General features: G+C 40.0%; 1 protein-coding gene and 1 long non-coding RNA gene across 2 annotated transcripts; one reads left to right on the forward strand and one right to left on the reverse strand.

Moving 5' to 3' along the window:
- Positions 1–7,971: 7,971 nt before the first annotated feature.
- On the reverse strand, positions 7,972–30,342 carry LOC135770527 (P2Y purinoceptor 12-like). The gene is made up of 2 exons (XM_065280194.1): positions 30,220–30,342; positions 7,972–9,990 (listed from the first exon to the last, which is right to left on the reverse strand). Exon 2 carries the CDS (start codon positions 9,974–9,976, stop codon positions 8,939–8,941), a length of 1,038 nt encoding a protein of 345 aa, XP_065136266.1. The 5' UTR covers positions 9,977–9,990; positions 30,220–30,342; the 3' UTR covers positions 7,972–8,938.
- A 17,805-nt stretch (positions 30,343–48,147) lies between these two features.
- Positions 48,148–51,012, forward strand: LOC135770528 (uncharacterized). The gene is made up of 5 exons (XR_010542674.2): positions 48,148–48,222; positions 48,811–48,870; positions 48,978–49,068; positions 49,168–49,248; positions 49,639–51,012. It is a non-coding gene; the product is annotated as an uncharacterized lncRNA (long non-coding RNA).
- The last annotated feature ends 21,077 nt before the right edge of the window (positions 51,013–72,089 follow it).

Consider the following 72,089-nt stretch of genomic DNA (forward strand, 5'->3'; position numbering starts at 1 on the left):
GCTGGACCGTCTGGGGGTGGAGTCGCCATTCTCCGGGGCGCGCAGCTCGGGAAAGCGTGTCTGCCGCTGTATTGAGCGAACCCGGAATGTGAATGGCACGAAGGGACCTCAGATGCTTCTGACTCCAAAGGAGGAGATGACGGGCGAGATGCGACATGTGACGAGAGCGTAAACCGCCTTGACGGTTGATATACGCAACGGTCGCAGTGTTGTCGGTGCGTACTAGTACATCCTTCCCTCGCAGCTCCGTAGCGAAGCGTACGAGTCCCAGATATACAGCCCACAACTCGCGGCAATTGATATGCCAGTGCAGCTGGGGTGCTGTCCACACCCCCGAAGCTGCAAGCCCGTTGTACGTGGCTCCCCACCCCGTGTTGGATGCATCTGTGTGTACAACAGCATGCCAGTAAATCTGCTTCATGGAAACCCCTGCTCTCAGAAACGCAGGGTCTGACCACGGGGTGAAAGTTAGACGACACGCAGGTGTAATGGTTACACGGTGAATGCCGGCGCGCCACGCTCTCCTCGGGACTCGATCGTGAAGCCAACGCTGAAGCGGTCTCATATGGAGCAGCCCAAGCGGTGTCACGGCCGCGGCTGCTGCCATATGTCCCAGGAGCTTCTGAAATTGTTTCAGAGGGACCGCGTTCTTCCCTCGGAAAGAACCGAGGCAAGTCAGAATTGATTGGACGCGCGCTTCTATTAAACGTGCCGATAAATCGATCGAGTCCAGTTCCATCCCGAGAAAAGAGATCCTCTGCGTGGGGCAAAGTTTGCTCTTTTCCCAGTTGACCCGAAGACCCAAACGGGCGAGATGCCGAAGCGTTAAGTCTCTGTGCTCGCAAAGCGTCCGCCGAGAATGCGCTATTATAAGCCAATCGTCGAGGTAAGCCAAAATGCGAACACCGCTCTCTCTCAGGGGCTTTAACGCCGCTTCCACTACTTTCGTGAATACACGGGGAGAGAGAGACAGCCCGAACGGTAGTACTTTGTATTGGTATGCCCGCCCCTCGAACGCAAAGCGCAGAAACGGCCTGTGGCGAGGGAGAATGGACACATGAAAGTACGCGTCTTTCAGATCTATTGCTGCAAACCAATCTTGGGGACGTATGGACTGAAATATCAGTTTCGGAGTTAACATCCTGAAGGACCGTTTTTGGAGAGCTCGGTTCAGAATGCGCAGATCCAAGATCGGTCGTAACCCACCGCCCTTCTTTGGAACTATGAAATACGGGCTGTAAAACCCCGAGCTCATCTCGGCTGGAGGGACCGGCTCGATCGCGTCCTTCGCCAGGAGGACACCTAATTCTGCACGCAGTACATGTGCATCGGACGCTTTCACTGTGGTGAAACGAATGCCCGAGAATTTGGGTGTGTGCCGGTTGAATTGAATTTCGTAGCCGAGGCGGATCGTGCGTAATACCCATCGAGACGGGCTGGTAAGCTGAAGCCAAGCTTCCAGAGACCGTGCGAGGGGAATTAACGGCACAACCGGAGAGCTCGCGGTGGGGCAGACGAGCGGAACAGGTGAGACTGCCGGTGCGCGCGCCGTAAGAGCGCACGCAACTACAGTGTGTGTGTGTGTTGTGACACTGACCTGAGACCGCTGAGGGTGCTGGTGGTCCAGTCTCCGCAGTGGAGAGCTCGGACTCCTCAGGACACCCGCTGGCGATGGAGGAGAGGGAGGATGAGCAGATGAATGCCCGCTCACGGCTCTCTCGATCCTCTGAAGACCTGGAGAAGGAATAGGAATGCACTCTTTTTGTGGTTTTGTGGGTGCCGGCTGAGAAGCCGGCGGAACAGAAACAAAACGAAACCAAAGATTCTCCACCCGGCCCTCCTCCGGGGGAGGGAGCGGTGCGTTCACCGTCTCCCGAAGAGTGATCCCATCCAATTCCAGGTCGCCCGTCTCAGGGCCGCTTAGATCCCCGTTTGCCACCACGGGAAGCGGGTCGAGCGGGCGGGGCGGGCTGTCGACGGCTGTTCCCCCTCCGTTGTCTGGATGACTTCCTAGGGGGGGGGGCGGAGGCAGCCGCCGCAGGGCGCCCTCGGCGAGGAGCAGACTGGGCAGCCGGTGCTGGTGGACGAGAGGCAGGCCTCTTGCACCGGGGCATGATCTTGGAGATCGCTTCAGTCTGCCTCTGAGCGGCGGTGAATTGCTGAGCTAAAGACTCCACCGACTCGCCGAATAGGCCAGTCTGTGACACTGGAGCGTCCAGGAACTTGTTCTTGTCCGCTTCCGTCATGTCAGCCAGACATAACCATAGGTGGCGTTCTTGGACCACGAGAGTAGACATCGCACGACCAATCGCCTGCGCCGTCACCTTCGTAGCGCGAAGAGCCAGATCAGTGGCAGCCCGGAGCTCCGAGAGGACGGGTGAGTCGTCTCCTCCCTCGTGCAGATCCCGTAAGGCCTTCGCTTGATGGACCTGCAGCAAAGCCATTGCATGCAGAGCCGAAGCCGCCTCTCCACAAGCCTGATGGGCAGCGCCCGTTAAACCGGACGACTGTCTACAAGCCCGAGAGGGAAGGGTTGGGCGGTCCTTCCAAGAGGCAGCGGTGGCCGGACACAGCTGCATCGCGACCCCTCGCTCCACAGGAGGGATCCCCGTGTAACCCTTAGCGGCTCCGTTGGTGAGGGAGGTGAGGGGGGAGGGCTGAATCGGCCGTAACCGGGTAGAGTACGGCGACTTCCAAGTCCGTGACAGCTCCTCGTGCACCTCGGGGAAGAAAGGTACTGGTGGAGAGGGCTGTGAAGCCCGGGCAGCTCCGAAGAACCAATCATCCAGGCGGGACGGCTCGGGCTGAGGGGGGTTAACCCACTCTAACCCTACGGTCTCCGCCGCTCGAGCGAGCACGGCCACCATCTCCGGGTCAAACTCCGGCGTCACGACCCGACCAGAGGGAGGAAGAACGTCGGAGTCAGCTTCGGAAAGAGGGGCCCCACCCTCGGGTGTTGCGGTCGAAGCGGGTCCAGAGGGAGGCACAATGGATTCTACAGCGCTCGTAGAACACGATGCTGTAGTCTCCATAGGCACTTCTACCGGCTGAGGACGGGAAGGCTGAGAGCCGGAGGACGAATCCCCCGACCGGCTCAGCACAGTTAGACGCAAATCGTCCTTAGAGAGCTTCACGGCCGCTCCGTGGCGGCGGTCAGCACTCACCGGACGCGGACGCCGTTCCCGTAGAAACGACAACCGCCTGCGTAAATCCAAAAGGGACATCTCCTCGCAGTGAGAACATGCACCCCCAGCGAACGCAGCCTCCGCATGCTCGATGCCCAAGCATGACAGACAGCGCTCGTGACCGTCCTTTGGACCCATGTACTTGCCGCATCCAAGAACACACGGACGAAAAGCCATCCTGAAAAGGACGCTGATCTCCGGATATACGAGAGAGTGGCTGTCTTTAACAAGACACAGAGCTCTCTCGTATCACTCTTTTAGGGAAATTCACTCTAGATGCTCAGTTGATGATGCGCACAGGGATCAGCAACGCACTCACTAAAACTCAAAACAAAAAAGATGCAGAGTAGTGGAAAAACTGCGGCGTCCGCTGTGGTACTGCTAGTCCAACCAACTTCAGCAATCGTTTCCCACCAGAGCAGAAAGTAGCTTCTCAGTAGCAGATACTGCCGGCTTTCGAAGCGATAAAAAGAAGCTAATTTCCATATTTGCACCTGCTGCTTATATACGCACCTGGCGGGGCGGCGCCAGCATTATGCAAATATCTCAATGCCAAGTTCATTGGCGTTTTAGTAGTATTCGAAGCAGATTGGTCCCTCTAAGCGAGTTCCCAATTCGTCGGTCACGAGGTGACGTCGTAGTGACCGACTGAAAGGGAACTCCCGGGCTGAAAAGTGGCCCCACTCTGGCCCTGGTTGGGGGTAACGCATTACAAGTAACGTGCATTACGTAATAATACTACTTTTCTGAAGTAATGAGTAAAGTACTCGTTAATGTACACATTAATATTTTACTTACTTTTTCAAAAAAGTAATGCAAGTTACTTTTTTAGTTTAATTAATTTGATAAAAAAAATTATGTACAGAATTAAACTAAATATTCACATTATGCACTCTCACACCCCTGTGTGGGAACAGTTTGAGTCAGAAACTGAGATGGCAGGCCAGAGCTCGACATTTTTGTGATGAAATATGCAGAACCTTTTAGTCATAAAAAACACCTGCAAGGCCTGATAGAGATCAAGCCTCAGCCAAGAAAAAGTAAAGCAAAAGTAACTAAAAAGTTTCATGAAAAGTAACTAAAGGGCTCGTTATAGTCGTGCGTAGGTCCTACGGCATAGCAGCGACAGCGTAGGTTTCGCGTCGGTTTTCATTTATACTTTTGCGTCGTCATCCGCGTCGACGTGCAAACACACAAGCGACCGCTGGTGGGCAGTATCCACGCGTGTAACCACAGTAGCAGAGCTTGGCAAGTTAACCCACAAACGAAGAAGAAACAGCAACTTGTTGTGTATAATTTGAGAAGACCAGCAATGATGGAAGTAAATAAACAGCGACTTTTGATGCAGTTTGAGTTAAATCACTCCTCAACTTGGCTCTTCTTTGTTTTCACCGTCACTGAACGGAAATACCTATGACGCAGTTTTTTGTACCTGATGGGAGGGGTTCTGGTGGACCAATCACAGCACTTGTGGTCCGCGTAGATATAACGCGCTGTTAAAATTTTTGCGAGGTGCGCGTCAGGCTACGCAGAGCTACGCACAGGCTACGTAGAACCTACGCACGACTATAAATCGCCCTTTAGTAACGCAATTAGTTACTTTTTTTGGGGAGTAACTTAATATTGTAATGCATTACTTTTAAAAGTAACTTTCCCCAACACTGCCAAGGAGCCTGTCATTCTTTCATTCAGTGCTTAAAATGGAGTTTCAGGTGCTTCATCGACATTGATGCCACCTTCACATAAAAAGTCAGAGGTATGGAAGCATCTTTTGATTTTGCAAGCAAGACGACAACTTTTTATTAATTACCCACTTGTACACTTATGTTCACTGTTATTTTTTTTTATAAATATAGTATTTTTATTAAATCTATATTCATTGAGTTGAATCGAGAATCAAGTTAAAAAACCAACCCGAGAACTGGAATCGAAAATTGAACCGAGAATCAAAATCGAATCGATTTGATAGCTTGTGAATCGAAATCGAATCGATCTGAAACATCTGAATCGATACCCAGCCCTAATTTTAAGTTGATTCTGCTATGATAAGGAGAAAACATATCAAAACGTGGCGCTGCTTTTTTTGGGCCCCAGCTGGTTGAAGCTTATTCAAGATGCATCAATGCTTTGCCATCTGTAAGTTGCTTGTTAGTTTTGGTTTTCATAGTTGTAATATCAACATTTTTGTTGAATGCTTCTGTGAGCCATTAACAGTACATGTATTTGCCCAAGAGTCAGTCTGACAGACATGTAAAGCAACCAATCACAGTTTGTTTTGTTTACCTTTATGTTTAGGTTTTTCTAGGTAGACAATCAAAGAACACATCAAACACGTCTCCAGGAAATCAACTAATCAGATGATGACTTCAAACTCTTCTCTTTCCAGTTTTGTGTGTCTTCAAAAGTTAAGCAAATGACTGCAAAGCTTTTTGAGTTCAATAATTTTAGTGGTTGCAGTTGTGCATATATAAAAACTCACTAAATACTGTATTTGTGTCAATCGTCTTGATTATTATGGCAAGAAATAAGATGTGTTGAAAGGGTCTATGTTTACAAAAGCAAGTGATTGTGGGTATTCTTCACAACATTTTGGACTTCATTAAACTTGCCCTAGTGAAAAAATAGTATACTTAAGTACAATTTATTCACATGTACTTTAGTATAACTAAATGTATTTGTTGAACATATATTGGTATACTTCAAGTCTGCTAAATTGGAACAACTAATTTTGTACTTAATGCACTTTAGTTGTGTGAAAGTAGTGCTGGGGTCCAACTTAAATTGTGTTAAATATACTTTTTTGTGCTAAAGTGGAACTATTCAAAGTATACTTAAGTACAACTTAAGTATCTACCCTAATTTTGGACAATATACAGAACAGAACATTCAATGTGCACTTGAAATTTATTTTGATAACATTACAATTGCAACTAAATTACATTTTAATTACACTTATGTTATAATAAACTGAGGCCATACTAGTATTTTACTAATAGTGACATTCAAACACATTTGAAGCATAATAAAATTGTATTGTAATAAAACTTTGAGTGAGATGTAGTATGCTTAAGACATACTTAAAATTGCTTGCAATAACATTGGAAGTACCTTCAACTCAGACTTTTAGTGTATTTTAGGTAATAGTAAAATGTGCTTAAAGTGCAATTTAATTGAACTTAAAGTGTCATTAAAATACACTTCATGCAGGCTAGGACTTCTGTTTAATAGTCTGTTTAATAGCCTCAACATCCCGTCTTTGTTCTGGGTCAGGCCAGAGAATCTCATCCACATCACAGGCTATATTGTTCCTAGCCAAACAGCGAGGGTAAAATCCTCTTGCATGATCTACCCCTGGCATTCACCTACTGATATGCTGATCTGTATGGAAGGCAATTTGGTGCATTTCTTTATTCCAGTAGCATAGTTCAACAGTGTATGCACACTAAAGTTACTGTACAGAAAAGTCTTACTGTAAGTACAATCAGGGTTATTTTACAAACGGTTTATTTCTAAAGGTGTTGTTTACCATTCTTACAATAACACCACACTTACAAAAAGAAACAACTCAGTTGTTCAGTTGGAAGATGGAACCCTCTGTAAAATCATGAGTCTTGTGGCTTTTAAATTGGATACCTCCAAGACACATATCTCTTGTGTTTTAGTTAAGGAGCTTGCGAGAATTGGAAATAAACTTTGCAAAGATGTTCAACTTAACTTAAACAAAGATCCTCTTTATTTGTAACTGAAGTGCATGACACAAACAATGTATTTGCTATCCATCCTTACTAACTCCAAAGAAAATGTATCATGATCAGGTCAAAAGACAAAATATATGTTATCACAATGCCAAACAATTGAAAGGGATTAATAGCATTTCTTGACTTTTATATTTTTGTTTCCATTGGTACAGTAACCTTTTTTGTAAGGAGTTATATACTGTATGATAAATATGTGTATATGAAACTTTTCTGTTAAATAAAATAATTGTTCTTCAAGCACAAAAAGTACTTGTATTATGACAAATATTTTGGTAAAGACACGCCAAGTTTTTATATAGTTTCAAATAATGTTGTAACAAGAACCTAATCAGTATACTTTCTTAAAGCACACTGTAATTCAACTTAAAGTGTACCTCCCATTATGGCATGTGTAAAAGCTGCACTACTTTACAACTTATTTTTAGTGCACAAAGTAACTCTGCCTGCATTTGAAGAAAGCATGAAATAAGTACAATTAAGGGGTATTTTCATTTAGTACTGTACATAGATGTGTTAATGTATTTGCAGTATACTTAGCATAAAATAAATGCATTTAAAATATATTTTAGTATATTTATTTTTTACTAGGGTATGTATGTATATGTGTGTATATATATATATATATATATATATATATATATATATATATATTAATCCATTTCATAAAACCATGCACTCTTAAAATAACATATATTGTGTCTAGGACAACACATCTCTGTGTTATTTTTGGAACAACACACTGTGTTGTTTTAACACATATTGAGTTGTCCCTTTTATTTATTTAAACTTGAAAACAACACGAAATGACACATAATGTGTTAAACAGGTTAACACCCAACAATGTGTTAAAATTCACACAATTTTAATTAGAGTGTACACTCTTAGAAAGGATTTACACATCTTTGTGCGTTAAGCTTTTAACACATTATGTGTCATTTTGTGTTGATTTTGTGTTCAAATATAACACAAGTTGTGTTAAAAGGAACACAAAATGTGTTAGTTTAATAATAACACAGAGATGGGTGGATTCAGGGACAACACATTTTGTGTGTAACACATTCGTTCTAAGAGTGTAAGAAATATTATATTTTGCAGAAAGAACCAACTTTTTTTAGTATATTTATATATTCTGAATTAAGCACTTTTGTTCACATTAAAAATATCACATTTCTATAATTAAAATGTTTTACCTTAATGTGATTCTTAATGGTTCTTCATTTTTGATGTTTAGAATTTATTGCTTTCACTAAATAAGCATTATTAAAAGCAGTACAATAAACATCAGTACTTCAAATAATAAAATCTTAATAAATGCAATTTTTTCTTTGATTTTTGAGGTGAAATATTGACAGGTGTCATGAGATCAGTCATGTAGCTATAACAAAGCATAAGTCAGTTTAACTCTTTCGCCGCCATTGACGAGATATCTCATCAATCAAGAGAAAACGCTTCAGTGCCAATGACGAGTATTTCCGGCTTTCCGCAACTTTTTAAACCCGGAAGTATTGCCCTATGGCAAGCGGCTGCATGTCCGGGTCTGTTTTAAAGATCCCTCTGATTGGGATCTCTATAAAAAGTCCATCACAAAAATGGAATTATCTCAGCTTTTTGCTCAAAATGTGGTGTTTTTGCAGAAACTTACCCATATTCAAAAGCTGATTACAAAATAACCACTGAAGGTAGGATGAAACGTTTTTTTTTTTGTTTGAAAGCAGAGGGTCTGTTCTTTCATTTGGTTTATTGTATGTTTAAATATTTAAAGAAGAACATTTTCTGGAAGGCATTAAACTTTTGTGAAAATCATGAAAAACGCTGGCGCTGGCTGGCAACTTTTTTTTAAAACGCTGGCGGCGAAAGTGTTATGCACAGATGATGATGACATTATTTCTTAGAATAAACATATAGGGCTGAATTATAACCTCACTGCCATGATCGTATTATAAGAGATCGTTCTGCTTTTCTGAAGTTTCTCTCTTTTGTCTGTGTATTACCCGGTCATGTGCTGATCGTGTCTGTCCTGAGATCTCTGCAGCATCCAGAAGCGATACTGAGAGTGTTAAACAGAGACTTCCTGAAAGACTTGCAGAGGAAGAAGTAGATGAGTGGATCCAGCACAGCATTGAGGGAGGAAAGCCACATCATGCTCTCCTTCAACAGGAACAAGAAAAACTTCTCCTGGCAGTTAAACATCTGTCCTCGTAACTGGCTGTTGGTGAACGGCACTCGGGCAAAATGAAAAGGTACAAAGCAAACGATGAAGACAGCCAATACAAGGAAGATGTTAGCCTGTATACTGGATTTCTTCTGCTGTCCCTGGCTCACTGCATGATGAGATCTCGTTCGAGCATAAGACTTGTAAAGCTCTTTTGAAATGAGAATGTAACATATTATCACAACTATCAAGTTTCCCCAAAAGATCACCTGGCAAATAAGTATGACCACCTCATGCCATAGTAGTCCCATTGGTGTCTTCAGGCCAGTGCAGTTAAAGCGACCAGAAGTGTCCGTACGACTAGTCAAAATAATGTTTGGTAGGCAAAGAGCCACTAGCAAGGTCCATATGAAGCCTGATAGGAGCTTTTTGTGCTTTAGGCGTCTCTGGCTGGTGCCGGCAGAAGGCCACATGGTCTTTCTACAGCGATCGATGCTTATTAGGCCAAAAAACAGAATGCTGATATACATAGTGAGGTAGAAGAGCACGTATGACACGCGACATGTGAAGACATGCATCCCTTCGAATGTTACGTTTGAGTCGCTGAGGATCTTAAAAGGGAAAGTGAGAGTCATGATAATATCAGCCACAACAATGTTCTTTAAGTAGATGATAAAGTGAGATTTGCTGGGGATCCTGAGGAAGACCCATGCTGCCAGGCCGTTCAGAGATAGGCTGAGGATAAAGAGAATGCTGTAGAGAATTGGAAACACTGTTGTCATCAGAGGACTTTCAAGTGGACAGTCATCTGATGAATGATTTTGAGCGGTTTGATTGGAGTAAGTGTCTGTGACTCCTGTCCGTACTGTTGTGAACTCCATGGATAACTCGAGTCCTGATAAAGACAAAAAGCAAAATAAAAGATTTACTGTGTGCATTCATACTACTATTCCACTCAAACTTCTTCTCCAATATACACTATGGGGTGGTTTCCCAGGCAGGGATTGGCTTAAGCCAGGACTAGGCCTTAGTTTAATAAGGAAATATAACTTTAACAAACATCCCTTACTAAAAACATTACCTGTGTGCATTTTGAGGCCAAACAAAGGGCACTGATGTATTTTAATAATATAAATTATATATAGTGTTAAGTTACCTTTCTTTAAAAAATATTGGGTAATTGCCAGCACATTTTCTCTCTCTCTCTCTCTCTCTCTCTCTCTCTCTCTTCCAGTGTGACTGAGTCCAAGTGGATGGAGTGGTGTCCTGTGTTAGTCAATCTTTTAAATTTTTTCTTCCTTCTGTGTCTTGTTTAAGTGTTTGCAACTTTTTACTAGTTTTTTGTGCTTGGCTTTTGGACCACGTGCTGTGTGTTGTTTGGGGGAGCATGTCGGTCCCACAAGCACAGCTTTTTCAAGAGTGTCCTGGCCAAGGGAGGCAGCAGTACAACCACACATACAGTACACGCAAATACAAGATACACAATAACACAAAAAAATATAAGACAACTGAAACAACAAATCCCTCAGAGTCAACCAGAATCCTAACACATCAAATAAAACATCCACAGCCAGATGTGGCTGCCTCTAAGTCAAACAACATCCTTTTAAAAACGGCCAGTGAAACCAGCTTAGTAAGTTTCATAGATGTCTGCAACTTGTTCTTTTTCCCTGACTCAGATCTAACCTTTGGAACAGATAAAAGGAAAAGATCCTGGGAACGAAGGTTATAAGACCCAGTGCTTTTTACACTAATTATAAGTCAGGAGGTAGGATGGAAGGAGACCTAATATTGCTTTGTATATAAAGGTATGCCAATGTTGAAGTCTCTGTATTGATAAAGATGACCATCCAACATGATTATAAATTTAAGTTTTAATCTTTTTTCTAGCTGCTGAATATGAAGGCTAAAAGAAAAATATTCATCAATTAAAATACAGAGATATATGTACTTGCAGACAAATTCAATTTTTGTACCCTAAGTGGTGAGGATTGAGGGCACATTTGATTTAGATTTTGTATTTGTAAAAAGCATGACTTTAGTTTTATCTGCATTAAGAAAAAGTTTTAATTAATAAAGATTCTGTTGAAGCAAGTTGTAACTGGGAGAGGGCTAGCCTGGTTCAACCAGACTCTCGAACATTCATTTCATTTTTACAGAGAGTCTGGCCACGCTCCATTGCAAAGCGTTACTTCCGTTAAGGAGGGTCCATTGTTGAAGTTTAAAACTATTGGATATGCCCAGAGTCACTCAGGATCTGCCAAAGCCAATCGCTAACGTGTGGTCGTGACGTATATCATGCACCGAAACCGTCCGAAAACAACAAGTCAGAATAATCAGACAAACAAAACTTATCAAACCTGGTTCTTGCTCCGGCTTTAACTTCTGTATATTCTGCAGTTTTGCAACAACGGACCGAATAGCTTTTCTCACGTCTTTCTCCGCTGCCATTACTGAACTACAACTCAAACTGACGCACAACCTCAACGTCATCGTTCTTAGCCACCCCCATCTGTTCACTGATTGGTCCTGCAGATTTTTGCAGGATTAAACAAAACTCTATAGAGCAATCCCAGACGTACTGCTGAAGCTAAATGAAATTTAAGCGGAAGCACGTAGGAGGGCGAAGCCAGGCTAGGAGAGGGCCTGGTCTACGGTGAGTTCTGAGCAATACAGTACTGTGTCATCAGCATAAAAATGAAATTTAACATTAGACACATTGTGGTCAATGTTATTAATATTAAGGATAAATAGAAATGGCCCTAGGACTGATCCCTGAGGCACACCTTTTGATATTTTCAGATAGCAAGTGCTACCCTCCGCCTGCACACACTGAGTCCTGTCTGTAAGGAAGTTAACAAACCAGCCAATAGTTTGCTCACTGAGCACTGCCCTATACAGTCTTTGTTGCCTTTGAAAGGTCAATAAAAAGGGCTGCACAATGCCGCTTGTTATCCATTGATTCAATAAAGTAATTTAAAACTTTAAGAGCTGCCGATTGTACTATGCCCTTTTCTAAAACCAGATTGGAAATCAGATAAAACATTATAACTGTTAAAAAAATTATTTAACTGATCACTGACAAGGGATTCTAGAACCTTGTACTGACAGTTTAGAGATTGGTCTATAGTTATTCAAGATGGAAGGATCACCACCTTTTAAAAAGGGAACCACAGGCTGATTTCCAGAGAGGAGGAATCGCATTTATGTTTAAACACGGGGTACGGCAATAAAATTTCCTGCAAGCTTTAGAAAATAGGGATCTAATTTATCAGGTCCTGCAGATTTTGTTGTGTCCAAATGCTTAAGGGCTTTATTTACGTCTGAAACTGTGATAGAACTAAAACTAAAAGGCTGGATAGAAGGATTTAGACCAACAGTCTCAACAGTAGAGGAACAATCATGCTGAGGACTGAATGACTGCACATCAAATGAGAAAATCCGAAGTTGCATCGAGAGGTACCAAACTACAAGAACCGAACCAGCCGGGACAGTCGAGATTGTCACGTACCTACAAAAGGGTATTGGAACAAGCTTGCGTCTGATCTGCAGCGATATCATTCTGGCTTGGTGGGATGTCAGTCAGCGAGTTCTCTGATTCTGACCTTGTTCTTTTACTACTCAGAGTCTAAAACCAGGAGGGCATATTAAAGAGTTCATGGTATTTTTATTTTAACCGAGCAGCTATGGTTGCGCATTTTACACACAAACACACACCTCCCCGGACCACGTTGAGTTGTTGACACTGACAGCAGCAAAAGTGCTGCATGTGTTTTTAACTTGTAAAACTCAAGGGTGTATTGGTTAATGTAGTCTCTGCTCTTGGTGGGATAAATTAAGAAGCGTTGTTAAGGGCGCTCTGAAAAGTGGCAGTGAAGCCAAATTATTAAAACCTCTGATTTAAACAGATGTGCAAATGAGCGTACTGGTACGCTAAAAGCACGTTCTGGGCACACTGAGAGGTGGTGGTACACTCAAGAGCTATATTTGGAAGTGGCGGTACTGAGTACCGGCGCGTACTGACCCACTTAAAGCACTGATGGTGCGGCCAGTGAGGCAGCGGTGCTGTTGGGCTCAGTTGCTCCGCAGACAGCCACAGATTCTCTTAGAGAGGCTGTGGCCAGATCGTCCATGTTGCGTAAAGAGCATCCTTTTTCGGTGCAAGCTGAATTTACCTCGGACACAGTTACAAATGTTGGAGATATGACACAGCTCATTGAAAATGGAAAAGATGAGAATAATGTTGCGGGTTGCAAAAGGAAAGTGAGATTAATGGTGAGGAAGAACAAACAATGTTTAAAATGCCCCAGAAAAGAAAGAAGACAATCTGATTGGCTAACACACGCGTTTCCACCTGAAAAGTTGAGAAATGTTCAACTTCTGCTGAGCAACGGCACTTACACGGCGCAGATGGATCCACAATTCAGTTTGCTAAAGCATGTTGTCACCCATTAAAAGTGAATGTGTTACGCCGCATGCACCGTTAATGTCACTAAGGAGTTGGCTCGCTCTTTAGAGTTTTTAGGGACAGATGTAGTTGTTTTTCAGAAGCTAGCTCAGTCCACTGGGGAATCTCGGTTTTTAGAAGCCTGCTCAAAGAAGAAGGCTCAGCTGGCTGATCTTCTGGGGTACAAAATACAGGGGGCTCTGGTCTGTTCATGTTTCCTAAATTTGGATCAGATGGATGCTCCATCTAAATACTTTTTCAGTTTGGAGAAGAAAAATGGTCAAAAGTGTTTTATTCATGCTTTGAGCTCTGTTGTTAGATCACGCTGAAAACTTCACTGTATCGCTCAAAGTGTGTTATACCTCACAAGAGAGGAGGTTTAATTCACTTACAAAGTAGATATGCTGCGTTTCTTTTTACAAAGTTTACAAAGTAACTTTTTTACAAAGGCTGCTTGATGGTTCAACTGACTTTTGCTGGCGTGCTAGTAGCTGTAATATTCTGGGTACCTTTGGAGGATTTGGTCTGGACAAGTCCCTTTCTAAATGGATCCTACCAGAACGTTTTTAAAGTATAGGGACTTTTTTGGATACAAAAGACTGAGAACTTTTTCTCTCTTCACTGGCTACTACAACAACAATTTGTACTTGGGGCCCGTCAAGACATTATGGTAAATGGTAACTTACGGGGCTTTAACACTCTTTTGCAGAGATCTAAGGTTTTCACTCTCGGTAACTGGACCATATATCAAGAATGTGGAGGCAGCATCCAAATACATAGGTGTTAGGTCCATCCATTTGTTTGAACAGTTTTTAAATAAGATAAAACAATGTTTCACAATTGATGAGGATCACCTATTGAAAGATTTATTCCCAGGGGATAGCACTCCTGAAGTAGATGATCCCTTTCCATGTTTAATTGTCCAACCCAGTCTTGATAAGAGTTTAAGTCTGTTGCTAAAGAATAAGAAATTGTTTGCCAAAAGAGTTGATACACCTTGGCGGTCTTTTTTTTAAACTGAGTGAAGATGTTAAACCTGAATGGAGGTCACTTTATAAGCCAAAATTGTCAAAGAGAACAGGTGACATCCAAAGGAGAATTATCCATGGCGCAATTGCTGTGAATTCTTTTGTTTCTGTGTTGAACCCAGAAGTCAGTCCTGCCTGTCCTTTTTGTCAGCAGAGGAAGACTGTATTTCATGCATTTGCACTTTGTTCTAGACTAGAATTTTTATTAATGAACTTAAAAGACTTGTTTGCCAGGTTTAATGAAAGGTTTTGTATTGAGACTTTAATTTTGGGTTTTAAGTATTGTCGGATGAATTGCTTTATGTGTCAATTGTTAAATTTCTTAGTGGGGCAAGCAAAAATGGCCATTTACATCTCCAGGAAAAATAAAATAGAACAAAGGTTTGAAGATAATGTCAACGCATGTTTTGTGTCCTTGGTAAAGTCTATAGAGTTTTGATAGATTTCAGATTTTATAAAATCGTGGAAGATCTTTCCACTTTTGAATCGATATGGTGTATTTATGGTGGTAATGGCACTTTTGGGAGTACTTCGACTCGGCGCAGTAACACTCTCCCTCTCCCATTATGAGAGGGAGAAGGGGAGTGGATTTTTCAGGCGAGTTGAAGTACTCCCAAAAGTGCTGTTCCGCCATACAATATAGTTCCTCTTTTAAATCCGCTTAGAAAAGCGCTACGTTTTATTTTGTACCACCAAACTTGCTCGTATAACTACTCGTCTTAAATAGGAAAAACGTTGATGTGTTTGGTCACTTCTAACTTTATCTCTGAGTGGTACCATTGAATGAATGGGGCTAAGCTAAATGCTATCGAAGTGTCGCAGCGTGCCCCAGCGCTTACGTGCACGCACTAAGATGATAGAGGGATGTATCAACTCTTCTTAGTTAAGGTAATTGTCATGATCCTGCCAGTCTTTCATAGTTATTCGTAGTAGTTCATGGTCATGGGGCAGGATCGTGGGGGTACCCATGTTTTGTGTGGCAGCACATGGCCTTTTGTTTGGCTAGTGTGCTGCTGTGTCTCGTTTATATCCCCACCCCCTTGTCTCCTCGTTAATTATTAATTATTGGTTAACTCTCCTCACCTGTCCTTCCCTCGTTGTCTTGTTTAGTTTTCTTATTTAAGGCCCCAGTGTGTTCTGTCCTGTGCTGGATCGTTTTGTATGTTTGTACGATTGCTGTTTTTAGCAGCTCAGTCAAAGTTTCTAGTCAAGTCTGTTAGTCTTTGTAATTGTCTTAGTCAAGTTAGTCTAGTCTTGTGTGTAGTGTCATCTGTTCCTGTGCTGTTTTCCCCCATGTGGGCCTTTGTTTTTTGGTTCAATAAACCCTGTCTGAGTTCACCGTTACCTTGCACTTGGGTCCCGTTCTTGTGAATCATGACAGGACGATCCAGCCAGTCAGGGACCCAGCAGATATCGGTGGACTCACCATGTACACTTATTGACTGTTTGCTTGTGAGGATTAGCCTTCTTCAGCTCCCGCAGTCAACTCAACCACAGCTACAGCCGTCTGCTCGGCCGCAACCACAGCTACAGCCGTCTGCTCGGCCGCAACCACAGCTACAGCCGTCTGCTCGGCCGCAACCACAGCTACAGCCGTCTGCTCGGCCGCAACCACAGCTACAGCCGTCTGCTCGGCCGCAACCACAGCTACAGCCGTCTGCTCGGCCGCAACCACAGCTACAGCCGTCTGCTCGGCCGCAACCACAGCTACAGCCGTCTGCTCGGCCACAGCCACAGCCGTCTGCTCGGCCGCAACCACAGCTACAGCCACATTTGTCTGCCTGGCCACAGCTGCACCCACAGCCGTTTACCCGGCCACAGCTACACCCACAGCCGTCTGCCCGGCTTCAGCCACAGCCTTCTGACCGGCCACTACCTCAGCGACCGTTGCCCAAGCCTCCCTGGACTTTACCCTTATGATCTTTAGTTTGGAGTTTTTGGTTGTGTTGATCACCTTGGACATTCTAGTTTATTTTATTGATCTGTTATGCTTTTTGTCATAATCTGTGCCATAGTCTTGTCTTGTCCATTGTCTTGTGTACCCCCTTGAGGAACGCCCGGTGGCGTCCCTTTAAGGGGGGCGTACTGTCATGATCCTGCCAGTCTTTCATAGTTATTCGTAGTAGTTCATGGTCATGGGGCAGGATCGTGGGGGTACCCATGTTTTGTGTGGCAGCACATGGCCTTTTGTTTGGCTAGTGTGCTGCTGTGTCTCGTTTATATCCCCACCCCCTTGTCTCCTCGTTAATTATTAATTATTGGTTAACTCTCCTCACCTGTCCTTCCCTCGTTGTCTTGTTTAGTTTTCTTATTTAAGGCCCCAGTGTGTTCTGTCCTGTGCTGGATCGTTTTGTATGTTTGTACGATTGCTGTTTTTAGCAGCTCAGTCAAAGTTTCTAGTCAAGTCTGTTAGTCTTTGTAATTGTCTTAGTCAAGTTAGTCTAGTCTTGTGTGTAGTGTCATCTGTTCCTGTGCTGTTTTCCCCCATGTGGGCCTTTGTTTTTTGGTTCAATAAACCCTGTCTGAGTTCACCGTTACCTTGCACTTGGGTCCCGTTCTTGTGAATCATGACAGTAATAACATATTTTAATATTGAAAATGAGTAGACTATTCCTTTTAGCCTGTGTTTCGGAACCTGGTGTGTTTTCTCCTTATTATTTTATTGTTTTTTTTAACAATGAACATACCTGATAGCTCTTTGGTGATGAGTTCTGTTGAGCAGGTCAACCCCATTCAAAACCGAAGCCCACCTGTTCCTTATAAAATGTCTTCTACTTTCTTCCCTGCAATAGGCAGTGGCGGAGCCAGAAGGGTGTCCGGGGTGGCACTGGACACCCCTGACGTCTAATTGGCCACCCCAGGTGCCACCCCGAAATTTTATATAATAACCTTGAGAGTTTGATGCTGATTGACATCTCGTTTCACCTATCAAAAGAAGTCTTCGTTTGACGTTTCGTCACAGCGTCGTTCAACATTTCAAATCCATCAATCAATGACAACTGCCTGCCACCCCAAATTTTTATTTGATAACCTTGCGAGTTTGATGCTGATTGACATCTCGTTTGACCTATCAGAAGTCTTTCGTTTGCCGTTTCATTGCAGCGCCGTTCAACATTTCAAGTCCATCAATCAATGACAAGAACGAGTGGAGAGGAGAAGAGAAAACATCACATTTAGGTAAGTTTTGTGATTAAAGATCAAGATTTAGTTTTCCAGAAAAAAATATTTCGAAAGTTACCTCGCTGTTAGATGCTATTTTGAAATTTACGTTAGATGCTATTAACAGATTCAGACGAGAGATCGGTTCGGTCCATACATTACGTTTAAATGTGTGCAAGTTAACGTTATACACACGTACACAGTGCAGTATCTGTGTGTAGTCTTAAACTGTTTAGCTAATATGGGGTAACTAGTTTTACAGCTGTCTGTCAGTGTTTAATGTTGTTATTAAACTATTTATCTGGTAATTTTACTCAAAAGATTACTGCAATTGCAGACATGTTAGCTATCACAAAGGTGTAAAAATTACAGGTTGCTAAGTTACTTACTGCACAGTAGGGCTACCCATGATTAAAGTAGTAACTTATGACAGTTGATTTTAAGGTGCAATTATTAAAGTGGGATTTGTAATTAAAGTTGAGATTGAAATTTAATAAAAATCCGTATTTAATGCTTAAATGTATCATATCTATGTGTCATATTTTTACATAGGGTCAATAAAACATGAAAAGAAAGGCAGATTTATCAGACTTCTTTTTAAAGAAGCAAAAAGATACAGATCAGGTGCAAACAGTCCCCAGCCCAGCCCCCAGCCCCTGCATCACCCCAGTACCCCAGAGCAGCTTCCTGCCGGATCCTAGTAGTCAGACTTCACAAGAACCACCAACAGGTTTGAGAACTCACCAGGCAGTCAGTCACTTAGTCAGTCAGTCATATGTCCAGTCCAGAATTTAAGTTAAGCTTGTTATAGATGGTTTCATCAGTTTAGGCTTTACAAAAACATTTAATTAGGTGTTGATTCATTTGTGTTCAGGTTTTGATATAGTTATGGCATTTTTATTGTGATTATACACTAATGGTTCTTGCCTTATTGTAATAGGTGTATTAGGGATTGATGCAGAGAATTCTGACTCTGAGCAGGACAGTGAGGCAGAGCTGCCAGGAGATGTAATAGAGCCCCAACCATCCACATCAAGCACCAGATATGCTGTTCCTGAAGGACCCAATGGTAGGCCAGGAATCTACTTTAACTAATAAACTAGTAAGCAGCTGTTAGTAATATTGTGGATCCCTTATTTTTTCATAGAGATGACACAATGTTTAACACATTTATTTCAGATATTTCAAGATCCCGAGATGAGGGTCCTGTACAGCCGTGTTTAAAAACATTTCCCAGAACTCAGCATGGTACAAGGAAAAGGGCTTTCAACAGCTCCTGGTATAAGGACAATTTATGGCTGGAATATTCTGTAAGTCAAGACTCGACTTATTGTTTCGCTTGTCGGCATTTTTCTTTGCCAAATACACCTGAATCTGCCTTTACATCACAGTCAGGTTTTTCTAACTGGAAAAAGGCACTGTTTAAAGATTCTGGGTTTAAGCTTCATTCAAAGGCAGAGCATCACATCAATGCCATGTATGCTTGGAATCACTATAAAAAGTCTGTTGACAGCAACTCATCAATGCTAGATGTCATAAATCAGGACAGTAAAAAGAAAGTGGAGGAAAACTGTGCTTACATAAAAACAATTGCAGATGTGCTACTATTAACTGCCACTCAAAATATAGCACAGAGAGGTCATAGAGAGTCTGACGACTCTCAAAACAAGGGCAATTTTTTGGCAATCTTAGAAGAAATAGCAAAACATGACCCTATCATAGATAAAAGGATGAATGCATGTGGTAATGCAAAGTATACAAGCCACCAAATCCAGAATGAAATTCTTGAGGTCTTGGCTGAAATGGTACAAAGTGAAATAATAAGAGAAGTAAAAGATAGTGAAGTTTTTAGTGTAATTGTAGACGAAACCAAAGATTTGAAAAAAAAGAAGAACAGTTGTCTTTAGTCTTGAGGTACTACTACAATGGGGCCATCAACGAAAGCTTTTTACACTTTTAGTCAGCTGAAAGCCTAGATGCAGCAGGTCTCACAAAAATGATAATCGATTGCCTTGAAAAACATGGTCTGGACTACAAAAATAATCTTGTGGGGCAAGGCTATGACGGTGCATCTGTCATGAGCGGAAAGCATTCTGGTGTGTCTGCAAGAATTAAAACAATGCAAGATTTGCATTTTATGTGCACTGCAATGCACATTGTTTAAATTTGGTTCCTGTAGATTCTGTAAAATCAGTGCCTGAGGCAGTTAACTTCTTTGCTCTTGTGCAGAAGCTTTATAATTTTGTGTCTGGCTCATATGTTCATCTCCGGTGGCTTGCAGTTCAGAAAGAGCTGTATCCACAACAGCAGCCGAGGGAACTGCAGAGACTTACAGATGTAAGGTGGGCATGCAGATACTTGGCATGCCGCAATCTGAGGGACAGGCTTCCAGCAGTTCTGAGAGTGCTACAGGATATAGTAACTGAAAATAGTGGTGATAGATCAGTGGAGGCGAGGGGAATTCTTTCTCAGATTGATTTACAGTTCATAGCGCTTTTGGTTATCTTTTGTAAAATTCTTGGTGATGCAAAATGTCTTTCTGAAATGCTCCAATCAAGCTCTCTTGATCTAGCAAGGGCTGTGGAACTAGTAGGTGCCCTAACAGATACATTACAGGACTACAGAAATGAGTTTTTTTTTAGGGAACTGTGGAGAGAGGTTCAAGAGATTGCAGAACACTGCAAAATAAGCATTCAAACAGTGTGTAAAAGACAACCTAAAACAAGCTTTAGATTTCATGATTCATTGATGATGAGCTCTGTAGGACAGAGAAACAGTGACCATAGTGATGGTGAGAGCTTCCAAAGAGCTATCTTTTCTCAAGTGCTTGACAGTCTCACAGCTGAGCTGCAGCGGCGTTTTTCAGAGAAGAACTGTGAGCTAATGCAAGGCATACAGTCTCTCGACCCAAAGAGTACAACATTCTTAAACAAGGAGCCTTTGTTTGCCTTTGCTCAGAGCTTTGAGTCAAATTTGGAGGACCTCAAACATGAGGTTCATCAAACTAAGCGACTTTTGGATAGGAGAGAAAAAAGTGGAAGGGATAGACCATCTAATCTCCTTGAATTTGTTGTGTTCCTAGAACCTTATAAAGAGGTCTTCCACGAGCTATTTCGGCTTTGTAAGATTTCTGTTGTCACACCAGTGAGCAGTGCTTCCTGTGAGAGAAGCTTCTCAGCTTTAAAACTGATTAAAACTCACCTTAGGACAACAATGCTTGATGACAGGTTAAGTCATCTCGGAATCCTTAGTGTTGAGTCAAGGAGGGCACGCTCTCTCAACATGGATGAGTTTGTAAAACATTTTGCACAGTCTCACCAGAACAGCAGAATTATGCTTTTTTAAATCTAACTGGGATTTGTATTTATGTTTGTATTTTTTTATTTATGTTTGTAAAATTGATAGGCACCAAATATTACCAATGTTTTTGGTCATTTTCTGCAATTTTTGATTGATACTTTACTTTGTATGTTTAATGTTTTTTTGTAAATTGATATACTGTGTATATTTAAATAAAATGTGGTCTTCATGTTACACAAATGCTTTCTTATCTCTTTGGTGCTTAATCTTTATTTTCTGATGTAGCAATATAAAAATATATATATTATAAAATAGATTATGAGAGGTATATTCTAACTCTGAGCAATTATGGGATTCATTCATCTGCCTTGTTAGGGTGATTTGTGGCATAGTCTGTGGACCCCCTAAAGTTGCCTTTGCCACCCCATGGCCACCCCATGTATAAAACTCTAGTTCCGCCACTGGCAATAGGTACATGGTATGAATGTTGCCCCGCTTAAGTTTTGATTTCTGCTCAAAATAATATACTAGCCTAATATAACCGCAGGTACCAAAAAGCCACACAATAATCCCGCAAAGCTGAGGTCTGTCAATCCAGACAGACAACTTAAAGGTCCCATTTTACCTGTGTTTTTGAAGCTACAATTGTTTACAGAGTGCAATTTAAAATGTGTTCATGTTTCATGTTTAAAAAAATGCTGTATTTTTCACACAATTTACTTATCTGTATACCGCTGTAATCAATACACCAACAGAGGCGATTCTAGGGTCTATGGGGGCCCCAAGCAGAAAATTCCCTGTGTGCAAAACTTCTATACAATGTCCTTTGCTTATTACACGGCTCTCTGGAATGCTTGATTCTGATTGGTCAGTTGAGACATTTGCAGGTTCGTTCTTTTCGAATAATAACCGCTCCAAAATAATAACGCATAGCCGGTACTACTTTTACGAGTAAGATCGCTCCGCGCCAATAAAGATCAATAAAGATTACTGTTTGTGACAAACACTGGACAACCACGACAAGACACAGAGAGCTTACTGAGACTGAACTTGACAAAATAGAGCATGACAGATACGAAGCCAACACACAAAAAAATACAGAATGGGCATTAAAACTTCTCAAAGACTGGCTAAAAGAGAAAAAATGGAGACAGACAAGTATGAAGCAGAGGATCTTAATAAGGTATTACGATCATTTTATGCATCTGTGCAAAGTTTCGCGGAAGGATAAAAATGTTAATTTAAAACAAATATGCCAATAAAATGTTTCAAATTCATATTCATGTCCAGTTTTTTTTCTTATGTGACAAGTAGCCGTGTAATAAGCGGGATAATGTAGAGTCAGCCGGTAGTTATCGGGAAATAAGCCCCTTCAGTGTGATACAAGACCCTCCGCTTCGCGTCGGGTCCTGATCACACTGTCGGGGCTTATTTCCCGATAACTACCGGCTGCCTCTACATTATCCCTTACTTAACCCACTATTCTACAGTGCAACAGTTATTGCGAAAGATACATACAAGTGTAATCTTCATCATACCTAACATTATTAACATGTTTTGATGCATAAATGGCATAGCATGTTTGGAAATAATGACAGCAGAGAAATATTTTCTACATTATACAATGATAGCAATGATTAATAACTTATTTTTACAACAATATTTTAAGAAACCAGTCATTTTATGACTGCTATACTAAATAATCTCAGTAAAGTTACTGCTAACTGTTATGTAAGTTAGTGTCCTAGAGTTAAATATTAGTAAACTAAATATTAATTTCATATCTGAAAATACAGAACAGTATACAGTAACACATACATCTGTTGATTTTCTCAGCAACAATGCAATTCTATAGACTTGACAAGAGGTTTTCCAGAGATTTGTTTGATAATGTTTGAGACCTGACAGGGTTAGGATGTAGTTTGTCTTACCTCCCTTAAACTCATCATCTCTCCTTTCTTCTTCCCTTTCCCTGCTTTGCACAAAAAATTTCTGATGTCCATCTACAGAAGCCAATAATGATCGAGTCAAAATAGGATTTGCATTGTTATTTAGAAACTTCCTTTAGTCTCGTCATGTTTTCATAAGCTAACTCACTCGCGTGGCGTCTTTTGAATGCGGTTGTGAATGCAATGAATGCAAAGACGCACGCGGACATGAATATGTGCGTGTACGCGTCATTGCAACTGCTTCGTTGCTTTTACAAGCGTAAATTTGTAACTACATTGCATATAGATCCGTTTTTGCCGTGATTGTCTTTGTAAAGGATTGCACTAGTTAACTGCTAAAATTTAAACTTGAGATTTACACCGGGGCACAAAAGATTTACACTTGGGCACGTGCCTGACTGGAGCTGGACCGGACACATTAAACCACATGTGGGTACGAGGCTGCTCACTTTAGCACCTTTTGCGGTTAAATTGTTTTAAATCACTTGAGTGTTTGACTACAATACACAATCCCAGGTTATATAGGCCCAATAATGTTTAACAGGTGACGGGTAATCAGCAGAGCGCAAGGCACTATGGGGTTTGAAGTTCATGTTAGTATTCGGGTAACTGAGTGTATTGGAAAACAGGGGCATTGACGCTGACATCCTTAACAGTATCATATAGTAGTGTCTTTTTCTTTATTTCTCTATGACATATAGGGGTTTCCTGGAAAGGTCTTTTCCAGACTAAAATGCATTGTTTGAACTGCTTTAATTTGAAAACATCTTGCACTGATGTATCTTAACATATATATATATATATATATATATATATATATGAGAGATATTTGGGAGATATTTTTGAAAGCTGGAAGGGGGCCCTCCTTTAACTCCGCTTTGCATCGTGCCACATTACCACCTTGGGTGTGCATTATTTTCTAATAATTCAAACAATTCAAAGTCAATTATTCCTCTTATACCACGGTTACCACAAAAATTGCTCTGGTGCCTATTTTTAAGACATTTAAAAGGGTGCGGGTTACAAAAAAATTATCAAAACTCATGGAACATTTCTCAGCCAATCAGAATAAAGCATTCAACAGCCCTGTGGTATAACTATATCAAATGTAGGCATACGTAAACTTTACCTAAATTGGCTAATAAAATCTGATTGGTCCCTGAAGTCCCCCTGTCCTCTAGTCATCATTGATTTACATCAATGACTCAGTAAATGTATATAAGGCAATAATTAAAAATAGACAGCTCCACACGCATTGCAGAGGCACACCCTTCAGATGTTTCTACTTACAGATGTAACCACATGGTACTTTCTAACTTGACACTATACAGATCAAAAGCTACACATTGTTAACCCTCTGGGTTCCAACCATTTTGGGACACTGGCAGAGGTTTTGACATGCTCTTACATTTGGTCTTTTTTCAGTTTCTTTAAACATAATAATGGCAAGTGTCTTATAACACTGCGTTCAGCACAAACTGGGCTATAGTATTATATGAGCTACATGTATGTACACGTTGTACACATGTATGCATGGTTTTTAAAAAAAGCAACATTTTTAAGTCACTAATATAAGTCCACAAAACCCATACTAAACATGTAAACATGTTTTCACAAGACTTTTCTTAACAGAATCTAGTAGTCTAGAGTTTTTTCTTTAAAATTATGTCAAAATCATCCTGCCTACTCAAATAAAACAATATATTGATTTAAAAAATGTAAGACACTTTTTGTTTAGAGGGGCCGTATGCGAGAAGGATTGATTGACAGCTGAGCAACAAAAGACTTGCATAATGAGCTGCATAATGAGCCTTTAGGCAGGAATGTGAGATTGTTTTCGTTTAATGTTTACAGTTAATAAGACATGCTTTTTAATTACTGAAATTTAATTTCACCACTAAAACCAGAATTCTGAATAATTAAACACCGAATTTGAGAAGACATAGAATGGGACTCAATGATCAATGTGACTGCCACAACATACAGGTTGTGCTCAGGTCTAAGTACTCATTTTGCACATCATCGATCATCTAATTCACTAAGAGGACAAGGGCACAAAATGTGGCATTTAGCAGATTCTGCCAACAAATTGAAGTGACATTTAGCTTCTGAATGGTGTGAGGCCAGGATTAAGCATATTTGAAGAAAAGTATTTGATTAACATATAATACGTATGAGAGCATTCTATCAATATTATTATATTGCATCTGAGCTCCTAAATTCAAGCTCCAGTTCAAGATTTGTATTTTCTGTGTGTATTTCTTTTAGTGTTGTGACTCAAATTTTTTGTTACTTGTGTGTTTGTACTTATGGAAGGTATTTTTGGACTTTTTAAAATTAATTAATTAAATGATCAAATAAAAAATTAAATCACAAAATATGTCTCAAATTTGAAAATTAAATGCTAAAATAAAAATTTGAACATTATATTAAATTATTTCGTTTTCAACGTGATGAAGCATCATTCCGGCCAAATTGAAAAATTAAATTAAATTGATGATTTGACATTTAATTTTCCATATAATCTTGAGGCAAGACAATATTAAAATCAAAAGGCAAACTTGAAAAGCAATCTGTAAATACATTTTTTAAAGGCTTTTCATTCATGCACAAGCAATAATAGGGACAAAATTAAAATATAAAGTTCAGTTTTAAATTTATGTTCTCTTTTATTTATTGGTTTTCATTTTCGTTTTCGTTTTGATTTTCAACCTGTATGCAAATTCAATGTTAATCAGTGGGTGGGGTTTACTTGCTCAAAAAAATGGATTGGCTGAAGCAGTGTTGCCAACTCAGTGACTTTGTTGCCAACTTAGCTTCTTTATTGCTACATTTAGTGATTTTTAGACCCATTTAGACAAACTTAGCAACTGTTTGAAAGAATCTTAGCTTCACATCTGTTCAGATAGGCTACTGTGTCACTTGTACTGGCCCACGAGTGCCGGGTGTCACTCTCTCTGTGAAATGTGCGCCTAGTGTCTACCCTCTGTGCATGGAGCTGGGCTATGAACAACATTTAAACTGTACGAACTGACGCGTGGATGAGATTCAGATGAATTGTTTACATTTCAAAGGAGGAACCAACACTAAAAAGTGTCTGGTCAGCTGTTATGTATATGTGTATTTTCACACAATAGATCCGGTGAGGCGGCAGTTTAACGAGATGCAGAAATATACCGACCAGTAACTTACTTTAAAATGAACATTATCTGTTTATTTATGTGTTGTCTGTACCACCCCATAAGTATTAGGACTTGCGTCCTCTGTGAAATGCGAGTCTCTCGGGGTCTACTCTTTACACTGCACTGGACACAACATACAGTTCTGACCATAGCTGAAGTGTGCAAGAGGAGCTACACACATAAAGGGGATCGCACACCGGCCGTGCAGCTCAGCGTCACGCCGCGTCGAGTCGCATCTAGGACAACCCGGAGGTATTGTAATTGTGCACATTAAATAGCGCGAGCTTCATCAGATAGCGTCTACTTCAAAATGCAAAAAATACGTTAGCAGCCAATGTTAATCGTTAATGATTTGGGACAAATATGATGTTATTTAATGTTAAACTATGCGAGTGGCGCTGTGTGGTGCAACAGGGATTTGAGCAACTTCCTGAGTCACAGCTGGGCGGCGCGGACAGGTGCCACCTGGCGGCGCCGGTGTGCGTATACTCATAGAAAACAATGTGTTCGATTTATTTAGACCGGCGCTGCGCAGCGTGGCCGGTGTGCGATCCCCTTAAGGGTTGTGACGATAACCACGTTAACGCATCAACGTAGTTGTAAGATGCCAGCTGTGGTGATGTAACGGCCACAATCTTCTTAAACATGAAGCAACATCTCTGCAAGGAAATGTCAGAGCCATGCGCATTACAAGTTCAGGTGCAAGGAGTCCGAGCCACACGTGTTACAAGCTTTCTCGCGCAAGGAGAAGCAGGCACTGTTGGTGATGATAATAATATCATAATAATAATTAAAACTATAATGGGCAAACATGACAACTATTGTTATGAAGGCAGGTGAGCGCTACTGACAGCGCAACTCGTTATTTGGTTGAATGCTGTGTTTATAAAAAATCTAATTAAACATACTAACAATAAGATCATTGAATAATATTTCTTTTCAATATCTTTTAAGTTTAAAATGAATTATGGAACCGTTTTTGTCATTGTTTGTAACCCATTTTTGTTTTCAATAAATTATACAGCATCTCAGTTAGTTTGGAGAAGTGCGTTTCTATCCACGGACAGTTAACCGAAAAACATTGTCTAAAGATAGGAATTAGGTTTTGCGGTTTTGCACAACTCATCAGAAACAATCTTAAACTCTTTATGTTCTTTCTACAGCTTTTCAAGTTGATATACTATGAAATGTATTGTATAAAATGGGTTATAAACGATGACATAAAAGTTCTATAATTCATAGTTTATTCAAAAGATATAAAATACAAAAGTAAACATATAGAAATACATATTTGTATTTGTATTTATTTATTTAATAGGGACCATGCATATTCATGAACAATGTTGTAAAGACAGACAACATGTAAATATGCCAGAATTAGTTAAAAAAAATACTACTTTTCATCTGTAGTCCCTAGGCCAGTAACAAACACTAACCAGAACATACCCAACAACATACCACATTAATTCACTGTGACAACTACAAGGAATAAAAATATCCATGAACAATACAAATAGACACATTTAAATAGACATAATAAAATACAACAACAAAGATGCCATTTTAGTATCAGTAAAACAAGTGCAGTATATCAATATAGCAGTTAATAATGTGTACAACTCTGGTTCTCCAAGAGCCACAATTTCAATTGTGTTTTAAAATTGTTAAAAGTTGGACACTCTCTTATTGGTAGAGGCAAACTATTCCACAATTTACCACCTATTATTGACAACACATTTTGACCAAGGGTAGTACGTCTAAATGGTATCACACAGTCCCTTTTTACAGAGGCCCGTGTGCTACCTCCACTTGCAAGCCTTTTGTAAAGGCATGCAGTGGAGGCGGGGCAAGATTGTTTAGCACCTTATAGACCAGACAGATGTACTTAAAACGTTTAAAATTCTCAAAACTTAGAAAATTATGTCTCTCTAAAATATTACAGTGGTGAAATAACATTGTCTTCTTATCATTTTTATGGCTTTCTTAAAAATAGATTCAATAGTTTTTAGATTAGATATACTAGTTAAAGACCAGTTTATAAAACAATACTCAATATGTGAAAAAATCATAGTATATAGGAACAACTTGGCAGCTTTGATGTTAAGACAACACATTCTCATGACGCCACTTGACCATGCATCAATATGTTACGCGGAGGGTATACCTTTCGCGTCATTTTTTGACGAACTGGGGACTTCAATACTATTACGTCCGTTGCATTCTCTTTCCTATTTTCTTACCATTTTCGCGTCGGTTTAGGGTTAGATTACGCAAAATTAAACAGTGTACGCGAAATTAAACAGTTGTCACCTGGCGTTGGGGTTAGAGTTAGGTTTGGGTAGGGATGTCATTATGTAAATCTAACCCTAAACCGACGCGAAAATGGTAAGAAAATAGGAAAGAGAATGCAACGGACTTAATAGTATTGAAGTCCCCAGTTCGTCAAAAAATGACGCGAAAGGTATACCCTCCGCGTAACATATTGACGCATGGTCAAGTGGCGTCAAATATTGACGCCATGGGGTGAGAATGGGTTGGTTAAGAAATGGCCTAATTTGTTTAAAATTCTGCAGACTGAATTTAACTTTATTTGCTACATTTTTTTCATATATCATGTTGTTATTGCTAATATAATTTTTTGTTTTAATAATATATAAGATTACGGCTTTCCTGGGAATGGGTTGTTGTGCTGTTAACTGCATAACCGTGTGATTTTGTTGCTTCTTCACCGCGGTAAAAAAAAAAATCTGTTTGGTCACAGCCCTATGCACAAACCAGCGTTACAAATGAGGACCACTTACAAATATGCACGGTTTAAATTGGGTCGTGGCCGAGCCCCGTCACAAAGGCTGAAGATCTACTCCTTGCCAGTGTGCCTGCTGCAAAAGTAAGTGACCGCTGTGTGTGTCCATTCTCATGAAATGCAAACAAATAACACGCAGTGTGATTATCGTGCTATACCTAAGCCAAATTTCAATTTTGCGAGCATATAATACGCCAGTCCTCCCAGGAATTTGGCATATGTATTGCACGATAATCACACTGCGTGTTATTTGTTTGCATTTCATGAGAATGACTGATGCCTCACCAGATCAGATGTGTGAAAATTTGCACATACATATCAGTGGACCAGCCACTTTTTAGTGTTGGTTCCTCCTTTGAAATATAAACAATGTATGCGAATCTCATCCACGCATCAGTTCGTACAGTCTAAATGTAGCTCACTGCCCAGCTCCATGCACAGAGACGCCAGACGCACATTTCACCAGGATAGCGACACCCCGCACTCGTGGGCCAGTTCAAGCGACACAGTAGCCTATTTGTACAGATGTGAAGTTAGGATTCATCCAGACAGTCACTAAGTTTGTCTAAATGGGTCTAAAAGTTGCTAGATGTAACAATTAAGTCGCTAAGTTGGCAACACAGTCGCTTAGTTGGCAACACTGCTTCAGCCAATCCCCTTTTTTTGAGCAAGTAAACCCCACCCACTGATTAACATTGAATTTGCATACAAGTTGAAAATTAAAATAAAAACGAAAATGAAAACCAATAAATCAAAGAGAAAATAAAATTAAAACTTTACATTTTAATTTTGTTCCTATTATTGCTTGGGCATGAATAAAAAGCCTTTTAAAAAATGTATTTACAGATTTCTTTTCAAGCTTGCCTTTTTATTTTAATATTGCCCCAAAATTATATGGAAAATTAAATGTCAAATCAATTTAATTTACTTTTTTAATTTGGCCGGAATGATTTATGATGCTTCATCACGTTGAAAATGAAATAATTTTTATAAATAAATAATTATTAATTATTTTAGCATTTAATTTTCAAATTTGGGACATATTTTGCAATTTTATTTCAGCATTTAATTAATTAATTTTAAAAAGTCCAAAAATACCTTCCATATAACATAGTTAAATAGGCCCTTATCACATCTAGAATGCCTAAAGTTAAAGCTTATAAATGTTTACATATTTAATATCGGGTTAAAAAGTTAAGAGTTTACATAACTTATGATGATTATTTGCCTGTCATATTTAGTATATTATTACTTACCTATTTGTTAGATAATACTTGAATCAAAACATGTGCAGTATAGATCCTTGGACCAGAGCTACGAGATCTCAGGAGCATAAAACACACAGACTCGGACGTGCAAATGCTTCAAGCTTATTTATTCTGTTTACAAAGTCAGCTTATACAGGAAGTATTGGTTGTGGTGCTTTTCTTTATATGCTAAAAATGTTTGATGTACATACTGATGAGGCAATGATATTGCTCTTAAGGAAATGATGAAAGCTCACTGGAAAATTACTGAGAGGGCACAATATGAGACACATTTCCATCAAACACAGGCATGCATGCACACAATTGTATATTTGCAAAATATCCAGTCCATACCTAGGTCAGCAAAGGCAGCATTAAAACGTCAATGTCATTGACTTAAGAAATGCATGAGTTTACAAAAGAGGAAGTATGAAATGTTGGGTATCACTTTAGAGATCCATAATTACTGGGTAATATACGTAATTTCTTAATAATATTATTTTTAAACCACATATTACAAGTAATTACTGTGCAATATTTAGAAAAAACTGTACAGTTTCAGGACAATAACAATGAAAATTGTGTGATTTAATAGGTATAATAAAATGGTAATTGTAGTGAATATTTGCTTACTGAAATTATACATTTTCAGGATTTACTTATTTCTGTAATTACACCAGCCTGATGGTGTAATGAAGGAGTAAAATGTTGGTTACATGGTAACTTTCAAATAATTACATGCACTCTAAAAAATGTTGGGTTGTATTTAACCCAGGGCTGGGTAACTATTGGACAGAACACATCTCTGGGTTAAAATGACCATTATTCAATCATGTTGAAACAACCCATTATTTGGGTCATTCTGTGCAATAGTTACCCAGCCCTGGGTTAAAAACAACCCAATATTTTTTAGAGTGATCAAAGAGACCCCAGGGGGTTCGCCAAATGATGTTTAATCACAAGCTATTTTTTGCTAAAAATGTAAAACATATGTACAAAACATTAAATATCCCCTATAAGTTGCACATGTGCACGGCCAATGCATTCAGTAGCCAGCGGACTAGGGCTGGACCAGTGGGACTGTGGATTGACATTCGATTTTCAGTTTTGAGTTTCGAATATGGGCCATTCTATCGAATTCGTGCAAATTGCTGTCCCGGAACCAAAAAACTAATTTAAAAAGCATTAATGTAGGAAAATGTTTGATAATAAAAAAATATAAGCAAATAGCAATCAAAACCCAAAGTAATATTTGAGGTAGCTGCAGGCTTTATATATAAAATATCATCATTTATATGGTGCTTTCAATTGAAAGGTGGTTGTCCCAAACCCCAAGGTCTGAATTTCACCATAGGAAAAAAATATGAAATAATTTTTTTTTATTTTTTTATCATTGTTTTAAGAAGTATCATTTTGAATACTTTTGTTAATTAAAACCAAAAATATATTTATTGGATATTTTCAGTAAAAATCATGTAAAAAAAACACTGTCCCGAATTTTCACGTCACTACCGAAACATTGCATAGTTTGGTCAATAATACTGTATAATAATGCATTAAGCCACTCCCCTCCATTTTGAACCAGAAACTGTGCCTCTCTCCCTTGTGGTGACATGGTGATTAGATCAGTCCCATGGTTTTGAAGTAAATGTGATCAAAAGTTTGGAAATCAGTGTGTGACATTTATGAATGTCACTACGATCACACATTTTCAATGATTAATTAAGTTTTTTTGATTTTTTCTACTGGTCATTTAGGTTTTACTCATGTTTCAATGTCGAAAACTGTGCTAGCTAACTACGTACTGATTAGCATCTTAGCAGTAGGATCAAAGTTAGCTTAAATAGTCACTACCGAAACAGTCACAACCGAAACATTTGTTGACATTTCGGTTGTGACGTGATTGTTTCGGTAGTGACAAAATAACATGTATTTCTTTATTGTAATAAATAAATAGAAACTTTCAAGTGCACATACGTATATTCTTTTTCAGTACAAATAATTTGTCAGTCATATTTCTGTAATGTTGTATGTGATTTGACTAGGACTACAAACTAAGATAAAATGAACTAGGCCAGATTAATTTAATTAATTCATACAGTAGTAGCTTGACTCATTATTGATATAAATGAAGGCTATATGATTCTACCTCTGGTCTCTAGGAAAACTTTCTGCGCCAATTTACCTGGACTTTGACTGATTGCTTTATATAATTGACATAACAGATAGCACATATCAGTATCATTGTAATTTGACATGTCATTGTTAAGTGTAGACAGGGCAGGCTCACACTAATAATGTAAATGTAAATATCTTTGGTTAATTTGTAGAGATAGCTACAGAGAGAGAGGAATCACCAACATGCATAGATGGAAAGATGAAAGTAGAGCGGAAAGACTGAGAGAGCCTATTTTCTTGAGCCGATACTTCTTTTGCTCACTTAGTTTACTTGTAACATTTGGCATCATCGTGTCATTTTTATAAGTCTCAATTTAAAAAAGTAACATTTATTGAACTTAAAAAACTATATTTCTGTCTGTAAATAATGCCGGAAAAACTCGGTGAACACAGCAGCCACAAATCGGCCAATGCCAATACACATAAAACTCGCAAAAATCGGCCGATATATCGGTCTATCACTAGTTCTTTTATATGAAAATGTATTCAACCTACCTCAAATCAAATAAAAAATTAAGTTTAATTCAAACTCAAAAAAGTCAAACTCAGCAAAAAGAGAATCAGTTAAGGAGGTTTAGAGAAGTTAGAATGTGTAATGGAAAAACAGGCACACATGTGTACACCAACATTACAGATGGACATGGCTGCACACACACAAAATTCTGTAGTTTATACTGTGGGCCTGAAGTTTTATATGGACATACATTGTCATCTTTTTCTCAAGAGATGTGAAAATCAACACAGCATCTTGCATCCCTTCAAGGTCTGAACAATTCGCCATCTCTTCCACGTAATTTCAGTGCAAAGTGCTTTTAAGTTGTGTTGCATTAGATATTCTTTGTGCTGTATGTTTTGACTGCATAATGCCAACCATTTTGACTAACTAATTACTTAATATGGACAATCCAATATGGTCGTCACTACCAAACATTTGATGTCACGACCGAAACAAATAATGTTCTGGAAAAATAAAATAGGTTTTGTTATCAGAAAAGATGACATAATTTTATTTAGTTAGATAAAAATTTAAACTAATGAATCCTTGAATTTGAAAACTGTATCAGTGCATGTATGGCAATTACAGAGAAATATTGCTTTCAAAATGCATTTAATTTGATGAACCACTCTTATAGTTTTGTTAAAATAATATTTCTAATCAATATAACCATGACACTGTCTTTAAAAAAAATGTAAAAATATATATTTAGAAGGTTAATGTAAAGAAAATCAGAATAGGCTATTAAAAACCAAATTTTTATATTAAATGTTGTTGTGTTTCGGTAGTGACAAATTTTGGGGGAGAGAAAACATTTTGAAACTGTATAAAAACATGCTAGGAAACTAAAGTGTCCAATCAGTAGATTAGTGTTCCTTAGATGTTCTACTATGTTTATGACTACAAAGCTTTCAGGATAAAACACACTTTTTTCAAGAAGTTTTGAAGTGTCAATTTGCACCAATTCGGTAGAATGGCCCATATATATATATATATATATATATATATATATATATATATATATATATATATATATATATATATATATATATATATATATATATTACAGCGTTAATGCAGAGCTTTTGCCAAGCAGGAAGTGCGCTTCACGCTCCCGCTCTATAGGGGGCGCAGAGAGACCAACATCCATAGTAAACAGCCACCAAACGCCACCAGTGGAAGAGATCGCCTCGAACGGAAAGCGCGCTTCCTGCTTTGGCATTCACACTAATAGTGTTGTAAATAACGTTCAGTTTCTTGCAAAAACTGATTGATTTGCTTCACAAGACGTCAATATGTCACACGGAGTTATGGGGGATTACTTTTGTATTGGATATGCTTTAGCTCTTAAAGTGTGCGAATCGGCTGACTTGCATTACAGAGCACTGGGGTTTCTGCAAAATATCTTCTTTATTGTTCTACTGATGAAAAAACATATTGGATGGTGTAAGTTTTAAAAATAAACTTGATTTTATAGTATTCTACCGTCTTATTACAGTTTGTTGAACTTCGTTTATATATTTTCGTTGTTTTATTTAAATAGCCTACCCTTTACGTGGTCAGTAATTACTGTGCTGCTAATTTCTGATACGGGAATGTTTGTTTGTTAGAAAAATGTTGGGCTAGGCTTATTAAAAGTATTGCTCTTGTGTTTTTTTCACTAATGCTGTTAACGCAGGACGCGTGACAGGCACGCCGCTTCCAGCTTGCGCTGTTCTGTAGTATTTTTAAAGTTTATTAATTCTTAACGTGTCACGTGTACATATTGCACAAAAAAGAAAGGCACTACACTCCCCTGGGTCCGCAGCAACACATCCGCCACATAATAAAACTGTAGACAGACAGACACACACGCATACACACACAGAGATTCCTGCCTTTATTAAAGAGAAAAATATGTTCAGTCCCTCCTTCCGAAGCTTCGAATATTCGATTTGATTTCTACTAGAGCTTCGAAGCTCAAAAAATGGTATTCGGAACAGCTCTACAGCGCACCAAAATAAAATTTCTAGAAAAGATCTAGATTTCTAATAAGATTATAAATATCCGCTTAGGAAGCAGCAGAGCTGACAGAAAAAGCATCATAAACAAGATTTCTTAGCATATGATGATGAGTGGCTGATAAGCAGGTACCGTTTGCCAAGGGCTGCACTGTTACATCTTTGTGCACAGATAAGACTTAATATACTGTACAAAGAAGCACCAACTGCAACCATGCCATACCTGTGGAGATACAGGTGCTCTCTGTTCTTGGGTTCCTTGCCATAGGAACATTTCAAAGAGAGATTGGTGACCGATCAGGAATATCTCAGCCCTCTGTAAGCAGACTTATGCCAGCTGTGCTTCAAGACATTATCCGATTGTCCGCTCGCTACATAAAGTTCCCATACACTGCCGTGGAGCAGCAACAGGTTATAGATGATTTCATGCGCCAAACAGGATTCCCCAATGTGTTGGGTGTAGTAGACTGCACTCACGTTGCCATACGAGCACCTTATGCGCAAGAATATGTGTATGTTAATAGGAAAAACTACCATTCAATTAATGTACAGCTAATTTGCAATGCTCGTATGGCAATTATTAATGCAGTTGCAAGATGGGCAGGGTCGACGCACGACTCCTTCATTGTGCGCAATAGCAGCGTGGGAAATCGTTTGGAGGCAGGAGCAGGTAGAGATGGATGGCTTCTAGGTAGGCTAAATAACTGTGTTTGGCGGTTATTCAATTTTCACGTTCAGAAATAATTCTCTGTAATTATAGGTGACAGAGGTTATCCTCTGAAGCCATGGCTTCTCACCCGTCTAGCGCAGCCACATACAGCTGAGGAGGTCCACTATAACATGGCCCATGCCTGCGCCCGGTCGGTCGTGTAGCGCACAATTGGGCTATTGAAGGGAAGGTGGCGATTTCTGGAAGCATCGGGCTGGAGACTACTATACGATCCAAGTAAAGTGTGTAAAATTATTTTGGCTTGTTGTGCTCTGCACAATATCTGCTTGGTTTATGGGATTGAGCTGCCAGAAGAGGAAATGCGCATGGATGTACCAGAAGATCCCCCTCCACTACCCGCTAATTGGAATGCACATGCTGTTGCAATAATGAGAAGACGGCAGGTAATCCACAGGCTATTTCAACAGGTAAGACTAAAACATTTTTTATTACACCACACCATGCAGTAGCTAGGCCATTTTTATTGTTCATGTTTTCTATTATACCAGTTTAAGTTTTTCTATACAGCTATGCGAATTACATGAAGCAGTAGAGAATCAAACTTTGAGAATTTTAAGTTTTAAATACTTTATTCACACACACCGTTTTTTTTAAACAATCAACCAGACCGAACAGAGTTTGGTTTATTTCAACTAAAGACTGACGCACTTGCCGCAGTTCAGTCACAACCTCGGAAACTGACTGATTCAGCTCTTTTTGTAATTGCAGGACGGCCGAAGATAGCACTCTCCCCTGGCTAGGAAAGCTCGACTTTGAAGGCATCGGAGATTCATCCTGAACAGGAGTGTTGCTTGTTGCTGTCGCAGTCGCAATTTGGGAGACCGATCTTCCAGCAGCGTTTTTTCTTTGTATTTGTTCATCTTCATCTACAACAATAAAGTTCAATAAATAAAAACACACTCAGTTTCGATATTCTATAACTTATCACAAAACATAACTTCTGAAGCTTGTGCAGACAAAAGATCTGTATCACCTTCTGCAAAATTGCCAACAACAGCACTCTCACCAATTATGGCAGCTATACGGTTATCCTCCGGTGTGAGGGGTAAAGTGCCACTTCCACCTCCCGTAGCCTGCACATTTCTTCTGTGACGAGCAACACGCTTTTTGGAATTTAGTTTTAAGTCAGACCATTTTTTTTAATTTCTTTAAGGGACCTTTGTTGCCCCCCTACCTCGTTCACAGCCTGCGCTACACATTGCCATGCCACATACTTGGTTTTGTTTGAAATCCCACTGGACAGGCTTCCAAAAAGCGTCCCCGCACGAACCTCAACCTCCGCCAGCAGGACATCAATTTCGGGCTCAGTAAAGTTTTTTTTCTTTGTACTCGGCATTTTCAACATAGGAAATCGGACACTGACCTGTGCTCTTTTATATTGTAATGATATTAATTAGGAGGCATTTAGAAGGCGGAGATCTAAAACTGTTCAGCTGCGCTCAATTTTAAGATCATTTGCGATTTATAGATCTCTCATCTGGGTAAAGAGGCGTACGCATGTTTTTTGTGCGTACGTCTGTTTTCACTGAATCTCACGTACGCAAATTTCAGAAATGATCTTGCATCAAATTTAAGACGATTTATACGCTAGATTTTATAAATGAGGCCCCTGACCACTGATGCCAACATAGTTTTCTAGTCTGTCGAGTAAGATTGTGTGATCTACTGTGTCAAAGGCTACACTAAGGTCTAGTAATATAAGAATTGAGATTTCACCACAATCAGATTTTAAAAGGAGGTCATTTGTAACTCTAAGCAGTGCTATCTCTGTGCTATGGTCAAGGTCAAGGTAAACTTTATTATCCACAGGTAGAAATTCATATGGTCACCTTACACGCTCATTGTTAAACAGCCTTCTGCCTAACAATAAAAACATAAATACAGAAGACATTAAAACATTAAAGAACAAGATCCAGACAAACAAAACAATAAACACTGCAGAAACATGACAAGCATATATAAAAAAATAAACTAAAACTATCTGAGTGCTGATATACACAGTATGCTCATATTTTAAAATGCCTAAGAGTTTTTGATTCTATTGTTGTACAGTCTAATTGCTGTTGGCACAAAATACCTACTGTTCCATGTTTATTTAAATCTATGATCAATTTCTTTGTTTTCTTTGCGTTAACCACAAGGAAATTATCTGTACACCAATTAATAAAACCCTGCACCTCTCTCTCAAAAACATCTAGGGATGCAGTATTAGGTTTTACAAAACCCACTAATGCTGAATCATCAGCGTATTTTAAAAAGGTGTGGTTTGAGGAGGTTGCTTGGCAGTTATTAGTATATAAGGTGTACAGAATGGGGGACAAAACGCACCCTTGTGGTACCTCTGTGTTTATGGCTTTCAATGATGAGACACATGAATTGAATTTAACCTATTGACTACGGTTCATCAGAAAGTCAAGAATCCACATAACTAATCTTTGGTTAACCCCCCAGGTGTACCAATTTTTTTACAATCAGGTAGGGTTGGATCGTATTAAAGGCACTGCTGAAGTCTATGAACACGATCTTAACAAGACTCTCTGCCTGTTCAAGGTGCTCATATATGTTGTTGGTCAAAGTCAGCAGTGCATCTTTAACCCCTCTTTCTGCACGATATGCAAATTGGTTTGGGTCTAGGGATGGAGTAACCTCCACTAAAAGCTGTTTCAGGATTATTTTGTTTACATTTTATTATTACATTTCATTACTGTAGATGTTAGGGCAACAGGGCGCAGGTCATTAAGTTCCCTAGGTTTATTGTTTTTGGGTACAGGCACGCTCAAAGATTTTTTCCATAGACAAGGTACTACACCAGTGTCTATTGACAGCTGGAACATCCTTTGAAAGGGCTGTGCCAGCTGATTTGCACTCACTCTTAATGTCCTACTGCTTAAACCATCCGGCCCACTAGCATTACGGGGATTCACATGTCTAAAGTAAGACTTAACATAATCTATAGAAATGTCAATGTCCATACACCTCATACTACTGATTTCTTTATGAACCAGTTCCTGTTCAGCTATAAAATCATGAAAATCAAATCTGCAATAAAAATCATTCAAATCATTTGCCATTTCAAGTTTGTCTTATAAGAATTGAGATGAGGGGCCTGAATCATGATTGGAACTTTTCATACGTACTACTTTTCACTAAGAATGCGCATAGTTGACTACTTTTTCTAATATTTTAAAAAGAAAAGGGAGATTTGAGATTGGTCTAAAATTAAAAAGCTGTTCGAGGAACGTTTCTTTTAATGAGCGATCTACTAACTGCCAGTTTGAAAGCTTTTGAAACGTATCCTAGTTCTAGCGATGAGTTAAATATATTTAGTACTGGGTATGACACTCCAGGAAATAACTTTTTTAGTAATTTTGTGGGAACAGGGTCTAAACAAGACGACAATGATTACTATGATTGTATTACTTTTGAGATCTCTTTTATTGTAAATGACTTAAGTTGTTCAACACTAAAACCTTCTCCATCAGCCTTACTACTTTATTACACTTAGCGCATGTGAAACCATCTTTCCTGACAGAAGAAGCTAAACTATACATGTGGCATGAAATTTAGGTCACTATAACAAGAGTAGTCTTACCGCTTTCATGCTGGGCAGTGAAGTCTCCACTCACCCAAACATGGTCCGTGAAGCTGGATCACATGGGTGATGAGGTCCTCATTTGCTTTGTTCCAGGGCTTAAAGTACTCCGGCCGGGGGCCGGATTTCCGGCTTGAGGGCAGGTCCGGCCTCCGGCGCAGGCAAAATTTATTTGTCAGGCTGCAAATTAACGTACAGTCAGAAGCACTTTCGGCCGCGAACGCGCTTGAAAAAAACGAGCGCGTCACTTTCTATTATGAGCACGCCTACCGCGCATGTAAATTTGAAAAAACGAGCCGGTAATAAAAAACCGGTCCCCTTCAACCTACCACCTTGATTCAAGAGTCACAGCCAATGGGAGCATGATATTAGGTTGTCTTAGCCAATTGCTAGAGAGGAGGGCGGGTCTTGCGCAGGAAGTGAAACGCAGTTCACTTGTACACGCTAGGGAGGATGGAGAATGGAGTTTATTAAACCAGGACAAAGTACAGCGGCGTTGGAAAAGAAAGTAAAAAACAAGTGGCGCTGGGCATGGCTTGAGGAAAAACGACAGGACGGGAAGGCTTTGGGGACGTGGTGCAGCAAAATTCCGGAGCCTGGAGCTTGTTTTTGCCTAGTTTGCCACAAAAAACTTCACTATGCCACTAGCGGTAAAAAACACTTGTACGTCACGATGGAGATAAGACGCACAGAGCTTCTGTGCGCAGTCTACAGCATACGACCACGTTACCTGGAGCAGAAACTACGGCAACTCCTTTTACCTCTTTTACTGACCGTGTATGTGAGCAAAAGTTAAGACTGTGTGCATTTATATCTCAACACGACTTGTCGTTCACAATTTCACAACCGCTTGTGGATCTATGTAAAAAGTTGGCCGAGGACAAAACTGCTTTGTCTAAACTGTCTCTGTCGAACCAGCAAGTAAGCTATTTAAATACACACGGCCTCGCTTTACAATTTAAAAAAAAATCTTTCGGACAAACTCGAAAAAACTGTGTTTTCTCTGGACATTGACGAGTCAACAAACAACAATGTAGACAGAATATTAAATGTGTTGGTCAGATTTTTCGACGAGGAAAGTGAAACGATAACAACACAGCATTTGGCAAGCAAAATGGTAAATGTGGCAACAGCTCCTATTCTTATGGAAGAGCTAGGGGATATTTTAGCTTCATACAAACTTGAATGGAAGCAAGTAATAAGTATCCTTATGGACAACTGTGCTGTCATGCGTGGAAAGAAGGGGGCGTGGAGGCCTATGTACGCAAAAAAAATCCCTGTCTACTAGACATATCAGGAGACACCGTTCATATGGTCTCAAACAGCGCTAAAGCCCTACTTAATCCATTTGGGACAGAAGTACAGGACTTTTGTTCAGATATTTATTATGACATTGAAAAGTCTCCAAAGCAAAAAGAGATCTTTTCAGAATACCAAAGTCTCTTGCACAAACCCCAAAAGAGCTTGGTCCGACCAATCGGCAGCCGGTTTCTACAGATGCTTGATGTATGCAACAGGGTGGATGAAGTCATGGATGCCTTGGTTGTCTATTACTACCATCTTATTCCACCAGATGAAGAACATAACTACAGGTAATATTATTTTTTACTTTATGTATAATTTTGGAAAATAATTAATGTTTTACTTTGTTTACTGACTTTCTTACTAGGATTTGGCATATTAATTAATCAGGGATACATGTTTTTGCTTCAGATGGTTGCTAGCTGAAGTACTGGAGAGAAATGCAGTGTCAGTTGAGGAAAGGGCAAGAATAAAATTTCTGCAACAGCAACAAGCCAAAGCCTACCGAACACAGGCAAACAAAGACAGGAAGTCACGATTATTAGTGCTTTTTACAGACCATGAAAGAATGAGAGTAGTGATCGACATCTTCAGAGGTATTTTAAGAAAGTGTATATGACTAAATGTACATAAATGTAAGAATACTTGGAACTTAAGGCACTGAATGAGGATGATTATTCACTTTTAGAATTTTGTTTGTGCTTGTTACATTTTAAGTATTTTATTCTGCATATAACGAATTGGAACTCACTACAAATGTCCATGAACATCAGTTTTGAGTCATTATATTTTTCTAGTGTAGAATATGTATGTTTATTAACTAATTCTTATTTTATAATGATGTTTAATTAAAATCTCCTCTTTTGTGTACAGGAGTTCTCCCAACATTCCAAAGTTTCCTCAAAAAACTTCAATATGAGAAACCAATGGTGCACTTACTTCACACAGAGATGGTGGCTTTGGTTAGAGAGCTGCTCAGTAAGTTCATGAAGCCTGAGTCCATTGGCCTAAGTGCAAAAGACATCCTAAAGGTCGATGTTCATTGCAGAGACTTGCACTTGTCGGACAAAAGGTTCTCTGTTGGACAATTCTGCTTCTCTAAACTGAACAAAGCACGATTGGAGAAAAAGCTATGGGTTCCAAGTATCTATTCTAGTCTGAGAGAAGGATACATCAGAGCAGCAGCATTTCTGCTAAAAAAACCTTCCACTGAATAATAAAATAATCACATTACTGTCAGCACTCAGTCCAGCTTTATTGCAGGAGGACTCAGTTTGCACTGCATTTCTTACAATAGGCAGGGCTTTGCCAAATGTTGTGGCACCAGAAGACCTAGGGAAACTCAATGAGGAAGTACGGGCCTATCAAATTGATGGTGAACTGGTTGCCCGTGCTCATCTATATAAAGATGAGGAAATGAGTTTAGATGTTGGTTGGTGGAGCCCCATTGTGGCTATGAAAAATGATGAGGGAGATCAGAGATATCCAGTCCTTAACATGCTGGTAAAAGCTTTACTTAGCTTATTTACAGGACCTTTGGTTGAGGGATCTTTCAATCAAATGGACGACATTTTTGAGGTGTTGCATGAATATTGAAACGTATGAGGGCCTGGCAATAGTCAAATCCAGTTTAAAAGCAAGACGGATGACTGCTGCAAATATGACAATAGATCAACCAATGAGGAGAACATGTCTGGTGGCATATCAAACTTATCAGACACACCTGAATAGGAAAAAGGAAAGGAATCAGGCAGAGGCAATGAAAAAACTGAGTGAAGCAGTCAGAGCCAGCTCTTCTGCACCCAGTGCCAGCTCTTCTGCACCCAGTGCCAGCTCTTCTGCACCCAGTGCCAGCTCTTCTGCACCCAGAGCCAGCTCTTCTGCACCCAGAGCCAGCTCTTCTGCACCCAGAGCCAGCTCTTCTGCACCCAGTGCCAGCTCTTCTGCACCCAGTGCCAGCACTTCTGCACCCAGTGCCAGCACTTCTGCACCCAGTGCCAGCACTTCTGCACCCAGTGCCAGCACGTCTGCACCCAGTGCCAGCACGTCTGCACCCAGTGCCAGCACGTCTGCACCCAGTGCCAGCACGTCTGCACCCAGTGCCAGCACTTCTGCACCCAGTGCCGGCTCTTCACTGCAAATGATGAAATATAAGGTAATAAATGCTTGAATTAAGTGTTTTTTTTATCTTGAATTGAATACATTTTAACTGTCTTAAAACAAGATTTGCAGATGGGACAAACCTTTTAGTCTTATTTCAAGTGCAGTTGCAATGTATTTCTCAATCCAAAGGACAATTTTGCTTGTCCCATTAAAAAGTCAAAATACTCAAATCAAGAAAATGTTGCCTAATTCAAGCAATTTTTGACTTATGTTTTGTCACTTTTTGCAGTGTTCTGCAGCCAAAGCCAGCTCCTCAGCAGCCAAATCCATCTCCTTACTGCAAATGATGAAATATAAGGTAATAAATGCATGAATGAAGTGTTTTTTATCTTGATTTAAGTACAGGTTGACATTTGCCAATGGGACTCACAGTTTAGTCTTATTTTAAATGCAGTTGCAATGTATTTCTCATTCTGAAGGAAATTTTTGCATTAGCAAACCTACATTTTGTCTAATTCAAGCAATTTTATTTTAAGACTTATTTTTTGTCACTTTTTGCAGTATTCTGCAGCCAAAGCCAGCTCCTCTGAGTCCAAAGCCAGCTCCTCTGAGTCCAAAGCCAGCTCCTCTGAGTCCAAAGCCAGCTCCTCTGAGTCCAAAGCCAGCGCCTCTGAGTCCAAAGCCAGCTCCTCTGAGTCCAAAGCCAGCTCCTCTGAGTCCAAAGCCAGCGCCTCTGAGTCCAAAGCCAGCGCCTCTGAGTCCAAAGCCAGCGCCTCTGGGTCCAAAGCCAGCTGCTCTCCACCCAAAGCAGCCATGACCTATTCAACTGAAGTACTTTCTGTCAAAATCTTGAAAAGAAGATGCTTAGATCGCTTAAAAGACTTCATTTACAGCCCAGAAACGCAAAAAAAACAGAAGAAAAGTTAGATTTCAAATGATAAATAGCCTTTTGAGTTGCACTAAGATTGTTATACAGTACAGTATTACGCTACACTAGTTTTCTAAGATATGTGCATTTATTGTTTTGATGCACTTTTGTGTTTTGTATGTTTTCTTATTGATACAAATGCCTATTTAAGTTGGCAAAGTTTTCTGTTTTTGTAAAAGCATCTAAGAATGTTTGTACATTTCAGAATGAGCAATGTTGAGTGCACTTTATGCTGTTTGCACATTACAAAGAAAACAATGGTGAATGCACTTTTTAACATGTTTCAAAGCTAGCAGTTCAATAAATGTTGGCACAAACTTTCATGTTATGTTATTTTCTTGACACAGTAAGCCTAGTACTGCGTTGAAAAAAATGACTGTGCTGTTGCTCATAGAATTGGTTTATAGAAAGAACAGGATTGGTAAAGTCCTGGCTGAGCCACAGAAAGTTCAGGCTCAGGATTTTTTTTCACTTTAAGCCCTGTTGTTCGCTTGCAGAGGTCTGGGTCCAGGGTGATGTAAGGCACGCTATGCTGCACGTTGGATCTATGATACCCGAGCAGCAGCTTCTCCACAGCTTTCCGCTCTGGTGAGCACAGGTCTGGAAAACATACATCAGATAAATCCGCCATTTGATCGGCATGGAAGGCAGATTTACATTAGCATTTGTTTACCATCTGTTTAATGTTAGCTGGCACTAAGACTGGGTGTTACTAGTAATAAATAATTTCGATTAGTAATACTATTCAATAATGTCAATGTAAAGTATTCCTGAGATAAACTAATAAGTTGTAATAAATAGATAGGAACACGAGAGTAAAAAATAGGATTAGACGATAAACTTGACAGAGTTCCAAACTTAAATCATGCAACAGCGTTGAACCGGAACCGAAAGTCAGCAGATGAGTCAGCAGATAAGATAATGAATGAAATGACACACTGTGTATTTTGAACAAAGGAAATTACACATTTAGTTAGTCTCTTTGATCACTGTGTTTATATACCACAACATTTTAAAGTAACTTTAAACTAACCTTGCTTATGAACAGTTTACTACTTCATAACACAATTAGGCTGGTGTAATTACACATAAATTACTTCAAAGTAAACCTTGAACATTAATCATTTCAGTAAGCATATATTCCCTACAATTATTACCATTTTTTATACCTTTAAATCAACACAATTTACATTGTTATTGTCCTGAAACTGTACAGTAATTGTCTGGAGATTGAACAGTAATTACTTGTCATATGTGGTTTAAAAATAAAATTACCAATAAATTATTACCATAACATTACCCTGTTATTACTGAGAGTTGAGCTCTAGCTATAAATACTGGGACAACCTGAAAGGGCTTTGAGACAGAAATTTACTGTGATCATTGCTCCTAGGATCTTGAAAACGTGTCGACCTTTATCATCTTGACACTTAAATAAAATATAAAAGAATGATAGAAATTCAGAATTTTTTCCACATCAATTTGTTGTCAGAAGTGGCATCCCTTGACTGAACTACTCGGACCTTGAAGGGAAGGTGATTGTGCATATTGGACTTCGTTGTAACCTATAGTTTGGATATAATGTTTGTTATAGTTATTCTGACAGCTATTTTTTATTTTTATTTATCATTTTCTGTTTATTACGTTCTACATCTCTTAAATAATATATCTGGCAGTAGACCCTGTTTTCTAAATATACCTAAATAAAAAACCAAATAGATTTTTAAGAAAACACATGTCAATGTTAAAGCGATTTTTAAGTCTTGCCAGAGATTCTAAATTGGATTTAGGTCTGGACTATGACTGTGCAATTTTAACACATGAATATGCTTTGATCTTAACCACTTCATTGTAGCTTTGGCTGTATGTTTAGGGTCATTGTTTTGCTGGAAGGTGAACCTATGCCCACTCTTCCATAAAGACCAGAGTTGGGGATTGCACGACTAATAGTTGTCCTGTGGACAGATTCTCCCACCTGAGCTGTGGATCTCTGAGTTACCATGGGCCTCTTCTTGGATGCTTCTCTGATTAATGCTCTCCTTGCACGGCCTGTCAGTTTAGGTGGACGGCCATGTCTTGGTAGGTTTGCAGTTGTGCCAAACTCTTTCCATTTCCAGATGATGGTATCTTAATCTCTGTTATGGCTAACACTGTACCAAGTTTTGTCAGATTTTCTTCTTGACTGTGGAACCATTGGCAAAACCATTGGTCTGAATGTTAGACACTAAATATTGTTGTAGGTTTTGTTTTGTATTAATTGTTCCTATTCTGTGTTTTTATTGTGTTATGGATCCTCCTGGGCCTGAAATAAATTATATCTTCAAACTGCTAACATGCTTGTTAACCCTCCCGTTTTTCCTGGGATTCTCCCGTATTTTACCATACTATCCCGGCATCATCTCGTTTAAAAATTTTCCCATTTTTCTTTGTGTTGTACAAATCTGATTGTTTTAAAGCCATGCCAAGGTATAACTTTGTTATAGGGGTTTGTGTTGCTTTTATGATAGACAGTGGGGCGGGTAGGTCAAACATACACTGCATGAAAAGAGCTGTATACGGACAAATACGGAATGGGAAATCCCTGCTAAACTTTAGGTTTGCCAGATTTTTGAGGCAGAGTGCTTGGAAAGGTAATACACCAAAGTAAACTTGTGAAACATCCAGAAACCTTACGTTTGTGGATGTTTAAAGGAACTGGTGGAAGTTTCCAGGAATCCTTACAGCTGGTTGTGAGGAGCGGTGGGTGTGAGGTGTGAAGGGCTTTTTATATGTTAATGACCCACAGGTAGAGGTGTCTTCTTTGTTTTCAGAGCTGAGTGGGGTGGGGGGTTAATCATGTCTCTTTAAGACAGCACATACAGTATTGTGGTACATAAAAACTGTGTTTTCTAAATATATTTATTATTAATATAATTTAATTAGTCTATTTAAGAAACTAAGCATCATTCAAAATAACTAAAATTCAATGGACACAATTACCATTTTAATGTGTGAAAATTATGTCTCTGACTCAAGAGAAATGCAACAAATATTATTTCAGAATATATATTTCCAACACTTTGAAAACATGTCTCCAACTGCCCTAGGTCAGAATATTGTGAACGTATCTCTCAATGCTGCATACATCGTTTAAAAGAAGCCGTTCAAATGACATCATGTAACTCATTTTTGCTAGCTAGGATGTTGATAAATTAGTCAGTGAAATGTAAAGCTGCTTATTTTTGCTGATGTCTCATGATTTGAAGTTCATTGTTTCTATTGTTATTATAATTCTACCCCAACATTTCATTAAATCTTTTAAAATAGAAACAAAAATATCAATAGACAGGTCCATAATCTAAAAGACAGTCTTTCACATGTGGATGCAAAACATGTTGGGTGAAACAGACTGACAAACTCGGGTAAACATATCTGCAGATACCTGTCAGCTACTGTACTTCTAGTCCAGAGGTGCCCAAAGTTGGCCCACAAAAGACCTTTAATTTTTTTATGTTTCATGCATACTTGAAGGTGTATAAAATGCATCACGAAACCTAATGAACTCGGGTACTATAGGCTAAAAATGAAGAGGTTGCGGCAGTGGCACACAGAGAAAAGGATATTTAAAATTGATTGGCAAAACGATTTCTTTTTTCTACAAAAAGCCTTGGAAAATAAAACTGCATTAGTTATGCATAAACAGAGTAATGTTTGCTTATTTATTTTTAAAATATTAGAAAATTATAAATTAGGGGTTATCAGGGCAACTTTAATTTTAATATAACACAACAACATTTACTTTTGGCCCACAGCCCTCAGTCAGGTTTGGCCCTTGTAAGGAAAATGTTCGGGCACCAATGAATGTTCTAGTCTATCTGAGGAGGTAACTTTTAGCATATGATAATGCATGCTTGCACAAAGTCAGACCACATATTATAATGTTTGTCTTCAATCAATCAATTTAAACAAAAGAGATGGGGACTTTATAATATAATAAGGGTCCATATATCACAGTGAAAAAAGACATACATGTATTTTTACTTTAACATGAACTAATGCTGAGTTACAGCATATCATATATTGAAGAGTCATCATTAACTACAACATGACATGTTTTTCATTGTTAGTTAATGCAGTCATTTACAATAAATTAATTTGAGTTCATGTTGTAGTTAAGTAAGTTCAGTAAGTTACATGTCTTAACTCAGCATTAGTTTATATTTACTTATATTTAAGTAAGAATTCATTTAGGTATACGTTCAATGTTTCCAATGATGAGCAGTTAATCCACTAAACCCAGAGATAATTCCTGAGGCATGTTTAAAGAGTTTTGTATTTCATCAAGAAGGTGCTGATTCACAAAGATTTTAAATTTAAGGAAATCTGAGCATCATTCCAAATAACTGTTAACATGTTTGTCAACTAAACATGTTTTGTAAACGTAATAAACTTTATAAAAATATTTTTTATTTTGTATTAATAATCAAGTATAAAGAACAATGCATAGTGTGAAAATGCGGATTATAAAAAAGTATATTAAAGAAAAGGACTACATTTCCCAGAATGCACCTGCACCCACTCATCTGCCCCCACCCTTCAGGTGCGATTGCTCAACCTATGGACTTGACGGAAAATTCAAATCGCGAACCGTTACTGCCTGGACTACTCCGTCTCTTGTTTGTTTGTTTGCTCATTAACAGTAAGGTAAGTTTGATTTAATTCATTTGTCTGCATCGCGCTGATCGGTTGCCTATTTGTTCATATTATGTTATTAACTATGATTCGTTTTTGTCTTTATACTAGAACTGTTTGAATTTAAAGCACAAACAGTAAAACATTAAGGTTATACGTGGTACACAGCGGTAAACATGAGGTTAAAAAATACGCGAAGTTACATTCAAACCGGGCTGTTAAAAGAATCAATTCGATGTTTAAATTTTTAAAAACAAAACTTTAAAGAAGCCAAGATGAGACGTTATTTGCTTAAAACAAACAAAACAACAGTAACTCGTTTGTTTGAAATGTTAGCAGCTAGCAAGTGTCTCTCTGCTATTTTAAATTATACAGACGATCTTTTGTTGTTTTAAAAGCTCATTCAGTTCTGGTAGATGCTGCTTATTTTTCAAGACTGTTTTAATAGCTTTATATTGATTTTTAACAAAGCCAGCTTAACTTTAAGAGAACCTAGATGCTAATTGTAAAGAAGCTTGGAGTCATAATATATTTAAACGTTATATGTTTGCTGTTCTTCATCTTTTTAAATATGAAGTCTATTCATGTTTGTGTTTACAGAGGTCATGTACACTGTGGTCAACTTTGTGGACGATGAAGAGGTTTCTGGGTAAAGATGATGTATGTTTAATCATTCAATGATTACATTAAATTAAAATCAAACATGTTAAATAGTAAACGGATGTATTGTGATATGTGATTTTAATTTTTAATTCTGTGTTTGCCAGAGAAATATAATGAAGTAACAGTGAGAGCTAAAACATCAGACTGATCCAGACACTGAAGAAATTGATGTCACTGCAATCTGGCCAAAATGATGTAAGTTTAATAATTAAGTTATTAAATTAAAGAGGTTAAATCGTAAATAGATGTGTTGTAATGTATGTGATTCTATTTTTTTTATTCTGTGTTTGATAGACAACTATATTGAAGTAGCCTACTGTAATGAAGCTGCAGAACAACACAGAGACTCTTGAGGACATCAACACAGAAAATGAAGTAAGAAGATGTATATTAAGAAGTTCTTTGATCATATATTGTTGTATCTTTGTACAGTTTAATGCAGTGGTTCTTAACGTTATTCCTGGAGACCCACTGCTCTGCACATTTTGTATGTCTCCCTTATTTAACACACCTGATTCAAATCATCAGCTCATTAGAAGGGATCTCCATGAACTGAACTACGTCTGTCAGATAAAAGAGATATACAAAACATGCAGGGCAGTGGGCCTCCAGAAATAACGTTAAGAACCACTGGTTTAATGTAAACTTTCTAAAATGTACAACTTTAATTCTATGTCATTTGATTTGTCGTGTGTGTGTATGTGTATACGTATATGTGTATTAGTATTATGCCAAATACTTATATGTACTTTTATATTTCCAAAGGGCTCCAAAGAGATGTCTGTCCAGATGAGGGTGCATCAATGTTACGTTTGCTGACAAGTATATGCTTTACAATGTAAAACCTAACAGTTAACTTAACTCAAACCATTTAAGGAAATCGGTTGCCTTAACCCATTAAGTTTTAAAAAACATACATTTGAGTACTGTGAACTTAAGTCTTGTGCAATTATGCACTTATATTTAGTTAGTGTGAACTTAAATATAAGTGCATAACTGCATGTGACTCAATTTGTTTAAGTTCACAGTACTCAAATCCATGTGTTTTAAAACTTAAATGGTTTAATGCAACCGGTTTTCTTAAATGGTTTGAGTTTAGTTAACTTTTAGGTTTTACAGTGAGAAATTCTTGAATAGTTTCAAGACAGAGCTCTGCAATTGAATCAACATTGCAAAAAATCAGTTTCTAACTTAGGATTTTTATCTTGTTTTTAGTAGAAAAACTAAAAATTCTTAAATCAAGATGTATTTTCTTGATGAGCAAAATTACCTAAGAAAATGTCTAGTTTTTAGACAAAAATATACAATTTAAGTAAATTTGTGCCTGAACAAGCAAAAATATATAACAATGGGGTGAGAAAATTGTGCTTGAATTAAGTTTTTAAGAAAAAAGAAAACTTAAGATTTTTTCTCACACCATTGGCAGATATTTTTGCTTGTTTTAAGCACAAATTCACTTAAATTGTGTGCATTTATTTATTTTGTCTAAAACTAGACTTATTTTATTAAGTCATTTTGTTCATCAAGAAAAAGCATTTTATTTAAATAGTATTTTTGTCTCGTTTTCAGTAGAAATATTATGTAAGAAAGTCATTTTTTTGCAGTGTAGGACTGATTTCTTAAAGCAAGATCAATATAGTTGTTGTTCATTTTATTTAGATATTTACTACATTACAGTGGCAGCTGGTGACTACTTTTTTTGTGAGCACTCGAAGCAAAGTCTGTCACAACATGTATAGCCAGTCATTTGTGTGGTTCCCAATTTCAAAATATGTGTTCTGCGTGTATGTGCATCACGTGTTTTGACTAAACACGTGATGCACATGGTTTACATGAAGCAACAAACACATTTTAAAAACACAAGCAACACACATGACACTCCGAACACTTATTTTGAATTTGCACCCCTCGGATGAGCAGTCACGAGCCGCCACTGCTACATTACATTGTACTGCTTTGAATGTAGTTTTCATTGTCGCTTTTATTTTGTTTTATTTTACTCTAATATTGCTTTCTCTGTCTGTATATTTATGAGTTTAAATAGTATTGTTTATGTATGCAACTTTTAATATTTGTGTATAATATTATTTTGTGATTGTGACAATTGTGAATTGTTCAGTTTTTTATTAAATAAACATTTCAAACTCAATTCAAGTTTATTTATTTTTTAAGGGTTTTGGGATGAATATGAATATATATATATATATATATATATATATATATATATATATATAGTGGGGGGGATTGTAGTCTATCTGCATAGCAGGCAAATAACCAATCAAGTCACTAAACTATGAGGGCTTGGGTTGGGCTTAATAGAAAGTGTAACCAATCAAATAATCTAAACTGGAAAGTTTCAAAGTTGTGTCCCAATAGTTGTCAGAGTTTTGGGAGGGGGTTTTAAAAGCAACCAATCAGTGTTGAGATTAAACACCAATGGGGACACTAGAATTGTGCAAAGGTGTGAAATCCCAGTACCTCTGCAGGTGTGAAAATGTCCCCTGACAAAATCTTCAATGGGATTATTTGCCATGGCTGCATATACCACAGGAATATCCCATCAGCAAGATACATCCGAATTGGTATCATTACGGGAGTTTCCTAACTTGGTGGAATTAGAAGTTTACCCTCAGTGGAACTAGTAGATACATCCGAAAATCAGTGGTGTTTACAGGAGTTTCCTAGTACGAATACACCTCTTTTCATGCAGTGATATGATCATGTGACATGCCGTATAAACCTTTGCTGGCAAACGATACCATACTTTTTGTGTCAGCTTCGGGGGATTATATCTCTGAACCTCTCACAGTTCTCCTTCAGTGTGAAACAGGGGAGGGAAAACAGACTGAGCATCTTTTTGGGGTTTACATGCAGATTAACATTCACAATGAGAAATGTCTGTAAACTGGACTGAAGCAGAGGAATCCTTTCGGGAAAGTCACAGAATGGGAAACACAGCACAGCCGTAGGACATCCACTCGCACATCCGAAATTCACACTGAAGTAATCCAAGTCACGGAGTGGGAAACACAGCACAGCCGTAGGACATCCACTCGCACATCCGAAATCCTCACTGAAGTAATCCTGGCGGGGGCACAGAGAGAGAGAGGTAAAGGCAGATGGTGCTTCAGCAGGTGTAAGCGTTGGACAGCGCTCAGAAGAGGATAGCGCTCAGGGGAACCCTTTAACAGGTGAGACGCTAGCTCGGCCGTTGCCACTCCAACCGAGCGAGCGAGCGAGCAGAGACGTGAACAAATCCAGCGGATGGTGGGCGAAGACTGGAAGCCAATCCTTAGGGCAGTGTGCAGCTGAACAGGGGATCTGAGAGAATAAAGGCAGCAGAGAGCACGGGTAATATTAGCAAACGAATAACACGACTAGACATGAACTAGACAGAGCTAGATGGGCATGAACATAATGAGACGAACTTGCAAGGAACAGGGGAAACGAGGGGAATTTAAATCAAACCGAATTGGGCAAATAATAGAATTCAGGTGTGTGACGCCGGTGAGAGTCGGAGATAATGAGATCACCAGGTGGGAGGCGCGCACTTCTGGAGCTGTCAAAACAAAACACAACACAGTGAAACAAAGACAAAGCGGCCGATAAGACCGAATTCATGACAATCTGCAAACTGGACAGAGATTAGGAAGCCTGTGGTGGTTTTCTGTGGCAGGGAAGAAACGTAAGCCACTCGGCTAACAGAAAAATGCTGGCTGTTGCTTTTTCTCACACAACAGCATGAAACTTCTATCTGCCAACACATTGACACCAGGGGATCTTATGAAAAACTTAACATTATTTTACTCAAAGTCAACGAAAATCGAGCAGGATCAAAAATTTTTACAGCTGATCGCTGTCAAAAAGTTCAGCAACGACATCCCAAGGATGACTTGCAGCAATGAAAGTGTTTTGATCAATGCCATTAATTATTTTTTTTAATCAGTGTATACCACTTGTCAACTAAATGAATATAACATGACAAATATAAATGCACATATATATATTGATTCAATAGATTTATAGCATTTGGAAAAAAAACTGGTGGAAAAAATAATCCGTTTTTATAATAGATCTTTGAAAATCAAATTATGGATTTTAATTTTTAATGTTATTATAACCTAAAGATGCTATGTAACAGTTTGTAACAGAAAATTGTGGTTTTCATGTGGTCACTTTCATGGTATAGAAAACACATTTTATCCAAATTTAGTCAAAGGGTACTATGCAATGGAGATCAAAATATTTTGCCTCCCTAACTCAAAATTTTCTAGTGACTGGTAACATTGACATTTTTCACTTGGGCCAATAGATTTTCTGTTAATTGAATTTTATCAATAGTGGTAACGATCTTTAAACGTTAGCTCAATGGGAAATAACAGGTTGAGCCAATTGAAAATAAGAAACAATGTTTTTTTGCACAATTAACTTTTTTAAATTGTGGTAGCATTCATTTTTTAATTTACACAATTTTATTTGTGCACTTATTTGAGAGTCGCACCGTTGAGTATAAATGATTTCCTGCTGCAAGGTGACGGCAGCATGCGCGGCGCAGATCGATTGGCACATGAGATCAATTTAGCGCGAAAGTAATACGCTTTTGAATGACTCTCGCGAAACATTGATGTCATAGGTTGACTTGTCTGCGCAGTGCTGCATGCAGTCGAATACATGTAAACAATGCGCCTGTTTCGTGAAGTTTCGCCAAATACAGACACCCCTACACTCGTAATATATTTATTTATTTTAAAAACGATTCAATTTCTCTCTAGAAAGGTGCAGGTTGCAAGCAGCCTTTCATGTCTAGTGTGCACATGTGTGGGCACGGCGCAGCGGCTCTTAATAAAAAAAGGCAACTAAATCTCAAAAAAGCTAAAATATTTGAGTACTTACCATAACTTTATTGTAGAAAATGTCAATCATCAACTCCCGCGCACCCACACGGAAGCCAATTAATTTCAGGTGCATGCCCATACGCTTTTCTGTCTCAATCTATGTTCAGTCAACTCAGAATTTTCATTTGACATGATAAATTGGCTGAGCAGAGTTTATGTTCTGTGAATATATATTTTTGTTTGGGGAGAATTATTTGAAAGCAATATGTTGAGTCAATACTTAACTTTGAGTTTCCTCAATTTTTTTAAATATATTTTTTTTACAGTGTAGGCTATTCTGGTCTATTATGGTTCCTCATTCTCTTTCCATGATTCTCAAGAAAACTTTACATTTGTCCATAGCATATTGGTTGTGCTATCACAACATCTTTTTAGACTTGCCAATGATCAAGATGCAGCACACTAAATCCTGACACTTTGCAGTTTTGTTGATGCTTCTGAAAAACATGATGAACACACAGGCCAAAACAGAGCATATTTGCTGTTACTGGTAACACTGTTCTTCTTTCTAAACCCTTATCTTCACACCTCTCTGCACAGGCAACAGAGCTTGTTGCACTGACAGAGGGATTGACAAGCTGTCAATATCTACAAAGATTCATGACTTTAGTGCTCTCGGCAAAACAGAAACTTTATTGAATCAGCTGAAAAAACCATCATAGTCCAATGATTTCTGACTTATTTGAGCCTATACACTTCCAAACTCATTATTGTTTGTAAACTTGCAGCAAAGACTAACAGAGTTGATTTTATCTGCACAGGAAATTACATGGCTGATATAAATGCAAAGGCATTTCTGTTTCTTTTTACTGACTAAAACAAACTCAACTTCCCCTTCTCTTTCGTTACACAGCATGAAGTTTTTCGCCAAAAATAGCAAAAGAGAGATCTGGAAGCGCTCTAGATTTGCATTTGTCGAAGACATTTGGGTTGATATCTACCCTGTTAACCAAAATATTTTTTTCCAAATTATACTTAATGTATCATTGCTTATATCATCCCTTATCTAAAAGAGCAGTAAAAACAGAAAATGAAACATTCCTAAATAAAGTGTTTTGAAGACATGGGGCTATCATGGGTAAAAGATCTACCCACTGTGTTAATTTATATGAGAATTAAAAAACAGGTCAAGGACAAACCTTTCTTTAACAGGCCCGCATTTATGTGAATAAGAACAAGAGAACAACTATTTCCCTTCGACAGATATGTAAGAGCGCATAGCATGTTGAATTATTGCCAGAAAATGTCTTCTCTGTTGTCTAATGTTTGTGTGCAGGCTAGAGCTGTTTAGTTGAGATCTTTAGACATGCCTCTGGATGGTACCTAAATCTGGTGACTTTGTGGTAAGAGACCTGAAAAGGAAGCATTAGAAGGCTAAGAGATGGCAAGGACAGATGTGGAAAGAGTAATACAATATTCTCCTCAAGTTAAAGTACTGTTTCTTTAATAATATTTTACTTAAGTACAATTAATAAAATAAAAAGCTTTTTTAATAACTAAACATTTAGAGAATTGTTTTGTGAACAAAGGGCAATATATATATATATATATATATATAATAGATCATGCGCACTGGTGTCAAAAACAATTGACGCGTCGTGCAAACGAGCGGTAAAAACATGGTTGACAATTCCATACTCACAAGCTTAAAGCCTACCTTCCATAGGAATGAAACACTAGCTTTGCATCTCTGCTCAAGCCCACCATTGGGCACACTGACATGGAGCCTTCAGCCTATGTGCCTGGGCTCAACCCCCATCCAATTAAACCCCAGAGTATCATTAACTTACCTGAACATGTTTGCGCAGGTTTGATGTCGAGTTTTTATAAGATGCAAAGTTGTTGATTAAAGGAGCATTTCCCCCGTAGACACATTAATCTTTATTGAAAGTGTGTCATATTTGTAGCCGAAATGTAACATACATTTAGAATTTGGTGCCTTTTTGACAGAGAAAAGGGGTGTTTGTAGTCTCCCCCCCTCAACAAAGATATTGGACTTCCTTCTTTCAATGATGCAAAATGATGATTTTTACATCATTGAAAGAAGGAAGTGCAACACTGAAATCTGTATTTCTCCTGTCTCAGCGGCAACTGAGGAAATGATGCATGACCTTTCAAAAACATGACTGGGGTTCTAACTATACAAAGCTTAATGCTTTCAATGATGTAAAAATCGTCATTTTACGTCATTAAAAGAAGGAAATCCTGTATCTTTGTTGAATGTGAACGACTACAGACACTCATTCCTCATTTTTCCAAGGTGGGGGCTATGGGTGAGACCCACTCACGCTACAGACCTATTACAGATCAGTGGGTGGGACTTAAGAAAATATACGAACACAGACGGAAAAAAAACGATCAGCCGCCATCTTTATGCTAAGCTAAGCAGAAGTTGTGGAGCGAGCCAGACTTCATGTTACAATAACAGTGGAAGTTAATCAATATTATATGGAAGAGGGAGTCTGTGGAGATATTGTGCAGGGGACGCGTTTGTGTGGAGGATGCAGGGGATAAACGGACGTCTGACAAAAGTGAGTGTTTCTATTTTCTTTGTTATACTAAGGGGCATTTATGTACACAATAGGATATCTGAGCGGTGTTTTATATGTCTATATTGTGAGAGCAGTGAGGCCGATATAACACAGATGTAATTACAGTAAACGAGACAAAAAGAAAATTCTTCTTTTTAAGAGAATTGAATTCAGGGTCTGCATCACTGGCGCCTGTCTAGTCTGTCTCCATAGTTCTTTTGGGGAGTTTAGCGCGTTCCCCCACCTACAATCAATCAGTATACGTGGCGCACCTTTTTAATTATTTTAAATATTTTTTACTCAGAAACGGATATGATTTGAGCTGTAGCGAAGTACAATACTTTAAACAAAACATACTTAAGTAAAAGTACAGATTTTAAAAACTACTTAAATTACTTTAAAAAATCTACTCAATTACAGTAACGCAAGTAAATGTAATTATTACTTCCCACCTCTGTGCAAGGACCATTCCAAGTATTATCGACAACAGGGGGTGCACGATAACCACGGAACGGAGCAGAACGAAGACTAATGCAAAGAGAAGCAGAGCTGTCCTGGATACACCTCCTACTTAAAAATCCAGCTAAGACCTCCCAGCTTGGTTTTAGCTGGTATTGCTGGTGAAGCAAGCTGGTCTAGCTGTGTTTTGGTCATTTTTTAAGCTGGTCTAGCTGAACTTAGCTGGTCAGGCTGGATTTTTCAGTAGGGCCCTGACAGCAGAAAAATATAGTTGTCTTAGTTGAAGCAAATAATACAGAACATGCATTAATAATGATCAGTGATGAAATAAGTAAGATTAGAGACACTGTAACTTTAAAAAGATTGACTTTACATAAGTAAAATTTTAGGTACATTGTGTACTGTGGTTCCCATATTCCTGATTAAAGTAAGACCATAACGGATCTGATCAATTATACTGTATAAGAATGTCCGTAAAACAGCCAAATAACATGTCTTCTTCCTGGGATAATTGGGTACAAAACCTGTGTGATGGGGATATTGGTTAATGAACACACTTCCACCTGTAGTAATTAGTAAGTAGTTTGATCTATGTAGAATTCAACATCTTACACGCTTAATGGTATAGCGGAGGATTTTCTCAAATTTTAGAAAAGAACCGCCTTCTCCACTTTTTAAAAAAATGCAATTGCGCAACAACTAGGAGGACCAATAGTCTTGATGATCCACCCGAAAAAAGAAAATCCTCCGCTATACCTTTGATACAGAGAAGGATCAGAACTTCAGTTTCCATACAACGGGTAATATTGGGCATATAGTACAAGATCACATTTTTGAGCAGGATGAACAAAATTTTAAGAGAGTGATGCAGAAAAAAATATATTAGTTTGGATAACTATCTTTGCTTGCAGTTGTCAAACAAAATATAAGTGGTTCTCTTAAGAAATGTGTGGGTTTACAAAAGAGGAAGTATGAAATATTTTGCATAGAGAGTTGAGCTCTACCTATAAAACTGAGACAACCTACTGTAGAAGGATCTTGTAAAATTGTTGACCTTTATCAACTTCACACTTAAAAAATATTAAAAGACAAGAATGCTGTCATTCAGCTGTCAATTCACTATAACAAATTCCCCAAATCAGATAAAGTTAGGACACTGTAGAAATTGTGAGTAAAAAAGGAATGGAATAATTTACAAATCTCATAAACTTATATTTGATCCACAATAGAATAAAGATAACATATCAAATATTGACAGAGAGACATTTTGAAGTCATGCCAAATATTGGCTCATTTTGGATTTCACGAGAGCTACACATTCCAAAAAAGTTGGGACAGGTACCAATAAGAGACCATGTGAAGGAAATGAGCGCTACCACCGTCTGTTTAGTTTAGAGACCTTGGGGGAAGAGTGACCTCTGTTAAAAATAAGTTTTGGTGTTCTAAAGTATTCACTGGCAAAGCTCATAGTAATAATTTGTTATTTTTTGTTAATTTGTATTATTTTATATTTGTATAAATACTTTGTAGTCCCTTACAGGGTGTTAACATTTTATTAAATTGAAGTACGTTTTGTTTTGTATTTAATAAATCCATTGGCTTGAAATCCCTTTGAATCTGCATTTTTGACAATAAATTTGACTATAAAAACATTTATAGTGAAAATGTTGTAGATCAATCCAATCCTGTTCCTGGAGGGAGCCTGTCCTGCAGATTTTAGCTCCAACCCCAAACAAACACATATAAACCTACTTATTAACTTGTTTAGGGCTACCTAAAAATTAGTGGCAGGTGTGTGGAGTGAGATCTGCCTGTGTGGGCCTGGTGAGGGCTTTCTAAAGGCTAAGTAAGAGCTGTCTGTTGAGGGCCTGTGTAGGCCTGGTGAGGGCTTTCTGGGGCTAAGTTAGGGATGCCCATGCCGGGCCTGTGTGGGCCTGATGAGGGCTTTCTGGGTCTAAGTGAGGGCTGCCTGTTCAGGGCCCTGTGCTGTCAGCCTGCTGGGGGCCCTAAGACCAGCCCTAGGGGGCCAATAATGGGCCATCATAGGTTTGCTTGCAGGCAGGGCTTTGAACCAGAATTTTTGCCCAATTGGTTTGTTCCGAACAGAAACAGTATTGTAACGTTTCTGGTTTTTGGTTCAACCCTAAAATTGACGTTCCTGAACCGGTTAGAACAAAAAAAATAAAGTTCCCGAACCGGTTTATAACGTTCCATGTCAGCTGTGGGACATAAAAATAAGTAGGCTGATCATTAGGACATTAAACATAAATTATTAGTCTACATAATTTTCCTTAATCTCTATCTTGTCATCAAACATTAAAAAGGCTAACTGTAATTCTGACATACCTACATTTGTTTCAGCATTATACATGAATTAAGGACATTTTCTGCCATGTTTTTTATTGGCAAACAACCTAACATATATCTACTGTACATAGCTCATTCTACAAATAACTGAAATATGGTTATATAGCTGCCATTTTGAACATCAAAGACTAGGCCTATGCCAGTACACCAGTACGGCAACAACAATTGGCCATATTCATGTGTGAAAAAAAGATTCTGCCTACAGGTACAGCAACGAAAAGTTGCAATATTCATGAATGCAAAAAAAAAAGGTTAGGTCTATGCATGTTAGGGTTGTGACAATTAATCGGGCAAATGCGCGTTTTCTCAATGAATGAATTTGAATGAATTGCGGTGAAATGCCGCCACATTCAAAAGCCAGGGGGCGCTTTCGTGCAGAAACTCCATTTGTGTCACAGAAGAAGTATCATTACAAACACTATTCCAGGAAATGTCTACAGGAATATTTATATCGCTGTTCTTCAGATTGTTTCAGGTATTTTCATGATAATAGAGAATATTTTGAATGATTGTGTTTGACGAGTGTTGCTTTTTTAAATACTCGTTATAAACGAGTCAAACTCATAGTGATTTTAGATTGATAAGGACTTCCTACTGATCACGGAGCCGTAGTACATGCACAAGCTGTGCATGAAACACTGAATCGGAGCCTTACGATTCAGAATCGATTTTTAGACAGGTCTTTTCAATGGGAACACGATGCATCGATGCACATCCCTAATGCATGTACAGCAAAGAAAACTGGAAATAATCATAACATCAGGCAGTGAACCTACCATTAATAGTATGAACATAGGCATCATAACAACATCATAGGCAGTGAACCTACTGTTAATAGTTTGAACTAAGGTGAAAGTAAATTAGGCTGCATTGATTACCATAATGGCCTACAGTACTCTTGCACATTATAAGCCAAACTGATTATTCAAAAGAATGAAAAGAATATCTTCTAGGACCTTCTCATTCAGTGATGACCTGAGCGGAGAAAAAATAAACTTCAGACAGTAAAATGCAAGCTCCACACTGACCTGCGTGACGGGGAGTGCTAAGACACTCATTGCAAGTTTCTGCAAGTCTGGATTTGTCACGGCCATGGATGCCCAGTAACAGAGGACGTTCTAGTTGCGCTTTAAACGTGCTTCTCTCAAATAAGCATCCAGCAATGAGGCAATGGGCACATTGCCCTTTTGCACGACAGTGTTTTTTTCTCTTTCTTTGGCCATTAGAAGCTACTCTATTTCAACCGGCTCACCTTCGGACAAGGAAGATGACGCGCCCTCTGCTATGTTCCCTGTGCTGATAGATAAGTTTTGGATGGCGTCCCAAGTGCGGCACAGGTGTATTTTCGCCATTTCCGCTTGATTTTCTGTCAGAAATAATCTGTATCTCGGATCAAGAAACAATGCTGCCACTAATGCATCATTTTCAAACAGTGTATGCTTACGTCCTTCTTTTTATGCACTGAACCAATCGTTTGGCAAAGGAGCTGTCAATTTTGTTTGTCTAACACATTTCAGCCACAAACCATAAAAGTCACCTGCTGTAAGCTGTTCTGTTTGGATGCATTTAGTGGTGATTTTTGCCGGTTTCAGCACTGATGTCTGAAGTCAGTGCCGGTTTCAGCACTGATGTTCGAAATTGACTGCCATTCCGGTTCACTTAAGTGCAGCTCATCAACTGTTGGGGACATATCATCGCAAAATGTTCTTAGTTTGCAAAGTCGGTCAAGCATGTCATGTGTGGAATGCCACCGCGTCGGGCAATCAACTATGGCCCTCTTGTGGCCCATTCTTTTGAGAACAGCCACAACAACATTTGTTGTGCGCATTTTCTTAGCAACGTGCCTTGCTTTAGATATAACGTAAGACACTCCTTTGTCTTTCAATGCATCTTCCACTGCTAATTGTAAAGTATGAGCTGAACAGCGCACACTTCACAACACGTGTCCCTGAACAACAGAGTCAATTTCAACAACAGGTTCCTGGATTTCATCACAAACCTCTGTATCTGCATTGCTCTCTCCCTCTTCATTATCGCTCATCCCATTTGCTTGCATGTCAGACAACACCCTCACAGCTTTTTGCATGTTGGCTCCATTATCTGCTGTAATTGATTATACCTGATTCAAACTGACCTTGTTCTCAGCTAGTACCTCCTGTATGTATCTGGATATGTATCTGCCTGTGTGTCTTTCTGTTAATTCCCTAACAGCAAGAGTTCTCCACTGGCATACTGAACATTAACGCAGAGGACCGAGCGGTCTCTACATGTCCTGTAGCGCTGTCAATTTTCAGCATGATAAGCCTACCACTTAGTTCATCCATGAGCTTTCTCCTTTCGCTTTGGGCAACATTTGACACCTTTTCAAAAATTAATTGTGAAACCATTTCCAATAGCTTGTTGTAAAGGGTAAATTATCTTTCTGAATCCAGAGTCCTCCATTAAAGAAAAAGGTCTGCCATTAAAGGAATAGTCTATCCTTTTTCCATATTAAACTATGTTATTACCTTAACTAAGAAGAGTTGATACATCCCTCTATCATCTTAGTGCGTGCACGTAAGCGCTGGAGCGCGCTGCTACACTTCGATAGCATTTAGCTTAGCCCCATTCATTCAATGGTACCAAACAGAAGTAAAGTTAGAAGTGACCAAACACATCAATGTTTTCCTATTTAAGACGAGTAGTTATACGAGCAAGTATGGTGGCACAAAATAAAACGTAGCGCTTTTCTAAGCAGATTTAAAAGAGGAACTATATTGTATGGCGGAATAGGACTTTTGGGAGTACTTTGAATCGACTGAAAAATCCGCTCCCATTCTCTCTCTTATAATGGGAGAGGGAGAGTGTTACTGCCCTTACGAAAATTTTTAAAAACCATAGTTAAACCACGGTTAGTGTAGTAAAACCATGGTTTTGCTCATAGTAATCAATTGACAAAAAAAACAATGGTTACTACACTTTTACCACAATAAAACCATGGTTAATTTTCGTAAGGGTGTGCCGAGTCGAAGAACTCCCAAAAGTGCTATTGTCCTTGTCTTAATTCACCTCTTATGAATGAGGATTAGAGTAGGCCACTTGCTGGTGGCAAGCTTCTTATTTCCCCGATGATAAATTAACGACGACCAGATGTGAACTTGAGTCATACTTCAAGGAAATCTTCTTCTTCTGAGGTTTTATTGGCGTTTGGCAAACAACGTTTAGTATCACACAGAAATCTTGTCAAAGAACAAAAAAATTACGTTATTAACCGGTTACCATTATTTTAAATAAATGTTTCTGTTCCAGAACATATGTTTTTTGAAAGTTTCTGGTTTCGTTTCTGTTCCTTGCAAAACAGAAAACATTTTTGGTTTTCGTTCCGTGAACCGGTTCAAAGCCTGGGAACCAACATATTGCATTAACAACAACTGACAAAAGACAACTGAGACACTGGGCAATACAGTATATACTGAGTGGAAAACGAGATAACAAGACACACCTGGGAAACAATTAAGAACAAGGGTCAATAGAGGGTATGCACGTGACGTCACCTTCGGCGAAAATGACTGTGGTTACGCCCACTGAGTTGCAAAAGACAGAGCGGCAGAATTTGTGTACAGTGTAAAATCAGCGAAAACACTAGGAAAACGCGTCTTAATTGGAAAAAGCTGTTGTGCGTTAGATTGTACTTACAAATTTAACAAGAATTCTGAGTTGTAGTTTTACAGACTGCCAAGAAACATCTAAAGGAGAAGTAAATGGATCATCTATGCCAACGCCCACTGACCACAGGTGGGTTGACAGGTTACTAGGGTCACTATCGAGTGCAACTAAATTTAAGTTTGGCAGATAATTGTCAGTTACACTGACAAAATACATGAAATACACATAAATGAATACTCTTATTCTGTGTAATTGCAAAGTTTTGTCAGTGAGCCTTCATTAAAATGTGTATATGGTTAAAACATGGCTGTGTCTCATATGACCTTGTTATATGTACACGCTGTGACTATACAAATCACAACTTTCCATATAAATAGGAAAATGTTGGTGTTATTTTGTCACGTATTGATAGTGGTATGCTAGCTGGAGCAATTAACTTCCAGTCTTTGTGCAGATCAGATATAATGGGAGACATTAATTTTGGTCATATGCTGCCTGTTTAATTTATTAAAAAATATATGGTGTTAATCTCTGATATGTCCTACACAACCATTAGTGATAGACAGTGAACCAAAAGATAGTAATGTGAATCCATGTCCATTTCAATCTATAACACTTCACACATGAAAAAATGCTCTTCTATTTTTAGTAAGTGTCAGGATCCTGAATGTCATTATGTGTTTAGTCTTGTTTCTAGTACCAGGATCCTGACACCCTCATATAAGTGTTCTGTGTTTGTCTGGAGAGTCACGTGACCTATGTGTGGCACGTGCTCTCCTGTCTTTAGTCTTAACCTTACCCTCCTGTTTCCTAATTATGTATGATTAGTTTCCTCACCTGTTTGTTGTTGTCCCCTAATTAGTTCCCCTATTTAAATGCCATTGTGTCTCTTGTCTTTGTGGTATCATTGTATGTGTTGGAATATGTCATTGTCAGGAGTCTTTTTAGTTTTGTCTAGTGGTGGGCAGAGCGAGGCTTTGTGAAACACTGAAGCAGTTGAATCAATTGTGCCGTATGTTTCGAGGCTTCGAAACATCAATCCGAAACCGCCTCCACAGTGACACCTAGCGGTCGTTTGCATGTCTTTACATGAAGCAGCCTTGACAAGATTTTAGACGAGCGCTGACAAATTGTATCCCACATGTTGTTTGATTGACACACAAGTGATAGAATGGGAGAGTGGATAGTGCTCTCGACTCTCATTCGTAGATCTTAGGATCGAACCTGGGAAATATATGTGCTACGTCATCATAATAAAATAGTTTTGTTGTTGTTTTAACATCTGTTTGAAAACTACATGAGCTTTTAGGCTCACAATTGTCGATAACTATAGGCTATTCGGGTCTATTTAATGAAAAAAAAAATAGAATAGAGATATACCAAATAAATAATAAGAGATTTATAAAATATATCAAGCCATAATATGCCACATTGTTTACATATAAAGATCTTTATTCAAATATATAAATTGTTCTGTGTTGATAAACTCAACCAGCTACTTTTTTACATATAATTTCTCCAGCCTTTGAAAACATTCTCACACAAGGGACACTTGCTGGCATGCATTTTTTGTAAGTAGCCTAAGTGTTACATACCTATGAGGAAAAATTACTTCTTTTCAGTAATTTATAGTATTTGATCTTGCCAAAAACGCATCTATGAGGTATTGTCAGTTTTGTTTCCTACCCTGTCAGTTCAAGATTCGAAGCAGATTCGACAGGTACGCCACCTTTCGAAATACTTGTGAAATGCACCGCTTGGTGTTTCGAATCACTTCATCACGTGACATGGGTGTTTCGAATCACATTTCGGAGCAGTGTTTCGAAACATTTACGCTTCGGGATCTCGACACAGTGTCGAAACGTGAGTTTCGCGGGAGCCATCCCTAGTTTTGTCATGTTTGCTATTATTTCATTCTTGCCTTGTTTACCCCCTCGAGGGAGTTTTTGTTCAATAATTAAAGTCTTTTGAGTTGAGAGCTGTCTGCGCTTGGGTTCTTTACCAGCAATCCCTGACAGATGATACCACCATTCCTGAACCCAGCAGACAGCTCTGTTTTGGTTTTGTTACCCTGTTCAGTTCGGCCCTGTCGAGTGTTCCTGTCCGTCCAGTTCTGCCATGTCCTGATGTCTGTCCAGTCCTGCCCCGTCCTGCCGTTGTCTGGAGTTGTGTTCCTGTGGCCGTGCAGTGAGCCCCGCGGGTGTGTTCCTGATCGGTGGGGTCTTCGGTAGGGCTACTGGCCGACGAGCTTCACGGGAGTGTTCCTGTTCGGGGAGCTCCGCGGGACAGATCCGGATCGACGAGCCCCACGGGAGTGTGCTGGTCGGTGAGCCCCGCGGATAAGTGCCAGGATGGTGAGATTCGCGGGAAGTTCCTGGTCGGCGGATCCCGTGGGAGTGTTTGTACGTCGGACTGTCGCCGCGATGGAGCTCTGTTCAGCGAGCCCCGCGACAGAGGATCGGCCAGCAAGCTCCGAGATTCTCACTGGTCAGTGAGCCCCGCGAGCGTTCCTGTACGGCATGTCCAGTGTCCTGTTCGAGGTCGGCGGGCCGAGCGGTGCTGGGTTCCGGGCCCACTTCCTGGGCGGAGACGTCTGTCCCGCCTTCTGTTTTCGGGGGTCCGGACATTGGGCACTGTCGGCCTTCTGGCCGTTGGACTTTGTTTACTGTTTTGTTATGTACTGTTGTGTTGGGATGCCGTGTGGCATCCCTTAAGGGAGGGGTAGTGTCAGGATCCTGAATGTCATTATGTGTTAGTCTTGTTTCTAGTACCAGGATCCTGACACCCTCATATAAGTGTTCTGTGTTTGTCTGGAGAGTCACGTGACCTATGTGTGGCACGTGCTCTCCTGTCTTTAGTCTTAACCTTACCCTCCTGTTTCCTAATTATGTATGATTAGTTTCCTCACCTGTTTGTTGTTGTCCCCTAATTAGTTCCCCTATTTAAATGCCATTGTGTCTCTTGTCTTTGTGGTATCATTGTATGTGTTGGAATATGTCATTGTCAGGAGTCTTTTTAGTTTTGTCATGTTTGCTATTATTTCATTCTTGCCTTGTTTACCCCCTCGAGGGAGTTTTTGTTCAATAATTAAAGTCTTTTGAGTTGAGAGCTGTCTGCGCTTGGGTTCTTTACCAGCAATCCCTGACAGTATGTTTACTATAATAAATTGTTACTAAGATACTATGGGTTTTATAACCATACTATAGTGAATACCAAAGAATGAAACAATATTTTTAATGTGGGCTAGTGAACACATTTAAAAAAAACACTTCTGCAGTTTTTAATAGAGAACAAAACAGCTGTTCAAAACTTTCAACTCTCCCCTCTGTCCCCCACTACCCACTTCCTCTTTGTCAACTAATGACCTTTCAAAGTTTTTCACTAAAAACATCATCCGTCTGCAACTGATTTTTACCACCACAAACCTCAAAACACACTACACCTACATCCGACAATCTATTTCTCGTCTTTTTCTCCAGTGACTGACACTGAAGTTACTAAACTTCTCTTCACCAACCCGACCACCTCCTCCCTCGACCCAATCACCTTCCATTTCTTACAGGCCATTTTAGGCACACTCACACCTTTCCGTCCACTTTTATCAAAGGCTGTGGTCACTAAGCTGCTTAACCTCTTGAAAAGCACCTCCACTCTAGCCCAAACCATGAAAAGACCCTTTTTACTAAAATGGTTGTTTTTACTAAACCATTTAGAGTAAGAGCATAACTATGTTATCATTAGAGAGAAGACACTTGAGCTTCATTTTCCAGGTTTCAACATTGTTTTAAGTTAAAAATTAAAAAAGTTAGAGAGGCTGAAGTACTTTAGAATAAAACTTCTTTTGCATAACATCATCTTTTATTAATAAAACTTAATGATAATGATTTGTGTGTGAAACCTAGAAATGCAATGATCCCAAAGCCACAAGTCTAAAGAAGTTATGTTTCACGTTTGAGGTCAATAGGCCCAAAAATGAGGTTCTTGCAAGGTTTTTTATAAGACTAGTGCCGTTTCTAAGTGCCATTCAGCCCCAAAATAAAAGTATTTTGTTTACATGCATACACATTTGTTTTTATTATTATTTATCCTTATGTTAGCATATAAAATGCAGTTTCCACACAAGGAAATAAAACGTGACACAAAGATCGTTGGATTTGTTATCTAATTGGCTACATATTCTGTCTATCATTATTTTCCATGAAGTCATTGGAGGAACGAGCGTGTCAAATCACGTCACGAAATTTGACAGCGCTGTTTGGATATTATGTATTATACTCCCGCCTATTGTAACTAGGGCTGTAACGATAAATTGTGTGTCCCATTAAAAAGACCTGTCTAAAATCATTTATGCATTGCAAGGCTACGATTCTTTGTTTCATGCGCAGCTTGTGCCTGTACTATGGCGTTTTGATCAGTAAGTTATCAATCTAAAATCTTTATGAGTCAGAGTCATTTATAACATGCATTTAAAAAAAATCGTTAAACAAAATCATTCAAAATATTCTTTATTATCATGAAAATACCTGAAACAATCTGAAAAACGGCAATACAAATATTCTTGGCACAATTGGAGCATTTCACCATAATTCATTCAAATTCGTTCATTAAGAAAATGGCATTTGCACGATTAATCATTACAGTCCTAGTTGTAACGGTATGACATTTTCGCGGTATGATAATCGTCTCATAAACTATCACGGTTTCACGGTTTATGGTATTGAACAATCGCTATTATTATTATAATAATCATTAGCTACAATGACCCTTAAATGAATAAAAGCAGAGAGGGTTCCCTTTCAGTCGGTCACTACGACGTCACGTCGTGACCAACGAATTGGGAACCGCTCCGCGGGTGACCTATCTACTTCGAGAAACTATAAAAACGCCAATGAACTTGGCATGCAGGTATTTGCATAATGCCGGCGCAGCCCCGCCAGGTGCGTATATAAGCCGCAGGTGCACAATACCAAATTAGCTTTATTGCTTCGAAGCCGGCAGACATCTGCTCTCGAGAAGCTTTCTATCTGATCCTTGTAGATCCTGTTCTGGAAGGGAAGAAAATAAGATCTCAGCTTGCTGAAGTTGGTTGGGCAAAGACACCTCAGCGGAGGCTCGCAGTGTTTTTTCTCCACCCTTTCTCTCTCTCTCTCTGTCTCTCTAATTTAGGACTTGAGTTCGAGTGAGTGCGTTGCCTCTCCCTGTGTGTTTCACCAGCTCGCACAAAAGAGTGATTTCCCTAAAAGAGCAGCACGTTTGAGCTTTGTGTCTTTTTAAAGACAGCCACTCATTCATGTCACGGTCGGGGTCGTCTTTTTAAAGATGGATTTCCGTCCGTGTTCGGTTTCTGGATGCGGTGTGTTCATCGCCCCCCGGGATGGCCACCAGCGTTGTCTTTCGTGTCTGGGGCTCCAGCACGCAGAGGCAGCGTTGCGTGATAGTTCATGCTCCACCTGTGAGGGCATGACTATGGCGGATTTGCGGAGACGGGTGTCGTTTCTCCGGGAACGGCACCCGCCTTCCAAGTCTGGTGCTGCTAAGAGCGCAGCTACCAAACTTGCGAAGGATGACCTCCGTATAACGGTGCTGGGTCGGTCTGCTGGTTCGTCCAGCAGCTCCCAGCGCCCTGATCCGTTGCCAGCGGAGGTCCCGATGGAGACGAGTGGCCCGTGTTCTACGGTGTCCTCGCGCTCTGTCGAGCCTCCACCCGACGCGATGTCCACCGTAACATCGGAAGGGGGGTTGTCAGCCTCGGACGTCGATCCGGATCCGCTCCCGCCTTCGGGCCAGGTTGCGGCTTCTGTGTTCGACCCCGAGATGGCAGCCATGCTCGCTCGGGCGGCGGAGGCGGTCGGCTTGGAGTGGACTAAACCTCCCCCACCTGAACCGTCCCGCCTCGATGATTGGTTCTTCGGGGGTGCCAGGGCTTCTCAGTCCTCGCTCAGATCATGCCACGTCGGAAGCGTCCTGCGCCTGCCCCGTCCACGTCGGCACCTCAGCCTGCTCCTCGCCGAGGGCGTCCTGCAGCGGCCACCTCCGTTCCTCCCTGGGGCTCTTCTAAGAAGGAGGAACCGGTCGTCAGCAGCCCGCCCCGCCCGCTCAGCCCGCTTCAAAGGGTGGAAAAAGAAAATCGAAGCGGCCCTGAGACGGGCGACCTAGAGATGGAGGGGATCGCTCTTCGGGAGATGGTGAAGGCACCACTCCCCCCACCGGAGGAGGGCCGGTTGGGGAATCCTTTCATTTTTCTGTTCCGCCGACTTTTCAGTCGGCACCCACAATTCCACAAAAAGAGCGAATTCCACTTCCATCTCTAGGTCTTCAGATGAGCACCGGAGACACGAGCGGGCTCATAACCCCTCCGCGCTCTCTGTCTTCTCAGGGGAGAGAAGACAATCACGGGCTCATAACCCATCGTCTTCCTCCCCCTTCGCCAGAGGGTGCATCGAGTGGCGTGAGGTGTCTCCAGCAGAGCCTCCCTTACTCACCCACCCAGCAGCGGACTCAGGTGAATGTTATCATGCACAACACTGCTGTCGGTGCGGCCAATACGCACACACCGGCGATCACCTCCGTTGCGCCTGCCGCGGGTACACCAATCGTGCCTTTAGTCCCTCTCGCACGGTGTCTGGGGGCGTGGGAACAGCTTCCCAGCCCGTCGCGTTGGCTTTTACGCACGATTCGTCTTGGCTATGCGATCCAATTTGCCCGGCGTCCCCCCAAATTCTCCGGCGTTTGTTTCACTACGGTGAGAGCTGCCGATGCGCACGTCCTCTGTGCGGAGATCGCTGTCCTATTGGCGAAGGACGCGATCGAGCCGGTCCCTCCAGCCGAGATGAGGTCGGGGTTTTACAGCCCTTACTTTATTGTACCCAAGAAAACCGGCGGCTTGCGACCGATCCTGGACCTGCGTTCGCTGAACCGTGCACTTCACAGAATGCCGTTCAAGATGCTGACGCCCAAGCGCATATTTCCATGCATTCGTCCAAACGATTGGTTCGCATCTATCGACCTGAAGGACGCGTACTTCCACGTATCGATTCTCCCCCGGCACAGGCCGTTTCTCTGCTTTGCGTTCGAGGGGCGAGCATACCAGTACAAAGTCCTCCCATTCGGGCTCTCTCTGTCTCCCCGTGTATTCACCAAAGTAGTGGAGGGGGCTTTAAAACCCCTGAGAGAGAAAGGTGTGCGCATTCTCGCGTATTTAGACGATTGGCTCATAATAGCTCAAACACGTCAGACGCTGTGCGATTACAGAGATTTAACTCTAAAACACCTCGCTCGTTTGGGTCTTCGGGTCAACTGGGAAAAGAGCAAGCTTTGCCCCGTGCAGAGAATCTCTTTTCTCGGGATGGAACTGGACTCGATCGATTTGACAGCTCGTCTAACAGAAGCGCGTGTACAGTCGATTCTGACTTGCCTGAATACATTCAAGAGCGCGGTCCCGCTGAAACAATTTCAGAAGCTCCTGGGGCATATGGCAGCAGCCGCAGCTGTAACTCCGCTCGGACTGCTTCATATGCGACCGCTTCAGCATTGGCTTCACGATCGAGTCCCGAGGAGAGCGTGGCTGCGCGGCATTCACCGTGTTATCATTACACCTGCGTGCCGTCGCACTTTCACTCCGTGGTCAGACCGTGCGTTTCTCCGAGCCGGTGTGCCTCTGAGACAGGTCTCCAGGCATGCAATAGTATGCACAGATGCTTCGGACACGGGGTGGGGGGCCACGTACGATGGGCTTGCGGCTTCGGGGGTCTGGTCGGCACCCCAGCTGCATTGGCACATAAATTGCCGAGAAATGTGGGCTGTATATCTTGCGCTCGTCCGTTTCAGCAACGAGTTACGGGGCAAAGATGTATTAGTTCGCACAGACAACACTGCGACCGTGGCGTACATCAATCGTCAAGGCGGTTTACGCTCGCGTCACCTGTCGCATCTCGCCCGTCATCTCCTCACTTGGAGTCAGAAGAATTTGAGGTCTCTTCGTGCCATTTACATCCCGGGCACGCTCAATGTAGAGGCGGATGCGCTCTCTCGGGCTGCGCGTCCCGGCGAATGGCGACTCCACCCCATTGCGGTTCAGCAGATTTGGAGACGTTTCGGCAAAGCGCAGATAGATCTGTTTGCTTCCCCAGAGACGACCCATTGTCGCCTGTTCTATTCACTAGCCGACGACTCGCTCGGCGTGGATGCATTGGCACACAGCTGGCCGCGAAACATGCGCAAATACGCGTTCCCTCCGGTGAGCCTCATTGCGCAAACCCTATGCAAAATCCGGGAGGACGAGGAGAGCGTGCTGTTGGTGGCACCGTATTGGACAACCAGGAGTTGGTTTCCAGAACTCTCTCTCCTCGCGACAGCCCCTCCTTGGAAGATTCCCCTGAGGAAGGACCTTCTTTCTCAACAAGAGGGCACATTATGGCACCCGCGCCCCGACCTGTGGAACCTCCATGTATGGTCTCTGGACGGGGCACAGAGGTTTTTAGTGATTTACCGCAAGATGTATCTAACACTATTGCTGCAGCGCGAGCGCCGTCTACGAGACAGGCTTACGCGCTTAAATGGAACCTGTTTGTCGACTGGTGTTCTTCCCAAAGTGAAAACCCCCGAGAATGCCCGATTAGTGTTGTGCTTTGTATCTCCAGCGTCGTTTGGAGAATAGGCTGTCACCATCCACTATTAAGGTCGATATCGCTGCGATATCAGCTCACCATTCACCCGTAAATGGTAGGACAGTGGGTCAGCACGACCTGGTCATTAGATTTCTCAGAGGCGCTCGAAGACTGAATCCTTCGCGTCCTCCCTCTATTCCTCTGTGGGACCTGTCCTTGGTGCTGAAATCACTCCAGGAAGCCCCATTTGAGCCTCTGCATAGTGTGAGTGTTAAATTTCTTACTATGAAGACATTAACTCTCCTCGCTTTGGCTTCTGTTAAGAGGATAGGGGATATTCATGCATTTTCGGTCGACGATTCGTGCCTCCAGTTCGGGCCGGCTGCATCCAGCGTTACACTGAGACCCCGGCCCGGCTTTGTGCCCAAAGTTCCCACCACTCCTTTCAGAGATCAAGTGGTGAACCTGCAAGCGCTGCCTTTGGAGCAGGCAGACCCAGCCACGGCTTTGTTATGCCCTGTTCGTGCACTACGTGTGTATATAGACAGGACGCAAAGCTTTAGGACCTCAGATCAGCTCTTTGTTTGTTACGGTGGTCAGCAGAAAGGAAAAGCTGTCACCAAGCAGAGGATGTCCCATTGGATTGTGGATACTATAGCCCTTGCATATCAAAAGCAGAATGTGCCTTGTCCGTTTAATTTACGTGCCCACTC

Source organism: Paramisgurnus dabryanus, chromosome 8 (genome assembly GCF_030506205.2).
Source record: "Paramisgurnus dabryanus chromosome 8, PD_genome_1.1, whole genome shotgun sequence".
In the NCBI taxonomy this organism is placed as follows: Eukaryota; Metazoa; Chordata; class Actinopteri; order Cypriniformes; family Cobitidae; genus Paramisgurnus; species Paramisgurnus dabryanus.

Excerpts from the sequence above, each read along its gene's own strand:
- LOC135770527 (XM_065280194.1), bottom strand. The coding sequence starts at position 9,976 with ATGGAGTTCACAACAGTACGGACAGGAGTCACAGACACTTACTCCAAT.